The 72,089-nt window shown below is 42.7% G+C and overlaps 1 protein-coding gene across 2 annotated transcripts; it reads left to right on the top strand.

The window, feature by feature from the left end:
* Nucleotides 1-6,409: 6,409 nt before the first annotated feature.
* CRK (CRK proto-oncogene, adaptor protein) lies at nt 6,410-23,368 on the top strand. Of its 2 annotated transcripts, none has more exons than XM_063444172.1 (3): nt 6,410-6,778; nt 12,171-12,703; nt 22,346-23,368. In XM_063444172.1, exons 1-3 carry the CDS (start codon nt 6,559-6,561, stop codon nt 22,481-22,483), a joined length of 891 nt encoding a protein of 296 aa, XP_063300242.1. In that variant the 5' UTR covers nt 6,410-6,558; the 3' UTR covers nt 22,484-23,368. The 2 variants fall into 2 exon arrangements, with proteins under 2 accessions (XP_063300242.1, XP_063300251.1); XM_063444181.1 differs by having other exon boundaries at nt 12,171-12,533; nt 22,346-22,422.
* Nucleotides 23,369-72,089: the final 48,721 nt, after the last annotated feature.

Here is a 72,089-nt window from a genome sequence, read left to right on the forward strand (position 1 = left end):
GTAATCTGTTACATGACAATAGATACTGCAATTTGCCTTATTTTTTTGTAACCAGCAATAAATACGAACTTTTCTGCGTTTTAAATTTCTTCCAAGTTGTATGGTAATATTTTCATTAGTTTTCAATAATTGTTTGTGTATCACGCAGAATATGTGTGTTCACTGAACACCAGTGGGACTAACCCCTTAAGGACCAAACTTCTGGAATAAAAGGGAATCATGACGTGTCACACATGTCATGTGTCTTTAAGGGGTTAAAGGACTGAACTATACAGTGAAGGTTTTTTTGCCTGTACAATATCATAGGAAATGGTCACGAGAAATACAAATTCCTGAATGGACTATATATTCTGTGTAAGGATACTTGCTCTATATTCTAAATTAAGGAGTTTAGCTCCATACAGGAGTGTAATATATACCAATAATTAATGGATAATCTAAGCACAAAACAAACTTGGCTTAATAAAGCCTCATTGCGAAATTCTCTAACATCTAGGAGTTAAATCACTTTAGTTGTCTTTGCAGCCCTAGCCACAATTTCCTGGCTATGATTCACACAGCCTCCATGAGGGAAAAAAGGATTCAATTTTCAATCAGATCTTACAACACAGCTTGTTTACTTCAGAAGTTCGTATCTGCAAAAGTGAAACATGGTTTTATAAATTCTGTAATGTTCTTGATTGCAGCAACACAAATCCTTTGGGAATCGATCCCACAGCAGGTAATTTGGTACTGTAAACCGGTCTGTAATGCTCTTCAACAAGTGACAATTTATGCACTCTGAAATATTGAAAGCATGCATGCCATTAAAGGAACACTCCGAGCACCATAATGTCTACAGCAAAAGAAGAACACTAGGAAGGTCCCCAGGTTAGCATTATGTTTTAGTCACTCTGTGCCAATTATAGGTGCAGGGTGTATTTAATTCAATTGTTTATTGTTAAATGTTTTGTGTGCTTTCCTGTCCTGCTGATGCTTTCAACCAACTAGGTGGATTTGGCTATGGAGCCTGTACAGCGCCCTCTGTTGATTGTAAGGATTTTAAAACCGCTATATGCACTACCTAAATAGCAAGGCTCGTTAATTTGTATATTTAGGTAGAATTGCATATTATCAATTTTGCATGCAGGGGAGAAATCTAACCCTTAATAAAACCCTTAATCCAACTCATAATCCACCCTTTAATTCTACCCAACCTAAAATCATATAACCTCTACAATCTACCCCTAATCCTACCTCTAATTCCACCCCTTAATCTCACCCTTGAGGAATTCCCTCTGCTGATGTCAGTACTGACATCATCAGAGGGATGTCCTACCTCACACAGTACAGAGGGTTCTGTAAGCACTTAGTACTGCTTGAGTGTAGCATGACAAGGATAGCTCCCTCTCATGCTGGAGCTACAGCACAGACATCGGTGCTAGGTAGCTGGCAAGGGGGTAAGCACCAGGTTCTTTTTCTTCTGTTCTCCCTGACACAGGATTTTAAATTTACTTTGGCAGTGCAATTGCTTTAAATGGCTCACTTGAAGCGCTGCTCATATCTTTGTCAGTCAGGAGCCACTAATGCTGGCTCCAACTGAAAGAGGAGACCCCCAGGTATGGAAAGATACTTGGGGGTCCTTTTATATTTACTTCTATAGGCTGGGGCAGTGTTAGAAATATTGCAGCTGAGCAGTACCGTTCAACCACAGTATTTGAGTGGCAATGTGCAGTGCTCACATAGTTCATCGGTCAGTCTGGGGCCCCCTAACTAAGAGGGGGAACGGTTTTCTTGGTACAAGTAAGGATTTAACACCTGCTGGTACCTTTACTGCATGACTCTATGCCATCACTGGATGTTAAAGCCTTGCACTAGATGACTGCCATGGGGCTTTAAGTGGTTATCCGGATAGGGCCACTGCACTTAGCCCACTTCACTGAGGTGAAGTGGTGTGGGTGAATATAATGTCTCTTTAGCATACATTTTATGTTCTTAGAATTTTTGTGCACGTTTAGGGAGGGTGCATTCTTTTCTTTTTTAAGGGACACTATAGTCACCAGAACTACAGCTTATTGTACTTCTTCTGGTGAGTAGAATTATTCCCTTCAGGCGTTTTGCTGTAAACACTGTCTTTTCAGAGAAAATGCAGTGTTTACATTACAGCCTAGTGATAACTCCACTGGTCACTCCTCAGATGGCTGCTAGAGGTGCTTCCTTGGGCAGCGCTGCAGAGTAAGCAGCACTGCCATTCAGTGTCTCCACCATCTGTATACAGACACTGAACTTTCATCATAGAGATGCATTGTTTCAATTAATCTCTATGAGGAGATACTGATTGGCCAGGGCTGTGTTTAACTTGTGCTGGCTCTGCCCCTGATCTGCCTCCTTGACAGTCTCAGCCAATCCTATGTGGAAGCATTGTGATTGTCTCAGACCACCACTTCTGATGATGTCAGCAGACAGAGGCAGTTCAGGGGCAGAGCCAGCAGCTTCAGACTTGAATGCAAGTAGGATTTTTACTATATTTAGAGAGACAATGGGAGGCCAGGGGGGCTAGATTGTAGTTTTAACCCTATAGGGTCAGGAATACAGGTTTGTGTTCCCGACCCAATAGTGTTCCTTTAGTTATTATTATTTATATAGCGCCAGCAAATTCTGTAACGCTGTTTATATTCACAGGTGTACAATACAGATGACTGTAAATATAACACTAAGAAATTCGTAACCATAAGGGGGAAAAAAAGGCGGTCTGCCTATTTATATCATGCAATTGTTGGAGATTCTCAAGTTTGATCAGCTGATATGTTTTTTTAATTTTATGACTGTTTCTTCAAAGTATTGTTAGTAGAGATATTCACTAAACTCTGAATTAAATCCAAGTGTAAAAACTGAGTCAAAGATAACTGACCCTGGAAATATTTTGTTTCCGTTCTTCCATTCAGATTTAAAGGACCACTATAGGCACCCAGACCACTTCAGCTCGGTTAAGTGGTCTGGGGGCCAGGTCCATCTAGGGTTAACCCTGCAGCTGTAAACATAGCAGTTTCAGAGAAACTGCTATATTTACATTGGGGTTAATCCAACCTCTAGTGGCTGTCTCATTGAGAGGCGCTTCCGCGCTTCTCACTAATTTTCACAGTGAGAAGATGCCAACATCCACAGGAAAGCATTGAGAAATGCTTTCCTATGGACTGATTGAATGCACGCGCAGCTCTTGCCGCACATGCGCATTCGGCGGATAACGTCAGAAGAGGGAGGAGAGTCCCCAGCGCCGAGGGAGCCCGGCGCTGGAGAAAGGTAAGAATTTAACCCCTTCAGCCTGGCGGGAGTGGGACCCTGAGGGTGGGGGGGACCCAAAGACGTTATAGTGCCAGGAAAACAAACCTGGCCCTATAGTGGTCCTTTAATTCACAAAAATTGGGAGTTTAGTATATAAAACTCTATTCCAAATTTCAGACAGAAATAGCAGAACTGAAAACATAGCTGAGTTGGAGATGTTTTTCCTGTTTGACTCTTGTGGTCTAAATTTTGAAAGTTACTGTGAATTCCTTACAATTCACAATTTGGAGTTTATTCACTAAATTGACAGCTTGCAAAACAGATACGTTAGAGAATGCTTTATTCACACCATGGAATAATTTAGCCTGAATTTTGAAGTGTGGATATTCATTTGCAGTTTAGCAAATAAAATAGTTATTCACTAAAGTTAATTCAATGTGAATTTTATAAGACTATACAGCTGCAGTGAGTGATCAGTCACCCACCGAGGATCTGATGGTTGGAGGGTATTAGGGCATAACCCAAAATAATAACCCATTCCAGCCTCTTCTTTATTTGTTAACTAAACAAGTGCTCCCAAATACAGTCTCTATACCCTAGATGTAACTGCTCCACTAGTATAGAGCAATAAGTTGCTAGTTATGGAGCATAAATAGAACTAAAAAAAATAATAAACATTTTTTTATTAATCCCTCTTGGGGAAAGAAAAGAACAACCAAAAACCCATTTGTAACCAGCGTAAGAAATATATATATATATATATATATATATATATATTCAGTACTATTTTCAAAAAGTATATTAAAGGGACACTATAGTCACCTGAACAACTTTAGCTTAATTAAGCAGTTTTGGTGTATAGAACATGCCCCTGCATTCTCACTGCTCAATCCTCTGCCATTTAGGAGTTAAATCCCTTTGTTTATGAACCCTAGTCACACCTCCCTGCATGTGACTTGCACAGCCTTCCATAAACACTTCATGTAAAGAGAGCCCTATTTAGGCTTTTTTTATTGCAAGTTCTGTTTAATTAAGATTTTCCTATCCCCTGCTATGTTAATAGCTTGCTAGACCCTGCAAGAGCCTCCTGTATGTGATTAAAGTTCAATTTAGAGATTGAGATACAATTATTTAAGGTAAATTACATCTGTTTGAAAGTGAAACCAGTTTTTTTTTTTCATGCAGGCTCTGTCAATCATAGCCAGGGGAGGTGTGGCAAGGGCTGCATAAACAGAAACAAAGTGATTTAACTCCTAAATGACAGTGAATTGAGCAGTGAAATTGCAGGGGAATGATCTATACACTAAAACTATTTTATTTAGCTAAAGTAATTTAGGTGACTATAGTGTTCCTTTAAAATACAAGGTAACATCCGTTAGTCTGCAATAGATGTAATCCTGCAGTACCCTAAATTGGGCGTTGTCAGTAGCAAGTGTCTCTGTAGACAGCAATATGAGATAAAGAGCATGAGAACTGACAAATACAATGTATCCTAATTCAGTAATGGATAACAATATAGCCCTTAGTAGAACAACGTGCTACTATTGCACATAATATTGCACCATAAGCCGTCTGAGTTAACCCCGTAAGGACCATCAACTAAAAATAGATTCTAAAGCAGCCACTGGTACTCTAAGCTGAGTAGCTAAATATGCAAAAGTGGAGAAACTCGGTAAATCAGTGTACCGTGTATCGATACCAACACCCCATTCACCAGCCTATGAGTAGATAGATATACTTCCCAATGGTCTTATTGGTATGGTCACTTAGATGCTCAAAGCTACCCCAATAACAAAAAAGAAGAAAAAGCGTCTATCTAAGAGTATAATCACTCAGATTAACGCCACAATTTAAACTAATTCCTAAATAGTAGATAAGAAGATCCCTAGATTCAATATCAAATAGTTATAAAAGCGGATGTCCTAAGTACATAATGTGCATGGTTATGCTCAACGCGCGTTTCGGCGCAAACGTGTGCCTTTGTCAAGAGCTAACCGATTGCGGAAATAGCGCCACTTTTTAAACCCAGGAGTGAATTTTAAACTTGAAGCCAAAGTAGCCAAACTGGAAGCATAGCTGTACTGGAGAATGTTTCCAATTTGGCTATTTTGACCAATTTGCACACCATAACAACTTCATAAAATCAGGTTGTTATGGTGTCAGGAGGGACCGTAGAAACGTACCTTGCTATTTTATGAATGTGGAGTTACTAGCTAACTGCTCTCAGCCAATCAGCGGCATCGATGCCCGATTCTGAAAGAGCATTTAGGTTTACAGAAACACTTTAGTGTTAGGAATAAAAACGATGTACTCCCTGCATTGTAAAGGGTTAACTAACTCTTTAATCACTCACCCGATTTAGGTGCCAAAGTCCCTTGGTGCTGGGTTATGGCCCGCCTCCTCCTCCGATGAGGGGGACCTAAGTAGCATCAAGTGACGAGGACGTCCAGTGCCATGAAGCACCTCTAATTGTTGTCTGGTAGACAGCCACAAGAGGCAGTCATAGTAATGCAATGTAAACATTGCCATTTCTCTAAAATGGCAATGCTTTGCATTGCAGGACTAAGGGGGACAGGAACATTGCATTCCCAGATCACTTCAATGAGCTGAAGTTGTCTGGGTGCCTATAGTGTCCCTTTAAATATTTTTTTTGAGAAAACAGAAGTTCAGAGGGGCAGGGGGATTCGGGCTGGAACCCAGACTTTAAGAATGGTTTAACCCCTAAATGTGAGCAAGCGCCAGAGACCTCCTGGCACCATAACAACTTAATTTCAGTGCAGTTATTATTGTGCCCGGATTGTTCTTTTAAAATTCACTTTAAATTCTCGTTGTAGTGAATAACTCTGTACAGTATGAACTGATGGAAAATTCAAAGTCAATTTCAGAGTATTGGCCAAAATGGAAAAAAATTATCCAACTCCATTCTTCCTTCCAACTTGGCTATTGGCTAAAAAAAAAAAATTAATAAGAACAAAAAAACGTATTTTTTTATTTCTTTCTGCATCACCGTTTCTGAGCGCACTTTAAGCGCCCACTATTATCTCATTCCCCTCGTTCCCCTACTCTGACCTTCCACGCATGGCCGCGCCGTCCCACCGCGCGACGAGTCGCAGCGCAGTGACGTATTTCCGGAAGGTGAGGTCAGATCTTTCCTGTGCCGCCATTTCGGGATTGGTGAGGTCGGGATAGTTGGGAGGAGGAGGCCGGTCGTTGCGTCTGATACAGGCGGCGTCATTCGGCGCCGAGTACTAGCCGGGAGCCGGAGAGAGGGCCCTGAGTAGGAGGGGGACCGTAGCTATGGCTGGCAACTTTGACTCTGAGGACCGAGCGAGCTGGTATTGGGGCAGGCAGAACCGACAGGAGGCGGTGAACCGTCTGCAGGGCCAGCGGCACGGGGTGTTTCTGGTCCGGGACTCCACCACCATCCCCGGGGACTACGTGCTGTCCGTGTCCGAGAACTCCAAGGTCTCCCATTACATCATTAACAGCGTTAGCAACAACAGGCAGAGCGGGCCCGGTGAGTGCGGGGGGCCAGGCCTGGACAGGGGGCTCCATCTCTCAATCACCGGATTGGCAATTCTCCTAGCAGGAGAGCTCTCCAAAGTTAATTCTAAATTTAAGGCAAAAGCAGCTGAACTGTGAGCACATCTGAATTGGAGAATTTCTCCAGTTCGGCTAGTTCTCCCTTCACTTTGGAATTTACTTTTAAAATCTCACCTTTTGTGAATAACCCTGTAGGTCAGGAATAGGCAACCCTTCGGCACTCCAGATATTGTGCACTACATCCCCCTCTTACACCCACAATGCTGGCAAAGCATCTTGGGAGGTGTAGTCCAAAACATCTGGAGTGCCGAAGGTTGCCTATGCCTGCCTGCTGTAGGTTATTCCCCCCCATCATTTGTTGGCCTGTTGTGTCATATGTGAACTAATGCAGGGTTTTTCCGTAAAGTGTGAATATTTGGGAATGCCAAAGGAAATTTATTTGGTAGGGTTTTTGTTTAGGACAAAATTTCAGAAATGGAAAAATTGTGTTTACCTGTGTTTACAGTTCATATATTTTGGACTCAATTTTTAATTTCACGTTGACTGGGTTGACGAGTTGACTGGATCTATTTTTGCCTCTTTGATAGTGGCGTATTAGGGTGTATGTAGTACACAGTAGGTAGTCTTGCATGTTATCATCACATATATATGTACTAAATATATAACATATCAGATTTTAGTGAAAAGAAATTATGATCTCAAAATTGCAGCCAAGCTAGTTTTGCCTACATTTTTGCAGTGCAGTTTTCTTTACGTTATAGTGGTGCTCTCAGGTAGATACACTAAAAAAGTTTTATTTTGTTGGAAATATTTACTTGTGGTGTTAAAATATATTAGAAATATTATTTTGGGAATAGTTTAACATATTACTTAAAGGACCACTATAGGCACACAGACCACTTCAGCTTAATGAAGTAACTGGGTGCATGGTCCAGTTAGGGTTAACCCTTTTTTTTATATAAACATAGCAGTTTCAGAGAAACTCCTATGTTTATACTGAGGGTTAATCCAGCCTCTAGTGGCTGTCTCATTGACAGCCGCTAGAGGCGCTTGCATGCTTCTCACTGTGAAAATCAGTGAGAAGACGCCAGCGTCCATAGGAAAAGCATTGTAAATGCTTTCCTATGAGACCGGCTGAATGCGCGCGGCTCCTGCCGCGCATTCAGCCGATGACGTCGCGAGGAAGGAGGAGGAAAGCTCCCGGCGCTGGAAAAAGGAAAGATTTTTAACCCCTTCCTCTCCAGAGCCCGGCGGGAGGGGGCACCCTCAGGGCACTATAGTGCCAGGAAAACAAGTGTTTTCCTGGCACTATAGTGGTCCTTTAAGATAACTTTTTTTTTTTTTTCCTTAAACTTTATGTATTATTCAAATTTACTGTATCCTCTACAGACGTTCTTAATTGTCCCTTTTATTAGTTAACTCAAACCATTACAGAGCTTGCTGCCAAATCTCAGTGTTCCAGCTGTTCAAGTTTGCACTGGCATCCATAATCTTTGCTCAAATGTATTCAGTATGGTGAACATTTACAAAACTGCGGATTGCTGTTCCTTGAAAAAAAGAACTCGTTATGTAAATTAATCCAGCAGTTTAAATAAATGAATACATTATTTTCCAGATATTCTCTCATTTAAATTTATGTGATGGGGGAAAAAAATATTACCATTAAATAAAAAAACTTTTAAGACTTCCAGATATTGTGGCAGATTGAAGGTTACTGTTGTTGAAAATACAGATGTTTGCAGAAGTGTTACTGTAGACCAGGGGTGCCCAAAAGATAGATCTCCAGATGTTGTAGATCTACAACTTCCATGATGCTTTGCATGCTTTCAGAATGTCTTTCGAATAACAAAGTATTGTGGAAGTTGTAGTTTTAAAACATCTGGAAATCTACCTATTGGGCACCCCTGTTGTAGACTGTCTCTGAAACTTTTTTCTCTTTTTTTCATTATATATGTAACCCCCCCCCCCCCATTTGCATATTGATGTCATGAGTCAAAGTGCAGTATAGTTATACATACAAATGACCTAATAATGTAGATATTTATAAAGCGCCAACAAATTCTGCAGCGCTGTACAATGTGTGGACTAACATAAAAGAATGTGCAAAAAGACCAGTTGGACGCACAGGAACAGAGAGGGTGTTGTGAGCCTAGCTCAAACAAGCTTATATTCTAGAAGGGAGTGGAATGAAGTGACACTAGGTTAGGCTATATAATGTACGAATGCTTATTTTTTAAAGGGACCCTGAGCTCCAAAGTCACATCATCATTTCAGATGAAAACTTTGCTATTTATGAAAGATTGTTATTATTATTGACACTTATTCCGTAGCACTTTACAATATTATAAGAGGGGAGATTTAACTATAAATAGGAAAATTACAAGAAAACTTACAGGAATGATAAGTTGAAGAGGACCCTGCTCAAACAAGCTTACAGTGTATAGGATTCTGTTTTTACATTTAGAAAGTCTCACTCCTCTAGTGATTCTCATTTAGTTATTATGGACTTTAGATGTTTTAATTCTGGTGTCAGAATGCTGATGCTAGGGCTGCATTTAATGCTTCTCGGAGAAGCAGTGGATTTGAGATAATTGCCGCACATGCTCCCATGGTCTGCAAAGTTTCTCTAAGATGTCTAATTGACAAGTTGGTTTTGGCAAAATGATCAAAAAGCAGAGTTTCCAGTAGGCATCTTTCCATGTCACTTAAAGTATTACTTCAAACACCTTGATGACTTCAGTGATTTGAAGTGGTCATGGGGCCTGGAAACTGTATGTGCAGCATATAGTTATGAAATGTTGAACATATGGAGATTAGAGCTTCTGCTGCCCGCAGCAGCGTCATTACTGCGTCCAGATCAAGACTTCCAGGCTAGGTAATATTCTGGGCATAATTGGAATCCAACCCAAGCACACGTTTGTCTTGTACAACTTTTGTTTTGAATATTTTTATTGTTGTCACAATATAAACGCATGTATCGAACTGAGTTATAGTAAAGCAAATATTTGCCCACGCAGGGGCATAAGCATTGGTGAGTAAAGGTATAAACAGTTTGTCGCTTACGCAGAAGCAAATTGGTCTTAGCCTGTATAACATGACATAACTTATTGGTTCATAGTCAACTGGTCTATGCCCTCTGAGTATTTTTACGGCTGTATGTTCTAGTTTTTTGTATTCTTATTGTTGCCGTAGCATATGTGCGCGTGGATTCTTCGTGTATGAGTAAGCATGGGTTGCCCACGCAGGGGCGCATATTTTCGGTGCATTTGTCAATATGCATTACGAGGCCTGCTGGTTCATGCTGGTGTAAAGACAATTTGCTTATGCTTGGTCAGTTGTTGGCACTTGACCCTGTTAGTGCTCATGGCACAACGTTGTCTTGTCTACTCTGGTGATCATTGGTAGAGTGTTTCTACCCAGTGCCTTCTCTTCTGAGGGGCATATATCAAGCTTTTTACCTGTATTGTGTTGCTCCGGTACGTGTTTTGGTATGTTATCCGTGCTGCCGAGTATCCACTGCCTTGTGTCTCTTGTCGTGTTGCGGTCGTGTTTGGCTATACCCTAATCTCGTTTGGTCTTGTAATAGGTGTAGTTTGTGTGTGTGTCTGGCTATGCTGCCCTACCTACGGCTATGAGAGTCTCGGTAGTTTGTGTGCTCTGGGCGCTGCGGGACTCTAGGTTCCGCTTCTTTTTAGCTTGTTTGGGTATCTGGTTGTCATTGTGTGCTCTAGCCGAATTGGTATCTCCGCCACTAAGGGTGGCTGCTTCGGTCCTGAGTGGCAAGCTAATGTGGTGCGTCTATCTGTGTGGCTGATTCGGTTCCCGTGTGCTGTTCCCTATTTGGCTAAGCCGAGGTCTTGTGTCTATCAGTGGTCGGTGAGTGGTGCCCGTTCCCGTATTTTGGCATCTCTCTTTGTTAGGTTCGACGTGCCTTAATTGAGTGTATGTGTGTGTGTGTGTATCGTTGCGAAGTGTTAGGTTTCTGTTCTCTGTGTGCTTTTTCCTCCCCTGGGTGGCTTACCTTGGTGTCCCTCTCCGTGTCTCGGTAGTTCGTGTACTTACGTCGGGTAGGGGTGTCTTGTACAACTTTTGATTGTGTTGGAATATCAAAGAGACTAAGGCAAAAAGCTTTTCATAAAGGTTCTATATTTGTTTAAAAATAATCGTGACTGGTTTTACGGATCTGTAAAAAAAAAAAATATATATATATTATCTGAATGCTCTACTACGTTCTGTTATTTTATCTATTGTATGGAGGCACTCCGGTTTTATTCATTTTATATTTATTTTGGTACTAATCTGACACTTTGTTTGCCTTTTTGTGGCTGCAGACATATTTCATCACTCCAATACTGTTGACAGCTCTTTTAATACAAGCTATTTTTGTCATTTGTACGAATATAAAGGAAGTGGTTACAGTGAATCAGGATGCATATTTGATGATTCATTTTTAGTTTGTCAAGCAAACCTAGAATTGTTGGAGTATAAAATTGTCCTATAGTAATGAATATTTTTATCAAACCTTTTAATTTAAAATTTGTACCACCATTCGAAGTGCCATTATGACGTTTTATATCATTAAGTGCTACGTGAGTACTCTTGCCCAAACAATTTACTCTCCTTATCAGTTAGTATTGTAAGACTAAGTTCACCAAACTGGGAATTGTATCAAATTCACAAAGGAGTTGCAATTCATATGTAAGAATAGCAGTGTTGGAAAAATAGCTTTAGTTGGACATTGCTTTCTCCTCTAGTTTGGCACATCTTCCAACTCCAGTCCGGATCCGCTTGGCTGCTTTAGCTGAAATTGTGGTTTTGTGAATAAGCTTCAATATTTTCTTCAACATTCTGCAAGTGAAGTCTATATGCAGCTTCATTTTCATTTATTCACTAAATTGTAAATTGTCAGGAATTAATTACATTTCAGACCAGAATAGTCAAAACAAAAGATTGGCTAACTTAGACATTTTTTTTCAGTTAGCTGTTGTCTACATCTTGAAATTCACATTTAATTTTGACAGGTCACACTTTATTAAACACCTCTCTGCCCAAAAACGTTAAATGCCATAATTGTGATTATAAGATTATAAAAATGCGTTAATGTCTGCCATTGTGACTTCCTTTATTGATGTTAAGTACTCGTTGTTATTTAAGACTCTAAAGATCTTAGCTGTTTCTTAAGCGATATTTTTTTTTTTTTTTTTAGCCTCTATAAACATTTAGACTCTGATGCAGTGGTTCATAAACCTGAATGCAGACAGTTTACTTTTCTTGTCCTTATCAGTAATACAAGCTGAAGTGTTTTGAAGTAAAATCTATGTACAAAATGACTGTGTTGGATAATCCGGTTGTTTTTCTTTCTGTAGGAGGGAATCAATGCAGATTCCGAATAGGTGACCAAGAGTTCGATTCACTACCTGCCCTATTGGAATTTTATAAGATACATTACCTGGACACTACCACTTTAATAGAGCCGGTTTCCAAATCCAAGCAGTCTGGTGTAATCCAGAGACAAGAAGAAGTGGAGTATGTGAGGGCTCTATTTGACTTTAATGGTAATGATGATGAAGATCTTCCATTTAAAAAAGGAGACATCTTGAAGATTCGAGATAAACCAGAGGAGCAGTGGTGGAATGCAGAGGACAGCGAAGGAAGGAGGGGCATGATACCTGTGCCATATGTCGAAAAGTACAGACCACCATCTACTCCAGGGTCCGCTTTGATTGGAGGTAACCAGGAAAATTCGCATCCGCAGCCACTGAGTGGGCAGGAGCCAGGGCCCTATGCCCAACCCAGTGTCAACACTCCGCTGCCTAACCTCCAGAATGGGCCCATTTTTGCAAGGGTAATCCAGAAGCGAGTCCCCAATGCCTACGACAAGACAGCCTTGGCTTTGGAGGTATATAATGGGCGCGACCTTGTAGGAAAATTCTTTTAGTGGGATTTTCCTTTCCAATAATCATCCTTCTTTAGGCTGTCCCATATATAGGTGAATGTGGGAAACAGGGTATTGCATAAAATTACATTTATGCAAAAATTATTTCTTATAATGGTACAGACAAAAAAAGTTTAGACCGTGTGGCCTGTGGAATAAATGCAGCACACCTTCTTGATCACCCTTTCTTACTGAACAAAATTATCACCTTTATTATATCTGGTAATTTATTTAACTGGTCAGCATCACCTCCAGTAGTGGTTCTGTATTGCATATGGTCCATCCAATTTAATTTAGTCTACTTTTTAAGTCCAATCATGATGGGAAGGAAGTGTTTTTTCACTAATGTCACTAATGTCAGTGAATCAATTTAAGTTTGATTTTATTGTTCTCACAACTGATCTCTTAACATACTGCTAACTGATATTATTCTGGTTTTATAGCATCCAAAAGAAAATAGCTTATTGCTGGTTTAAGTGTAACTCCTTGAATGTATAGTTTACATGGCTATTAATTCAATCTTTTTGATTAACAACTGATAGAGATCTGTGCTATCTGCAACTCTGCACAGTTTAACCCCTTAGTGACAAAGGCTTTTACAAGATGCCTGCAGTTTGTGACTGAGGCCTATTTTTAGTACTTTTCATTGTTTGTAATACTGTACAGTACTTTCCCTTTAAACTAACACTCCATGGATCATAATCACTACAGACCACTTAAAGGGACACTCCAGGCACCCAGACCAATTCTGCCCTTTGGAGTTGTCTGGATGCCAACTTCCATCACCCATAACACTGCAAGTGTAATTATTGCAGTTTTTTTAAACTGCAATAATTACCTTGCAGGGTTAAGTCCTCCTCTAGAGGAACTAACGGGTTCTTAGTAAACGAAAAGTGTTTTTTAAACACTGCTGGACCTCCTCACGCTATGCATGAGGACCTCCAGCGTCGCCGGAATCTCATAGGAAAGCATTGAATAATGCTTTCCTATGGGGAGGTCTAATGTGCGCGCGTGGCAGGTCTCCCTCGTCGTCGGCGGAGGAGCGTAGGGTGGAGCCTGACCCAGCGCCAAGGGACATCGGCGGTGGATTCAGGTAAGTCACTGAAGGGGTTTTAACCCAGTCAGCAACATGGGAGGGGGGCACTGCAGGATTCTGCAGTGCCAGGAAAACAGGTTTGTTTTTCTGGCACTGGAGAGTCCCTTTTAAGTGGTTACGGTGCCAGGAATGCCATGATGCTGTTCAATTTTTAGAACCGTGTGATAATTGCCTGGGTGCCCCGGGTGCCTATGTCTCATGATTATAATTGCCTTGATTGGACTGTCACTTGGAAGTAAAAAGTACCTCCTTCCCCCTTTTATGTAGTAAGTACTTTTGTGCTATTTAGTAGATCGTAGCCACACTGAAAGCATGTATGCATTTTATTATGCCTTTTTACATTGGTGGTATATCTAAGAACAGCTTGCAAAAGCTTCAGGTCTCTTAACTGAAGCATTTGCTAATCCTCCCCTTCTAGATCAGCCCCAATTTTATGTGATTGTTTAATTACAGACTACTTAATGCAAGGAAGGTGCTTTGGACAAGTGCCTGCCTCCTGAGTTTAGCTCCACTGAGCTAAACTACCTGGAAGTAACAGGACCGAATTGTCTGACAGCCAGGTTGGTGTAACAAGGTTCATTTATAAAAGTGGTAATTTCTATGGAAATCTGCACTTTTGTAAATTGTGGTTGGGGGATACACTCTTCACACATGAAGCACTTAAGCAAGCTAAAATGTTTTAAGGGTCTGGAGTCTCCCTTTAACTAGGGTGTGGATAGTGGAGTGGGAGATGAGTAAAACAACTTGCCTTTATTGTTTAAGGAGGACATCATTGATCACCTGGGCTTGTTTGGACATCTCTACAGAAATCTTGTATTCGTACATTCATCTGTTCCATAGTGCAATACACATACATGCTCTTGTATCTATGACATCATAGTGGTTCAGTTAATTTGCATTAGATACTCTGGCTGTGTCTTACATACAACGTAAATTTAAAATATTTAAAACTGTTGAAATTGTAAAAAAAAAAAAAAAAAAACACAAACTTTCAAGATTGACAGTTCTGTTTTTAAAGTAACACTTAATTGAAACAAATATATAAACAATTTAGTAGATACCCTCAATGAAAACTTTAATTTCTGAAAATTATCTTTGGGGGTATATCTGAAAACAATGTGCAAAAGCTGCAGATCCCTTTTTCCCCAGCACAGACTTTTAATCTGGAAATACCTTGAAATATTCCAACCATATACTTCTCATTGAGCAAGGGTGAAGAGAACACAAGCTAGTTTCTGCTCCTAAATATAAAACTGGCACTTTTTCTTTTTCAAATGTGACAGGCTCCAGACAAATCAAGCTCCTCAGTGACCCTTTAAATCTCATGAAATAATTACCTTTTTAGTACTCATTCTAGTTCTTACAATACGTGCTTTGGCCTTTCCGGAAAGCTTCTTTACTTTTGAGCGAACATACTTTGATGTTAATAGGCAGCTGATCTCTCATTGGCTGAGCTCAGAATTGTGTGTATCTATTCCACTGCCCCATTTTGAGCTCTGCCAATGGGAGAGAGAGTTTATTTGTAAATTCGGGTATACTCTATAAAAAAAAAGAACCTTTAACATTTTTTTTTATTTTTTTTATTGGGCTTTAGCATGACCCCACTCTAAAACATAATTTAAGTAAGGACCTCTATTTCTCACTGGAATTTATTCAGTAAATAATTTTAGCTTAAAATCTGTTTCCGTTATTACCTACAATTTCTGGTGCATCTGCTGTGAATTTGTGGTTACTGGGGAAAATGTAGCGATTATGATTTTGAGTAAAGTGCTAACATATTAAGAAATGTTTTGTTGGTAAGTTAGTAAGCTAGTTGCCTGCAGCATGTCAAATGTGAACAAGAAGTGGCTGCATTATTTTTAACTAGATCGTGGAACTCATGCATTAGAAGTTGCAAAACTAAAATTCCATGTCTGCTGCAAATGCCCAAGACCTGTAGATCTTAAACCTCTCAGCCACTTCTTGGTCTCACAACAAATAAAACTCATCCGACTTGTCAGTTTTTGCAGGCTTTTACTGCCTAGCAGTCTCTTGTGTAAATCCTATGCAGCATGTAAGTAGCCATGATTCCTGAATGTTATTGTATTAGAGACTCCTTTGTGATCAGTATTGTAAATGTTACATAAGCATGAATCACAGGGAGCCGATCATTGTAAGTTGTAGGGCTAGTGTACAGTCAGGCACAGCTTATTCCCCAAGGTAAATTATCATTCATTATAGGTGCTTGAGATGAGTTGGATTTTAAAGGGTTAGTCTAACCACTGCTGGCGACAGACATAATAATAAAAAAAGGTTGTTTTTCCCTACCTCAACTCGTATTTGGTTTTATTTTATTTTCTTAATATTTTTTTAAAAAATCCCACCATCTCTATCACCCTGGCCCCAGCTAAGAATGCATGCATATGCTCTGAGCTGGCTAAAATGTCAGATTACAGGCTTTTGTGTGAGAAGTTTGGGGTAGGACAATGCAAGGCCCCCTGTGACATCAGATAGAGGAGGGAGATCAATGCCTAGGGCTCCATACGGCGTTGGGTGTCCAGTAAGTAAAACAAAAATATCAGGGGATCACCTAATAGCAGTATTCAATAGGGCATTGAAAGCGTAGAAAGGGCAAACTGTGGACAACAGTTAGTTTCCCTTTAAGGATGGCTGTAATATCACACACTAATGCCACCCATTTAGACTGCAGGCCCATAATCTCACAGCCTGCGTGGAAACCAATTTTAGGGAAGCAGTTGGAGAGGATGTTGGATTCCTAAAGTGACTAATTTTGTATCTGCATATTTTCCAGTCTGACCTCTGACCATGCTGCCTCTGCAGAATTCCATGTTAGAGGAACTGACTTGTTTAAAAGAATATATATATTCTAAAAAAAAAAATATTTAAAAATTGTAAAATGCATTTTCAAAAGCATGTAGACTGTCATCAGCTGACATTCACAATGATGGTTATTAGTGGAAGGAACCCTAACTGGGTTCCCTGTACCTATAGAAACATAGAATGTGACGACAGATAAGAACCATTCGACTCATCTAGTCTGCCCAATTTTCTAAATACTTTCATTAGTCCCTGGCCTTATCTTATAGTTGGGATAAAACTATAATATAGAAAAATAGTCTCTCACGGTTGTGAGAAAAACTTTTAATTGTTCCCTGGTTAGCTGAAAGCCCTGCTTGATTGGCTGCAGTCTTGTGTGAAGTAATGTCCTCTAGCTTAAAGTCTACGAAACAATTTGCAAAAAATTGTCACCAGACTATAACTATGGAGTATATCGTAACTGTGGAATCTCTATGAAATATTACTATTGAATGATTGATTGCATTTCAAAGAAAAGTAGGGAATACTTTGTCTTAAGGTATATTAGCCTCAAATACCTAGCAAAAGCTGGAACTTCCACCAAATAGGTCTATAGCTGTGGGAATAAGGCATCTTCTTACAGATTGTGAGACTTGTTCTGTGGAGGATCAAGAGCATCTGTGTTGTAGTCACTCACCTGTTGGAATATAGCGTTAACGTGGCACCTAGCTAATGAAGCACTGGAACCTAAAAAGAGACAATGGTGGTTCCCGGCCACTTTAGGTAAGTATGTGTGTGTGCGATAGATATATATATTTGCAGCACCACAAGAAAACTGCACTGTAAGCAGGGATGTCACCTAAGTCCACCAAAGGTGACAGGGCTGCTTAAACTGTTAACTGCAGTAGCTGAGCAGCTTGCAATTCTGTGTACAATTATTAAATGGGACTGTTGTGATGTCCACAACTATTGTATATTTTAACTTTAATATTTTTAAAGTAATTGACAAAATTCCCAGTTCTGTTATTGCTCTAGATCAGTGGATCCCAAACCAGTACTCATGGCCCACCAACAATCCACAATTTATATGTTTGCCTTTTTTTATTCCACTGGAGATACTGACAAAACCTAGACTGTTGCTGGGTCTTGTGGACTGGTTTGGGCATCACTGCTTTAGATGAATAAGGTATTTTCTGATCCATAGAACTATTTAAAAAATATTTATTTGAAGTGTTACCCCCTTTCAGTTTTGTTCTTTGCTTTTTCTATGCAGTGTAGTTGCAGCTGGGTCTTCACTTCAGACAAGTGACTTCCTGCAGTTGTGAATCATCTTTTCTAGTTTGTTTGGCACATTCCTGAAGTATTTACTTTTGAATGTTGTATATTACTATTTAACAGTATTATGGAGGGGGTGATAATTCTCCCCCTCCTAAAGTAATTCCTGCTTCTTGTCATTTGAATTGTCAAATTGTTCTCTGTATTGCCAACACTATAGGTTTCTCTACAAATTTAGGCTTAATATAAACCTCTGGAAAAACGATGGCTAATCATGGTACTACAGATGTTTGAACATTTCCCCTGATACAAGGTCCAAATATCTTGCATGGAACATTTAGCAGCATGGTAGATAAAACAAATGCTATATCGCCAGCACAACCAATATGTGAATTTGAGTATCTTCTGCTTTTTTATATAAAGAACATGCTCACGCTGTTTTTTGGTTCATTTGTATACCATACACTATAATATTGAAAAGGGATCGCACTCCTTTTTGTTGAATTTGAGTGAGATCTCTCAATTTGAACTTCAAACCTACTAGTCAGTCATAAAAGTTGCTAACACAACATGCTCAAATGGTTTATCTTGTATTCAATGTTGCACCCATCATAAGTTGCCTGAGATGTGTAAATACAATATGTATATGTTTGTGTAGGGCTAGTATTTGTGTGAACGTGTGTGTGTACAGAGTCAGAATGCAGGTGAGGGTGGCAAGTAGATGTGATTATGGTTTATTGTAACTCCTCTGTCCACCCCATTTAACTTTCCCTTTCTATTTGGGCACTGAGCCAACTAGTTTCCCATCTAAAAATGCTGTAAAAATGTGCATTGGGCATGTCTGCCAGATTTACACATGTATAGTCTGTTGGAAGATCTCTTCACTTTGCTACATCCTGACAAGGGTGTGAAGGGAGGGTGTCTGGTCAGTGTGATCATGCAGGACTGTTTTGATTTTCTCTCTCCTGCTGCTTCACAATGATGCCCCGTTTCTGTAATTAATGGACTGGTCTGAGACTGAGACGGGTCTGTAAAGGGGGTGGAGGCAATAGAAACTCTCCAAGCTGAGAAGCGTGCCCAATAATGCAATCTGACCAAGTTTATAGTAAGTTTATAAATGTTTATTACATACTTTCAAAAGTTTTTCTTGCTTTATATTGGTTTGTATATTTGTTTAAAAAGTGTTTGCTTGGTGATTTAGAACAGTTGTCTAAATGCATGTCATTTTTAATCCTTCAGTTGCTTTCCACTTTTCATTTCCAATTCGCTGCTGTCCCTTCTCAATCTGCCTGGTCCAGTGGAAGCTACACAGTGGGATGTGAGATGGCCAAAGCTTAATTTCACTCTCCAGAGGTGGGAGGAAATTTTGACCTCATTCAATTTATTCAGAATTTAGTCCCCAAGACTTCATATGATAATGGAAACCTGTCATAAACTAATGTACTTTCGCTCTCTATTTATACTTTCAGTTTTGCTAGCAAATGTGTAGATTTAAATGGGGAAAAAATATTTAAACTAGGGGTTTCTCCCACCTCTCAGTTCCTCATGGACACTGAATGCTAGGGACAGCAAAAAAGAGGTTCCTCTGCTTTCCACCTATAGAGACCACAGCGCATGCGGTGTGGTCGCTATAGGTGAAAAGCAAAGGGAGCTTTTTTTTTTTTTTTTTTTTTTTTAAACCCTCTAGCAAGCTTTTTTTAAAATTTTATACTTTAGCTAGAGCTGGAGAGTGATGTCGGTCTGTTCAGACTCTGGTGCGCTGACAACTAAGCCAGCTTGTCTGAGTCCTCTGTAAAGCTTGACCTGCTTAGTGAAGTGTCCTAAAGCAGAGCAAGTGTTAAGGAAGTGTAACACCCACCTCTTTAATGAGATTGTGGCAGAGGGCCAAGTAAGGCATGACCGTTTCCCTTTAATGAAAATTTAGCTAAACTCAGTCACTAGAGCTTGTTGGTATGGTGTGTTGCTGCAGCTCAGATAATTTTAGTAATTGACTTTCCTTATTGTCCAACCTTAGACAGCAGTGAGTAGACTGGCATCCCTTCTTGCCAGTGCCTGCAGCTTATTGTTTGCATCCACTTTGGACAGATAATTTGAATGTAAAAGGGACACTATAGTCACCAGAACTATAGCTTAATGTAGTTATTCTGGTGAGTATAATCATTGCCTTCAGGCATTTTTATGGAAACACTGCCTTTTCCAGGAAAAGGCAGTGTTTACATGTCCCCTAGGGACACTCCTCTGATTGCCACTGGAGGTGCTTCCTGGGCAGTGCTGCACAGTAGGCAGCACTGCCGTTCAACGTCTCCACTCACTACACGTGGACTCTGAATTTTCCTCTTAGAGATGCATTCATTCAATGCATCTCTATGAGGAGGTGCTGATTGGCCAAAATGGCGTTTGGTCCCGACACCTTGTCGAATTTATCCAATTCAATGCTTTCACCAAGGGGCTAAAAATCGGCAATTCTGATGTCGCCATGGTGGTGGAGCCAGTGCGGCGCTGGAAATTAGGAGTTTTAGTTTCTCTTAAGGGGGCAAAGTGGGGGCAAGCCATCTAAATGTTGGGTTTAGCACTATAGGGTCAGGAATACTTGTTTGTGTTCCTGACCCTACTATAGTGTTCCTTTAACCTTACATTATGGAGGCCAGACTGGTGGCAGGATATATAGTTTGTCAAGTAGTTCAAAGATTTTCCGGGAAATAAAGGGAAACACTGCTTGCAGCCACTACAATCTGTTGTATTGGTTCTAGTGCTTAGAGACCCTTTTAGCATAATATCAAGTACGGTAACTTACTTTGTCATCAAAGGCCATGTATGTCCCTCCAAGTATCAAAACAGGATGCAATTTTTGGGCCTGACTTTTGATCTATCTTTATCTACCATGTAACCATCCATTCTTACATTTTAAGATTGTTTTACCTTACTGCACTTACCCACTGAGTATATCAGAACCTCATTTCAAAAGTTGTAGTGGAGAGGGTATCCAAACCAGTCTCCCTGCACAGTGTTTCTTATAATTGGAGTAGTTTGCAAATATTACTGTAGCTATAAGGCCTCACCCCCTGGAAATGTGATGTCAAATAATTATATTTTATTATGTTGCCACCCAGCTTGAGTGTGCAACATTCACACGCTGCTCACTCAACTTGTAGGGACATCCCTCACAAATGTTCAGTTGGTGTTTCTGGCGATTCCCTGCACAAAGCCTGGTGCAGAAAACTAAAGGCTGGGCTGCAATCCACTTACTATTCAGTAGTTCTACTTATCCTTTTTGTACTTAGACGGGTAAACGTGATTAAATGGTACAGCGCTGCGGAATTTGTTGGCGCTTTATAAATAATAATAATGAAATGGAACCTGAGTCCCTGTTATATACCTGTATGCCTTTTCTACCATGGCATTTTAAAGGGTCCCCGGACAGCCCATGTTTCACATAGGCCCTGTTTCTGACTCACAGCAGCCTCCTTAGGAGTCTCACTAAAGTAGAATCAGTATGAGGTTATTTCCTCCAGCCTGCAGAAAGCAACAGCTGCAATTTCATTTAGGCTCAGCCAAAATAGCCATACTTTGTAAATGTAGTTTGAAGTACTGTATATAAACTTACCCTATGTCATGGATATTATTTATCCAACATACACAGAATATGGTTATCTGGCAACTTACTGTTTAGTTAAAGGAATATTCCATGGGCTGTAACTACTAAAGACCTGAAATGGTTATGGAGGGAGGAGTGCCCTGGCTCTGTCTCATGGAAAACTTTGTTCCTTTTAATTGAACAATGAGGAATTATGTTGATGAAAATCAATATTTTGGTTTGTTTATTTTTATGGTAGAGGATAAGCCATTCAGTACAGCGTTCTGATGTTTGGAAATGCACTGAGAATAGCTTTGCGCTCACATACAGACTGTATCATCTGACCGTTTTGGTGAGATTCATTCCCAGAAATGTCCTTGAGTAACTTACAATTATCCCACAAGCAGAAAATGTATAAAAATCTTTAATCCATTTTTGTCACATGTACTTCTAGTAATTATGCAAGGGATCCCACTTATATTGTATTCATCTCACCATTACTTTTATAATAGAGTAATAATTGTGTTTTAATTTTTAGGTTTCCACTGACGACAATGTGTGGTTGAAATTAGTTTGTCCTATTTTATTTTGTTAAGGTGTTAACTAGGGCTCTATTATCCACAGGATGTGTGACATTCATTTGTATAATCTGTATATGGCTACTGGGCATGTATGCAAGTACCTATACCTAAATGACATGCATAGTATCCCACAGTGCCTCAAGATCTCATCGTTCGGGGCAGCTGGCTCCAAGTGATTCTGCAAAATGACAAGTTTTAGAACGCCATTATTTTTTAGAGATTTCAGTTATCAGCATGCAGTTATTTGTTCTGCAATATTAATATTCTTTTTATTTCTCTTACAGGTTGGTGATCTAGTAAAGGTAACCAAGATTAACGTTAGTGGTCAGTGGGAAGGAGAGTGTAATGGCAAACACGGTCACTTTCCCTTTACGCATGTGCGTCTGCTGGATCAACAGAATCCTGATGAGGACTTCAGCTGAGTGTGACGGGGAGCCATTCCTAAACCATGAACAATCTTGCTCTGTCTCCCTCTGTTTTTTTTTGTTTTGTTTTTTGTTTTTTTTTAAACCTGCCATTAAGACTGCACTCCACAGATTTCCAGCTGTGTAGGTCAAGAATAGTCATACCCCAGAATTCTACCAGTCAGTTCTTCTGAGATCTGGCAGAGTCAGGGCACATGCTTGGAATCCATCTTTCAAACAATGCAGGATTTAATGGTGATGTTAAAGTAATGTCATGCTCATCTGCAGATAACTGCACGATTTCTCATAACAAAACGTATTTTTATTTGAACAAAAGACATTTTAGGGCCTTTATTTGTATTTTCCTCTTCCATTTTGCCAACCCTTCAAGACTAGCAGTAACACTCAAGAAATATGGTGTTGGCTGACTTTCTTTTTTTTTTTTTCTTTTTCATAACCACTGTAGGTATTGCTTTTGGCACCATTCTTCACAAGATATGCATTTTAAGTGACTTGATAAACTAGTCAGTATGAATATGAATTCTCTCATGAAAGAAACTTACCAACAAGTCACCTGTGTGGATTTCAGTATTTCCAGGGATTTCATTTCTAAGGGATATGCACATTTTTATTTGTCTGAAAATGTAGCAAGTCGTCTGGATTAGCAAACCATTTTTAGATAAATATGCATTTGTTTATTTAAATTTGATTGTTTCCCATGCATCCATAACGCTAATGGAAATATGGTGTATCATCTGGAATTCTTTTAATGGGAAAGACCAATCATGTGGTTTGTGTGTAAGGTGATAAAACACAATGTGAGTGTGTCAATTTATAATTACATTTTGCTCTGATTTATATATTGACACAATTTGCAGTGGGTTTGTTTTGCCTCTGCCCTTTGCCAGAAATTGTTTGAGAAAAAAAAAACGTAGTTTATCCATCTTTGTGGTTGATTACCACTCGTAATACAAAGAAGGTAAAAAAAAATTTGGGGGGGAGGGGGGGTTTGTACAGCAGGTTAAAATTGCAAAAGGTGCTTTTGTTTTTTTAAGGGGGGTCACATTGTGTTATCCTGATATTATTTTTTAAATTGGGAATTGTAAAGATGTACACACAAATCCAACACGTTTGCAGTAGGCACTTTAAATTTCTTTTGGCTTGCTGTTCCAATACAGTCCACCAACGCAGGCAGTTATCTTAAGTAATAAACAAAAAGGATTTTTGCTGGGACAACCCACGCCAGAATCTTCCTTTTTTTTTTTTTTTCTGGTAACGGTTATAGTACAAGATGATAAAGTGGTTGAAGCGCCTTGTGGGACTAGGCACTGTGAACCTTTTATCATCTAGTTCTGTTAAGTGTATATTCCTTTAACAAGTTTTTATAAATTAAGTATTTTTTCTTCTTTCTGTACTATATGCAGATAGCCGGAAAATGCCATATATTCTACTCTTTAAGCCTCGCAGTATGTGAATGTTAACAATTCTACTGCCCACGAAATTACCTGTTCAGAATTGTGATTTGTGTCACTGCCTTATTATAAAGGCCTTACAGGCATACTCCATCCATTAATATCATTTAAACCATAAAGAGTACAATGCAAACATGCATCCAGAGCTTGTGAAAATATGAGCATTTTAAAAAGTCGTCAAGAGGACTTGTTATCCAGAAAAGGTGCTCGTTGGCTCCCTTCCCCTAAATGTGTGGTAGAAGGCTGCAGTTAGGATTGTGGGAAGAAACCAAAAGTGTACATCCAGTTCACTTGCCATTTATTTTTACACCTCTGCCAAAATATAATGGGTAAAAAAATATTCTAGATATTAAGCCTACTATTTGCTAGCAATTCTCTTGGCATAAAGTATAGATAAAATGTTCCAAATTCTATTTTTTGCATGGCAGGTGCAATTCAAGTTTAATAATTTTAATCATGGGATTCATGGTATATAATCAATCTGTTATAATATACTGTTCTACAGAGCATAGCCACTTAAACTATGTTGTCTGTATTGTCCTCCTGTTATAAAGGCCCCACTTGGAAGTACATTTTGCCGTAATCCTGCATCATCTATGTACGTATGCTTGCAATTCTTGAAAATGAAATTGCTTCAAGATCCAGGGGAAATTTAAATCAAATTTTTAGAAAATGTCAAGTATTGCGGCAAAAAATAAACTTCTTATATCTTCTTTTTTCACCAGGTGTAAAATGGCAGTACAAACAAAATGGGTGTTTCCCAGCCTCATGTGCTTGGCTGGTAGCATAAATATTAAAATGTAAAACATGAGTGCCCCTCCGAGCACCTGCCTTAAGTTGATACAAAGAATGGTCGTAATTAGCTAATGTGTAAGAATAGTAGATTTTAAATAATCTAGTTATAGCTACATAAACTGAGTGCCACTACAAATTGCAATAGGTCTTCAATTGTGTGTAAAATAGAAAGTGAAAATATTTATAGCCACCAACTCTAGTGCTTAGTGTTTCTACTATTTAAAGTAATATTTTAAAACCATTTTATTTCTCCAATACAAAAGCCCATATAATCATAACTACTAACATCATCCAATACTTATAATATGCTTCCTAATAATAACCTAAATTTGCTGTCAGAATATTTTTTTCTGTTCTGTTTCTGACACTTAGTAGCACAAATAACCACGTTTTTCTGCTTTTCTAAATGGCATATAAGATTTAATAAGTGTGCAAACCTAATGAGATAATTTATGAGGCTGATTAACACTAATGCTCATTGTGAACACTATTGTAAATAATTTTAAACTATATTGGTGCTCCAGGCAATAACAAATACCTTTTTAATAAGAGTTGTGTTTTTCCTCTTCTGACTTTTTTGTTTTTGAAAGACAAATTATGTATGCAATTTGTATGGATAATTATTTTCTTCTCCTGGTATAATTGATTGGAGTAGCTGAAGGTTTAGACATGTGAAACCCAGTTTAGATTGTGCAGAAAATTTATCTACATAATCATTTAAATTGTTAGATTAACAAGAGAATTTGCACAGTACGATATAAAAAAAATCTGTGCAACCTTACTACCAAACACTTTTAGTGCAGACCACTTATAATTCAGTTCTTGATCTTTTTATTTATTCATTTAGATATAGAGGTGTTAATTGTTCTCTATTGTCGCTGCTAGGCACACCCAGAATTGTATGGAGTGATGTTTGATTTGGGGGTCTCCTAGAAACCACTGAAGTCGGTGACAGTCATTTGTAAGGGGTGGAAATTGAGCCGAAGATGTCCACCTTAGACCTTCACTTGTTTCACTATTATTTCATTAATTGCCCACTAATTATTGAAAATGGAGTTCAACTTTACTAGTGGTAACATTAGACATCCCTGAGTATCATCTGCCCTACATGTGACATGAAAACATGGATTCATGTTGGAAAAATAAGAGATTACAGATTATTATAATTACAGATCACTAGATCATTTGAAAAATCTTAACTTCCAATATTATCGTGTTTTTTTTTGTAGTTGTCTCTTGTTTGACACATAATCTATGCATACCTATTGGTGTGTTTACTTCTTTAAGCCTTTTTTGCACAAATGTTTACCTAAAATGTTAGGGGGGGAAGCCTTTGACTACAGTGCACACTAATTTGTCTTGTTAACACTTTAACTTGTAAACTATTTTTTGCCAAATCATGCTCCTTTTCTGCCAAAGGGACCAGAAATTGCTCTGTTGCTGACATTTCAGGGCAAACATGATTTTTTTTTTGTATTTTTTTTTTTAACATGTCAGGCTCAAAGTGGTGATTGTATTACTCAAATTTTCACATTAAGTATTAAAGTTTTTTGTTTTTTTTAACCATTTGTCTGCAATATAAAATTACTGTGTAGTTTTCATGAATATAAAATGCAATATTGATGGGTAAATGTGAGGTTGGCTTATTTGAAATGCTGTGGTGGTAAATGTTTGCTAAATTAACACTACTCCTGCCTGTCACTTTTATACACTTGTAAAAATGCCACTAGAACCATAAACTATAGCTTTCTAATGATTTTTCTTCGATGGCATACTGTAGATGGGCCCTGAATTTCACAATTTTTATTTTTAATTTTTTTTCTATCTTGCTGAGAGTTTTTTTTTTTTTTTTTCCCTGTACTGTGATATCCATTAATATACTTCCAACAAACATGTTATACAAAATGACTGGTAAAAGTTGCTTAGTATGACTTTAAACTTTGCACTGATCTATTTTGTTACAAAAAGACCACTATAACCCACACTGAGCCCTTTGTATGCCAAGAAGATAAGAATGTTCTCTATATACGGCTGCATTAAAAAAAAATTAAACCCCTGTTTAAGGGCATTTTATGTTGTATTTCCAAGTACCACCATGCTTTATACAGCCTGCAGGATAATAGCACTGCCATATCCTAAAAACGCCTGTATGGAAAGCTGATCTGAAATTTTATGCTCCATGTTGAAGCCCAGCTTTCACATAATCTTATTTTGGCTCTCTGTAAGAATATATCTATACCAGTAAGACGTTGTACTTAAGAGTGCCTGCTAGTCAGCCTTTCAACGATTATGTTTGTGGCCTAGTAAATTAGAAATCTCAAATGGATAATCCACCATGTCATCTGATTTTGTCTTAGGAGGTATTTGCTTCTCTTGCCTTGCAGTTACCTGGGAAACCATTACATTACTGTAGATTGAGCACTCCATTGTTATGCCACCATTGTTACTTAGATAATCCTGCTTTGAAAAAACACTGCCAAGTAGTAATCAGGTTATAGTATATTGGAGATAGTGATCCTGACATACAGCAAGGAAAGCACCACAATGTATATTGAAAGGGACACGATAGTCACCAGAACAACTACAGCTTAATGTAGTTTTTCTGGTGAGTATAATCATTGCCTTCAGACATTTTCATGCAAACACTGCTTTTTCAGAGAAAAGTCAGTGTTTACATTGCCCCTAGGGACACCTCCAAATGGCCACTGGAAGTGCTACCTGGCTCATGGCTGCACAGTAGGCAGCTCTGCAGTTCAGTGTCCTCACACTCTGCATGGGGACGCTGAATTTTCCTCATTGATTCAATGCATCTCTAGGAGGAGGTGCTGATTGGCCAAAACAGCATTTGGCCCCGCCCCCTTGCCTTTTCTCTGAAAAATCGGCAATTCTGATGTCACCGAGGGGGCGGAGCTGGCTCCGGCAGATCCGTGCGGCGCTGGAAATAAAATGTTTTGATTCCTTTTAGGGGGGGGAGGGGTAAGCCACTTAATTGGTGGGTTAAACACTATAGGGTCAGTAATACATAGTTGTGTTCCTTTGAAGATGCAACCTTATTGTTTCTGTTTTAATCTTATTTTTTTCCCCTCCATTATGTTTATTAAGCCTAATCCATATTTAGTGGTATGGGGCTATAAATAAACTTATGGATGGGGCTTTAAATAAGAAAAAAAAAAATATATATATATATATATATATATTTTTTTTTATATATATATATAGTGACTTTAACCATTACATTGATATTTTTAATTTAAACCACCTGCTGCTGCATTTTGTATTCATGCCAGTAGATCCCAGCCTTTTATCACTAATATTTTATTTGTACCATGTCTGGGTTCTCTGTAGAAACATCTTAATACAAGTGAGTTGTTAACCCTATTTAAAATAGCACTGCATCATTATGTGGGTTTGTTGCAATGGAGGGAGCAATCCGAAGCAAAACTATTACGTGCCATTGTATATTAACACTATACATTTTCCCACCAGTACAGTTTTTTTTGTTTTTTTTATAGCATGTATGTTGATAAAATGCTTAGTAAATAAAGATATGGACAAATCTGATTTATTTTGCTTGTGCAGCTTGTCTTATTCAAAGATGTCAAAGTGTTGTAAAATGGTTTCACAATGTACCTAGGTACTGCTGGATGTCTGTATCCAGTTTTCTTCTTCAGTAGAAGCCAGGTGTTTCTGTATAATAAAGGACTGCGAACGCGGGATCGTGCCCATTGGCTGAGAACACTCTGCTATTGCTCCCAGCCAGTATTTGCCTTTCATGGTTCTGCTTTGTTCTGTAGAGAATTTAGGATTTTCCTGCTGGTGAAGACATGTGATGCAAGTTGGACGTCTTTTGATGTCTTGGCACCATAATCACTTCACTGCACTGTAGTGGTTATAGTGCCAGAAGTCCCATGGCAAATGGTCAACAGTTTGACACTTTATCTGGGTGCCTCCCACCCGGCCTTCACTTAAAATATGCCTAAAGTTAATCTTTTGTAAAATATCTGTATAGTCTCTGAATTTTATATTGTGTGATAGAATTGTTATGGTTCAAATCATCTTTACAACTTATCGCTCCTTAATTTCCTATCTCTAACACAGTACAACCCTCTTGTTTAACAATATACACAATATTACATAGAAGTTCTTAGCTAGGATACTGTCCAGCAATAATCCCATTTTTAACTTTTAGCAGCAGCTCGAAGACACAATACTCACCGAACACAGAGCTACAAAGGCAATTAACCAGTTCCCTCCGAACTATAAAGCAATTAACCAGTTCCCATCGAACTATAAAAGCAATTAACCAGTTCCCATCGAACTATAAAAGCAATTAACCAGTTCCCTCCGAACTATAAAAGCAATTAACCAGTTCCCTCCGAACTATAAAAGCAATTAACCAGTTCCCTCCGAACTATAAAAGCAATTAACCAGTTCCCTCCGAACTATAAAAGCAATTAACCAGTTCCCTCCGAACTATAAAAGCAATTAACCAGTTCCCTCCGAACTATAAAAGCAATTAACCAGTTCCCTCCGAACTATAAAAGCAATCACAAAACGTGTTTCCCTGTCTCTCTCTAGACCAGTGTTTCCCAACCCAGTCCTCAAGGCACACCTACCAGTCCAGGATTTAAGGATTACCCAGTTTTGTCTAAGGTGTTTTTTCTTTTTCTTTTTTTTCCTAAAAACACCTTAGACAAAACTGGGTAATCCTTAAATCCTGGACTGGTAGGTGTACCTTGAGGACTGGGTTGGGAAACACTGCTCCAGACAGTCAAGCAAATAACAATTCAATGCAATAAACCTTATCAAGTTTCCCAAGCAAACACATTCACATCCAGGATTCACACCCAGGAGGCAGATAATCAATTTACAGGTTCTTATAAAGAGACATCGGGCAAGCTATTTACCTGTCTTTGGTGCCCTCTGGCAGGCGTCGTAGACCACGGAGACAGGCAAAGTGCTTAGGCAGTCATTACCTTATGCAGAGTTGATCAGGCTCCATCCTGTCACTGCAGGCCCGTCCGGTGCCCTCGAGGTCGGCTGTCTATTGGAACACAGCCCGATGCCCCACGTTGGGCACCAAATTGTTATGGTTCAAATCAAGTGTTTGATTATTTGAATATCTGCCCCTGTCCAAATTATTGATATTAAGTGCATGCATGCTCCCAAAGTAACTTCACACCAGACACAAGTTTCAGGTTGATGAAATGCTCCAGGAATGTTTAATCAGGGGGCGGGGAGCCGCTTATAAAGCAGAAATACGTCCTATGCAGAAAGCAAGATAACAGATAAAATACATCTTTAATTGGTTAAGTGTTAACTGTCTTATCTAATGCACAACCTACAGGGTGTGATGTCACTGTCATCATGGGATTCTCCACATTCCAGCGCCATCTTGTTAGTCGATGGGAGAAGGAGCTTCTAGCAGCCTTCCTAATCAGTTAATAAACACAGGAGGGGAGGGGCTGTTCTAGCAGCCAGGTTAACACAGTAAACATTGAATAATACTGAGCACAGTTATGCTGAGTAAATAGATGTAGAAGCGGCAGAGGACCCAGGTATGTGAAATGATTTTAAAATAGTTTGACAAACTACCATGTAGCGGAGCTGCAATGCTGAGAATAAATATCTCCTCTGGAACTAGAAGGGAAGCGCTGATTAGTGAATATAGCCTATTGCCTTGGAAGTGGCGTTTGAGGATCTTATTAATCGGTCCCGGCGCAATAATATAAAAATTAGAGGTATACCCGAAACAAGAGATGAGGGGCCTGTGCAGAATATGGTGCTTGAGATTTTTAAACCCCCTGTTACCTGGTATTCCTGACCCCAGGTGGGAAATTGATAGGGCACATTGCTCAGCAGGTGCACCACGTAGAGCAGGAGAACACCCAAGAGAGAGTATAGTAATATTCCATTATTACAGCACAAAAGACGCAATTGTGCGTAAATGCAGCGGGATGGAGGTTTCATATAGGGATAAACGCTTCAGATTTTTGAAGATCTATTTCTCAACACCCTATTCAGAGACGGCATTGGAAACCAATTACTGAACATTTGCGACTCAAACCTATCCCTTTCGCTTGGGGGCACCCCCTTTAAATTACTTGCTTTTCACAATGCGCAAACCAGGGCCTTGTTGCAAAAATATCCCAAAGAGAGTTCAGCTTCTATTTCAACCAAAAGTTTAACCACTCCCTCTTCCCAGGGCATGGTATGAGGCAAGGGTGAATTAGAATCCCCATAGTCCCCACCTAGTGAATTTATCTAGTTATTACCTCGATTTTCTGCTAGATGCAAAAATATCTGCAAGATGAAAAATAAAGAGGTCTTTGGGCAATGACTTATTTTTTCGGTACGCAGTAGGAACTGAATTTAAAAAAACAAAACAAAACTTTTTATCGCCATCCCTGCTTCTTCTGCTTTATAGCAATACCTTTTTGGGTCCTGAAATTGACTTTGATTTTGGTTTTTGAATATGACTTTTTGGTTTGGACTCTGGACTTTGGTTTACATGGAGTATGGAAAATGGTCTATATGGATCATGGAAAGTGTTAGTATGAAATGCTGGTGGTATATTGGCAATTTGTGATCTATGATTTATGTTGGACATGATAGGTCTCATGCAGAGCCGGACTGGGGAAAAAATTGGGCCCAGGCATTTTTCAATCACAGCGGCCCCCTGAGAAAGGGGTTGGGCCAGAGAGGGTGTGTTTTGTCATCACTAATGACAAGCACGCCCCCTCTCAAAGTGAGCATATTCAATGCACAGAGCCCTGCTGAAGAGCTCTAGCATGGGAAAAGGGCCCTGTATTTGTTCTGCGCAGCGCAAGCAAATGTAATAAAATGCTTGCACTGTGTTTGCTTTTAACTTGTCTCTGGTGTCTCCATAAGTGGGATACCAGAGGACAAAAGGGCCAGAAAAGCGTATGGTGCATGTGTTTGGAGCCTGCTTGTGGGATTGCGTGTGTGTTGAGTAAGCTGATTGTGGTTTGGTATTGTGTAAATAGGTCAATTTAATTTGTGTTTGTGGTGTAATATGTGTGGCTAGGGGCTGTAGCGAGTGTTTATAGGGGGAATAGTGTGTATAGTGGATGTAGTGAGTATGTGCATACGGGCTGTAGTGTGTGTAGGGGTTGTAGAGAGTGTGTGTTTAGAGAATGTAGTGTGTGCATAGGGGATCCAGAGTTTGTATGTCAGGAATGTAGTGTGTGTAGGTGGTGCAGTGTGTGTAGGGGATCTTGTGTGTAAAGGACCCAGAGTGTGTATAGGAGATTTTGTGTGTGTGTGTGTGTGTGTGTGTGTATATAGAGGATTCAGAGTGTATATAAGGTAAGGGATCTAGCGTGTATCTGGAGCGTAATGTGTGTAGTGGTGCTGTAGTGCTGTAGTATATAATATTGTAAAGCGCTACGGAATCTGTTGGCGCTATATAAATGGCAATAATAATATTATTATGCATGCTGCACCCTTCACACATACACACAGAACACCCAACACACTGCGCCCTTCACACACACAATACGTCCAAACACATACATATATAAATATATATATATATATATATATATATAAATTTGGACGTATTGTATGTGTGAAGGGCGCAGTGTGTTTTGTGCTGTGTTTGTGTGAAGGGTGCAGCATGTGTGTGAGGATTGCAGTGTGTGTGTGTGAGGGTGTTCTTATCTACTGTCACATTCTATGTTTCTCATTTTTTTGTCTGTTAACTTACTGAGGATTATTTTATATATGATACGTGTGTGTTGTATATGTGTGAGAGTGTGCTGTGTGTGAGTGTGTTGTGTGACTGAAGGTGATGTGTGTGAGTTAAGGTGCTGTGTGTGCCTGAGGGTGCTGTGTGTGTGTGCTGTCTGTGTCTGAGGGTGATGTTAGTATGAGGGAGGGAATGGGAAGCCGGGTTTCCATGGGGGGTGCCGTGCTGCCATGGAGGGTGCAGCCTTCCCTGGTGGTCCAGTGGTGAGAGTGAACTCTAGCCTGCAGGCTAGAGTTCACTCTCGCGAGATCTGAGCGTTGCTGTGGTAACCGTGGCAACGCTCAGAACTCGCGAGAGGACCCGGCGGAGCTGCTGGCTAGAGCTCCCCGGGTCCTCTCCTCCCTTTGATCTCCCCACCGGCCCATGGAGGCACACAGCAGGGCCGGCGCTCGGATAGCGCTGGCCCTGCAGGGGCTGGCAGGGGAGATCCTGTGATCTCCCCTGACGGCCACGGCCATCGCGGCCCACCGGGCATTTGCCCGGTATGCCCGATGGCCATTCCGGGCCTGGTGTCATGATATGTATATGCGTGTATGCATGTACGTATGTGTATATTTGTGCGCACATACACATGTATGCATATCCTGGTGTATATATAGGGTATGTGTATGTATGTATTGATTCTCATTTTTGCTAACCTTTGAATCTGAACTAGATGACTATTTGGATTATATATATGGGTGGTGGGAGAGAGTGGTAAAGAATAATCAAATGTATAATAAATCAGGGGGGGCGGGGCCTGACTACCAAGCAAGCAGGTCGCATGCTGAAGGAGCTCCTCGGCAAATACAAAGAAATTGGCCCCAAACTTGAAACCTGCTCTAAAGTACCGGCTGAACCCAATATCTGAAGACACGGGAGAGGCCGGGCACCAATTTCTGCTACCCTGCTGAGAGCTTTATGGGCTCTGACAGGCTTTGCGGCCTACAAACTACACTGAGGCGGCAGACGCGGCCGATCTCCTGCCTCGCCTATAAATCAACGACGATCTGGGCCACGCTTCCCCCCCCTATGGGCCGGCGGGGGTTATCCCGGTCCCCACGAAGCAACAGGACACAAGCAACTGCAACTGCTTGAAAGCACCGAGCAACTGAAACCGCAAACTGGCATGCTGGCTGCAAAGATGGCCGCCACGCAAAACCCAGATCCCTGGGCTCCTCACGAGGACAACATAACAAGGGCGTTTGATCGCTTTTGGGCGCAACTCTGGGAGAAACTCGCTAAACAGGCACAAGGACCTGCACCCAGAGACCCGAAACAAAAGCTAGCGGCAACAAAAGCATCACAGCCTGTACCACTTAGTGGCACCGAGAGGCTGATCATAAGGAAAAGAAGGAGGGAGGCACGGAGGACACCTCAACCCTATATGAGCCGTCCTGCTATCAGAGCTCACTCGCCTGAAACCCAGTCCGTGCGGGTGAGACCGCCCTCGCACAGCGCTCGGTCTCGGATGACGAGCACCCCGAGGAGACGCAGGCTCCCGGCTCACACACTCAGCGAGCCGGCCCAGTCCACCCACTGCACTCATGCACGAAATACACAGCCAGCTCATATGTATCAACATAGGGGGAGAAACAAACCTCAATGGCACCTGCCACTAAACCCACATGTCAATCACCACCTTCCAGGGTCACTGCGCTTCCCGCTGTCGGGAGTTGGCTGACCGGGGACTTACCTCCCACGGCGGAGGTCACACAGGGGCTGTCTGACCTACCGGACCCCCTGTGGACGCCACAGGGTCTAGGGACAATATTCCTGGACGTAAATCACTACTGCTGACAAAATCCTTGATACTCTGCAGACCCTCGGACTGTAGCCGCAATAACATTTCAACCGACACCCTCGATATCCACTCACTGGGATCCCGCGAGAATTTGCCTGCTCATACCTGCGGCTCACCGAGGAGATTCATCGTCAACCCTGGGGTCATGAACTGTCCGCAATTACCCGCAATACTATTCAAAAGCTCATGCAGTTTAAGTATTTTTTCCTTCTTGTTTCTAATTTTCTTTAACTGTTTCACACATGTTTGCATAATATTACCTAAATCCCTGTGCGGTGCTCCTTTGATCAGTTTGTAGCTCATACTATCGCTATATTACAAAATTAGAAGCATACTGCCGATGCTATCTCCTGCTCATGTTGTGTACCAAATTTTTTCTCCCTAACACAGACATGCTTGACTAGCCTGTAAATTTGTTACCTAACCACAGAATGAGTGCAGCGATCGCATATGTCACGAATCTGTTGATATGTGTACCTTCCAAATCTTGTTACTGCTATTGGGGCATTACAAGAACATATGTTAAGCTTTGCACCACAAATGTATATCCCACTGAGAACCGTTTGCTTTTTACTCATGTGGAAGGTTTACTGTATGCCTATATGCCATTTAATACCTGACTACTCTCGTATAGGTTAATCTAACTTGTCATCAAGCAAGTATACAACTAAGCTAGCAGTAAGTTAAATTATGTAAGCTTGTTCATCTCTTCACCTGTCACAAAAATGTGCACTGAATTTCTATGCCATATAACTGTTAAAATATGTCAGTGTATCTGCCTGCACCAGCTGCTGTGGCGGTGCCGGCTTGTCCGCCCTATTGTTGTGTCCTTGGGCCCAGTGGTCTAAACAATCTAAAGTTTATCTATAGTTCTATACCTAAGCATGTTTTTTTTTCTGTCACTCTGCACATAGAACTATGACCCTGAAAATTTCTACTTAATTACAAAAAGTGCAGCAACTCTGACGTTTTATGATACTCCTTACTGTTGTTTTGCCATTTGAGAAATGTCTATGAAACCATGCTTTGTTACTCAATGCACTACAAAAATAAAGAATAAAAAAAAATGTATAATAAATCTAAACTTAAGTTAAAATTTTAAAAAAAATATTTCTGACTAGGTTTAACCCCTTTTATTCCAGAAGTTTGGTCCTTAAGGGGTTAAGGTGTTATAAGATATAGATACGATTGGAAAGCATTAGTTACCTGGCCGGCTCTATATCTCTTCATAGCGGCGCCGGCTAGGGGTATTTAATTCAAGGCTTCCGTTAGATGGGAGCAGATACACTTCGTCCCATGGCCGACTTAGACCTGGGAGGATTGTGTCCCCCAATGTTTTTATGGCATTTGGCGAGTCCAGGATGTAGTTTTTGAATGTATATACTTTTGTTACTGGGGTGGGGTTTTTTTTTGTTTTGTTTTTTTCTCTTTGCCATGTTTTGGACCACTCTTACAGAATTATCAAATCTATTAGTATTATACTCGTTTGTCAACTCTTGTCTTCTGCTTGATATATTAAGATAGTCTCTTTAAATGTAAAAGGCCTTAACTCACCTGTGAAGAGAAAACTGATGTTTAAAGAATTGCAAAGATTGCAAGCTTATAGCTCGAAGCGCCCTCCGCATGCATAACGGACTGGCAATCTTGATTCATAAATGTTGCCAGTTTAAAGTCTCAAATACTTCACAGGATAGAGAAGGCCGCTACGTATTAGTGTCAGGTATGCTAGGCCCTCGCAAAATTCACTTGCTAAATTTATATACCCCAAATGTACCAGGTGCTAGTTTCTGGGATACGATTGGTCAGGTTATCAAGCCTATCCGGTCAGATTTTCTTTTGATAGGTGGCGATTGTAATGCAGTTTCATGCCCAACAATAGATGGGAGTTCTAGGCCTGGAGTAGCTCGTTCCCAGGGACGGGGAGGTCAGGACAGATTGTTTTTTCAGTTTATTTCAGCTCATAAGCTTATTGATGTATGGAGGGCTCACCACCCCGAGGTATTGGATTTACCTTTTATTCATCTCCACGTGGTACTTATTCCAGAATGGATATGTTTTTGTCAACTCCAGAATTTGCTTCTTATCTCTATAACTCACAAATTAATAATATTACCTGGTCAGTCCATGCTGATATTGCTGTCTCTGTAAAAGTACTATCTACTAAATCAAGTTGCTTTTGACGCCTTAATACTTCTCTCTTGGGGGATCTATCGGTTAGGGAAGAAATTTCAAAGACTCTCTCAAATTATTTTTTAGAAAATAATACACCTGAAATCAGTAAAACTACCTTATGGGCAGCCCATAAAACTAATTAGAGGAGAATTGATTAAAATAGCGTCCTATAGGAAATGGAAACAATCTGAACCTCTATTTGAGCTCCAGAAAATTATACGTAAGCTGGAATTTAAACATAAAACAGCCCCTTTGGAACAAACACTTCTGGACCTTAAAACTAGCAGATTAAAAATGAAAACACTTTTAATAGATGATGCTGCCTGGCAGTTGAAATGGACACGTAGATATTTCTATGAGAGAGCGAACAGCATTGATGCTCCCCTGGCCAAATGCTTGAGGCCACGCACGCATTCTAAACCGATAACATTAGCTATTAGAGCTCCTTCCAGAACTTTGGTTTCGATGGCCGAGGAGATCTATGGTGACTTTCGGGAATACTTCTCTACACTTTATAATCAATTCCCGAATTGGATTTTGGTGGATCCAGAACGGGGGATACGATTGAGAGAATTTTTGGGTTCAGTGAACCTACCCCATATTCCTGAAGATACCTTAGAATCATTAAAGACTAGGATCTCTATGGATGAGATTAAAACAGCTTTCTTCCATTAAAGTGGGTGAAGCACCTGGCCCAGATGGATTTAGTGGCAGCTACTATAAAACGTTTCAGCAAACCCTTCTGCCCCATTTGCAGGAGGTTTTGGATGAAATATGTCAGAGAGGCATTCTTCCAGCAGATCTGACAATGGCTAAAATTGTTCTCCTCCCGAAAAAGGATAAAGATTCTACGGCAGTTGGGAATTATAGACCCATTTCCCTAATAAATGTGGACACAAAAATAGTAGCGGGGGGGGCGGAGCTTGCTAGCGGGACGAGACAGACGCCATATCTGTCAGCTCCCGACATCTAATAACTTAAACGGCACATACCGTACAAAACCACCGCCGCACAATAACGAGCACCTCACCATCCTACCCAGGGTGAAACGCTGCACCGATTGATGCCGTTCCGGTATCCCACAGGGCGACCCATGCCAAAACGCTTCTCCCTGGAGACGCTCCTGGGTGGCCCACTAGCATACAGAACACCCGGGAATACTCAATACTCACCTCCTCCACCTTCAGAATACACCATGGGCCGACGTTCCCAGAAGCCTGAAGGTAGGGACATCGGAGCTATGCTCCAAAAACCCCAACAAGGCAAAGCAGGCCAGACAGGGAAAAATCCAGACGCAGCCTCATCCCAGCAATCACAGGAGGCCCAGGGAACAGAGCCCAACCAGACACCTGAGGCTATGACACAGCCTTCCCAGGTGCTCACAGGGGGATCAACACCAGCCACAAAGGACGACCTCAAGGCCTTATTAACAGTAACAGACCTGCACAGCATGATTGCAGCTGATAGGGCCCTAGCACAAAGGGAGATCCAGTCAGTCGCCACCAGGGTACAGGCCACAGAAGGCACTATACGTGAGGTACAAGCAGCGGTCACTGCGCTTGGAGACGCGGTCCACCAGCTCCAAAGTACTCAGCACTCTATGCTTTTGCAACTGACCGCACTGGAGGACCGCCACCGCCGCACCCACGTTAAAGTCCGTGGAGTACCCGCGGAAATAACCGCGGAGGAATTGCCCCATTATATCCGGAGGCTATTGGCAACCATACTGCCACCCGGGACCGCCAAGAAGATGACTCTAGATGGGGTCTACCAAATCGCCAGGAGCCCACAAAGTACCAATGTGACGCCACGGGATGTCATCGTGAAATGCATATCATACGCAGACCGAAACCGCATTCTGTCAACCCTGCGGGGAAAAGCTCCGGTACAATTTGAGAACTCCCACCTCTCGTTTTACCAAGATTTATCTAAAGCTACACTGCAGTGGTGCAAGACCATGACTCCCCTTACAACTCAACTACGAACTGCCGGAATACCCTATAGATGGGGACCCCTGGGCACCCTGCAGGTAACCAGGAACGGAACGAACCATGTAATACGATCCCAAGAAATAAAATCCCTGCAATATTGACAACCATGGGCCTCACATCGCAGACACCAGCTCAACCAGCCGCAACCGGCACGACTACTTAGGACCTGGCGACGGGTACGCCATGAGTCTACTCATCCCCTCCCCCGCAGCCTCCTTGGTTAGGGGTACCCACTATCTGTATATATCACACGTAACTAGCACACAAATTAAGCCCCGGCACAAGCTTAGACACCTATGTTAGACAGGTACGACGCCCACAATAACCGGTGTCATAGAAACCGGGATGACCGTCACGAACCCTCCTGACACATTAGGGTCACACAGGCCCCCCAACCTCCTGCTGCACTAAGCACATTACTCCAAGCCACATGTCAAGTCCTACAACCCTCACATGTATGCCCACAAACACGCACCACTGACATGTAAATGTCTGTTATGATTGTTTTACCAAAATAAAATAGTGCGCTGTTTGCAAAAGCCAAGCACCTGTAACCTAATGCTTTACAATTATTTCTGTACACCTTTGCTTGGCCAAATAGGCTTTACACTTTACGCCTAATTCCTCTGCTCCCCATTTTCATTCACCCAGACCAGGTAGGTTTTATTCCTGGAAGACAGCTATATGAGAATACTCCTAGAGCCGTATATCTTGCATGGCTTATGGAGGCAGGGAGGCTGCCATTGATGCTCCTATCACTTGATGTAGAGAAGGCATTTGATAGGGTTGCCTGGCCATATTTATTTTATCTATTACTGTCTTGGGGTTTTCCTGAATATATCATTGCCATAAGTCGAGCTCTATATTCTAATCCTTTTTCGGAACAGACAATTTGGCCTCTCCTCCCACATAACACCAGTTTTTCGGAACAGCCAATTTGGCCCGGGAATGGGAGAGCATAATTTTCAAAACTTAAAACAGGGAGGAATTTATAGATATGATCTTTGGCAAGGAGGAGAGGTAGTTCCGTTTGCTAATTTAAGTGTTAGACTTGATTTGAACCTGGGAGATTTCTTTCGATACCTTCAGATTAGAGATTTTGCCTACTCTACTGAAGTCCGGACCGCTGTCCAGCTCCCTCCCTGCTTTTAAAAAAAATATGCAAAATAGGAATTATTGAGAGGTCTTATTTCTGATTTATATAATTTTTTTAAGTGAGGAACCTACGATATGGGGTCCCTTAAACTGTATATCACATTGGGAAGCAGATTTGGGAGAGGCTCTGGAGCCTAATGAGTGAATAGATATCTGGGAAACTGCATCAAAAATATCTATATGTATGCTCTCTCTAGAGCAGATGTTTAAAATCCTGTTTAGATGGCATGCCACCCCTGTCTTCTTGCATAGAATTGGTAAGACGCTGACTGATCTGTGTTGGCGGGGATGTGGACAGAAAGGGTGGTGGGAATATGTGGTGGGAGTGCCCAAAAAATAAGATTTTTTTGGAAAGAAATACAAAATCTGGTGTCAACTATATTACAGGAATATATTGAGCTAACTCCTTGGATCTTTCTATTATCTAAATCTTTAACAGGCTTACCTAGATACTCGCAGAAATTAGTATACCTTATCACACTTGCAGCACGTAGATGCATTGCCGGCGGTTGGTTAAAAACAGACTTGGACGTCGACCGGGATGGCGGCTTAAACTGAGTGCTCCGCTCCAACGGTATCCACTAAGCCCTACTAATCCGCTTTAATTCGCCCTAATGGGACGGAATCGACGGGGGGAACCTACCAGAACCCCCAAAGGACCTCAACATACTCCGCAGGGTCCGATGGACGGATTCCTCCACAGCCCCGCAGACACACGCGGTGAGGCCTCGGGATCCAAGATGGCGGGCCGAAATGGCTGGAATCCGAGCAGAGGTAACTGCGCAGGGACTCAGGGTACAGGAGCTGGAACACTCACGCGAGGCCCACAGCAACAGGTTAGCATCCACTGACACGGCAATAGCCAAACAGGGTGACCTGCTCCTGCAACTCCGAAGGTCTGTTGAAGACCTGGATAACCGGGGGCGACGCTGCATTATAAGAGTGCATTATAAGAGTGCGCGGCATGCCTGAGGTGGAAGGCGAAGAGGACATCAAAGGCACTTTAACAGCCCTATTCCACCTTATTGTACCCGGTGGTGACCCGCTAGAAATCCGCTACGATAGGGCACACAGAGCCCTGAGACCGCGCTCTACAGAAGACGGCCCACGGGATATTATATGTTGCCTGCACTCCTTTACCACGAAAAACACCATAATGACTGCTGCGAGAGCCAGACCCGTATGGGAATTCCGGGGGGCACAAGTAGCACTATATAATGATCCGTCACCGGTAACATTGGAAGCCAGGAAAGCCCTGAGGCCTATTACGTCACTCCTCAGGGAACACAAAGTACCCTACAAATGGGGCTTCCCGTTTGCCCTTTCAGCACGACACCAGAATGGCTGGGCTTCGATCCGCTGGCCGGAAGATGTCCCCAGATTCCTGGAAGACATGGGATTGCCACCTGTACAGGTACCAGACTGGATCTTGGGACCACTAGATGCGGGTCAGAGACCCCAACAGGCACCCCGCCGCAGGGGGAGGTCGCCACAGGGACCCCAGCCTCACCGCCAGGGTATGTAACTATTGCTATTGCTATGACGCTCCGAGGGCACAGACCCGCCTGGGTGGGCCTACGCCCCCCCCCTCCTTGGCCAACCTCTCAACCTTAGTCCGACAGGATTTACCCTTGTGGGCCCTTCGGCCACCTGGAACAGGCTTACATTGCCCTTGACCACCATAGCAGCCACAGTTTGTAGAAGGCCCTATGGATACTGAGAGAGGCCCTATGGATACCGCATCGGTGTTCCCGCTTTTTCAGATACGCTCAAAGACACAACAAACCCGCAACAGAACCACATAAGCAAGAGGCGTTAGCTCGACGCAGGCCCCTTTCCCTGGCAGAATATTGTTCTTCAGCACTGACTCGCCTCATCTGCCTTTTGGGGCTATTATTCTTCCCTATGGTGACACTGTGCAGGGACCACGGCAAGTTCCTTGGGTGGGGGGAATTTGGGGGGCAAGGGATTTTGGCACTTGACCCAGACTGTCCTGGTCTACCTCAGCCCTCACTGCAAACCCTCTGGATGGGTCTCATGGGCCTGGTCTGCGCACTGCTCACTTCCCCAGGACACTGGAATCTGAGGCTCTCCCTGGACTGATAAGTATCTCCCACTATCATATACCATCGAGACCACCTCCTATGTTGTTATGCATAATGTATTTTACCTGCGCTATTATGTATTATGATGTGGGGTATCTAGGGACTGCACTCAGGGGGTCTTGGAGAGGCGGGGATAAAGTGTGGCAGGACAGGAGAAAAGCGGGTCAGGGCTGGGGCGGGACTGGAGACGGGCACAGGGAATGGAAACGACATAACCCTGCGAGATTGGTATGGTGCTTAGATGCTCCCCACCCTCCCCCCTTCCTCCTCACACACAGAAAAGGGTGGGAGGATGACAGGGAAATGTTATTGAGCTACACCCAAGGCTACTGTAGGGGGGTTCCCCCACCCGAGAGCTACCCAGGAGATGAAACTAGGAACTAACCCATACTCGATCTTGCAGCGGCCTTAAAAATCACGAAAATGGGACGCGCTCCGGGACCGGACGGATTCTCCATGGGATATTATAAACAATTTGCCACGATACTGCTCCCCTGGCTGACAAAGGCTATCAACGCAGTATCGGATGGAGGACGCTTTGGTGTGGAGTCCCTGACGGCGAACATAACGGTTTTGCTCAAACCTGGGAAGGACCCGGAACAATGAGGCAGCTATCGCCCGATCTCTCTGCTGAACGTGGACACAAAGCTGTTAACAAAGGTGTTGGCTACCAGGCTCCAACGAATTTTACCGTTCCTTGTTCACGCTGACCAGACGGGATTTATCTCAGGCCGGGAGGCCCGAGACAGCACGCTACGCCTTTTTTCCATACAACATCATGCCCAGAAATTTCAGAAACACCTTATGCTGCTGTCCACAGATGCAGAGAAAGCATTTGATCGGGTCAACTGGGATTACATGTTCCAAACACTCCGGTGGATGGGCTTCGGGCAGAAAGTTATGACTTGGATTACGGCTCTGTACAGCACACCGAAAGCAGCAGTCCGCGTGAACGGAGCATTGACCACAAGCTTTGGCATTGCGAACGGAACCAGACAGGGATGCCCCCTGTCACCACTCCTATTTGCGTTGTCCCTAGAACCGTTATTACAGGCCATTCGGGGCAGCAATGACATCCGGGGCTATGTGTGGCAGGGTATTGAGCATAAGGTAGCTGCATATGCAGATGACCTCCTGTTCTTTGTTTCCCAACCCCGGACCACTCTACCATGCTTACTGTCCAAGATCGATAGATTTGGTCGACTTTCAGGGTTTAAACTAAATCTAGCGAAATGTGAAACACTGAACGTCACCATTCCTGCGGAGGAGTACGAAGCCCTCGGCCCGCTCTTCCCGTTCCGTTGGTGCACAGGGGCTATGAAATACCTTGGCATATGGATCACCACGAACCCCCAGGACATCTACCAACGTAACTTTGTGACATTACTACGTAATATCGCGACAGACCTGACACGGTGGTCCTACCCACACATCACCTGGCATGGCCGCATCGCAGTCCTGAAAATGAATATCCTCCCAAGAGTTCTCTACCTGTTTCAGACTATACCAACGGCCCTGCCGACACTATTCTTTTCGACTCTGAAATCGGCAGTCATAAAATATGTCTGGAGAGGGGACCGATCCAGGCTGCGACACAATATACTATGTATGCCTAGACACAGGGGAGGCCTAGCCCTGCCAGATTTTAGGAAATATCACCAAGCTGCGACGTTACAATGAATCCTGGAGTGGCATGAACTGGACACCACAAAACAATGGGTCACACTAGACCAGGAGGGAGACATGGCGAAATTAAAAGCGGCAGTTTGGATGAGACGAACAACTAGAGGCAGCAGACGATATGAAGTAGGACCGGTAGCACAGACGCTACTTTCCTGGGTAAACATCAGGGTAAACACCTGGGTAAACTGCCACAGGTCTCTCCATCCCCCTACTCCCGATCCCGCACAATCCCAGTATCGGAGGTGGATTACCAACAGATGCCTGGGCATTTCTAGGCGAAGCAGACTATATACCGATATACAAGGTTACACAGGATGGCAACCTGAAGACTTTAGAGGCACTGCTGGAGACGCGACTACGATCTCTGATGGCAACCTTTAGATATATGCAACTACGACACTACTATAACTCGCTCCCTCATCGGGAAAAGCTACAGAGGGACCTGACGCGATTCGAGATCCTCTGTCATCGTGGTGCATCACTCGGAAATACCATCTCGCTCCTCTACCAATACTTGCTAACTGATCCGACCTCGGAAAACAACACCTTCAAACATAGATGGGAACGAGCTATAGGCACGACCTTCACCTCCACGCAATGGGACAAAGCCCTGATCTGGCAACACAAAAGCTCATCTAGCTCCCATTATCAAGAGGTGAACTATAAGCTACTTTCCATGTGGTATAGAACCCCAGCACTGCTCCACCGCACATTTCCCGATACCACACCAACGTGCTGGAGGTGCCAGGATGACAGAGGGACCCTCATGCACATCTGGTGGGAGTGCTCGCATATCGTCCCATATTGGGACCAGATCAAATCCGACATTCAACAGATTTTGGGGGACGACATAGTCTGGACGCCAGAATTAATTTTATTACATATCTCAGCACACTCACTATCCGCATATAAAAATTCCATTCTACGTCATCTACTAAACGCTGCGAAAGCACTCGTGCCTGTATACTGGAAGAAAGTGGATATCCCAACCTGGGAGGAGTGGATCCATTGGGTGGAAGACATCAGGGCAGCTGAAGCCCTGCTAGCTGACCAAACGGGCAGAGGTCTGAAATGTGCGGAGCTTTGGGCTCCGTGGTTTACTTTCCGCGCGCGGCGATAGGGGGGTGCCAATGGGGAGACGGGGCTGAGCGACAATACTGACCCCGCGGAATACTTACTACACGAGACATACCCACTATTAGCCCTTTAGAGGTAACAGATACGGGCAATACGCCCCACACCCGATACATAAAGGGGTGAAAAGAACCTCCTAGACAGGACGAACCTACAGGAAAGCCTGGTACCCTTACACGGATGGGGATGATCTCCACATCGGACTGAGGTACTGCCCTACGCACCCGTAATAGGTGGACAATGCCCTGTATACCTACACACTATATAAGGGATCTCTAGACCACACCACCCCTACAGACCTGCAGGGAGAGGGCAGACAGATCACGGCTATTACGCAACAGGCAGCATCTTGAGGAAGACCCGGGGGAACGATTTCATGCCCAACCTAGTACTTACCCCGACTTGACAACCAGAAACATGTGGCTAACCACTGGACCGACAAAACACGAGACGTAGTCAGATTGGGTAAACCAAAGTCTACTCTGAGAGCGTGTACGGTGGCAGGAGGACCCCCCCTCTCACACACACATACAACACCCTCCTATTCCCCTCCCGGACATATCATCCTCCGAACTTCCCCCACCCCGACTAAACATGACAGATCATAAAACTGCATCTCTTACTCGTTAACCCAGACACACTGGTCTATGACGACACTACTCTGCACTGGGGACAAGACCCGGACATTACACTGCATAATAGAAACGGGAATAAGACTACCATCAGAGAAGGGCGCTGACTCGCATCAACCACTCATAATTGCCTCCACATGCCATGAGACCCCCAATTCCCCTCTCTACCCCTCCACCACCACTAGTCTCATACAACATTGGGGTCACACCACACCATGACACATACTTGCTACCCTGCAGGACTCAACACACAACCCCACACACTATCTCACGCATCTACCATCTGACAACTGTAATGTGTACGAATATCACATCTGTACTCACGCTCTTCAGAGATTTACACACCCTACCACGCCCACAGTTTCATGATTACTAATAGATGTGTGTATACATAAGGTTTCATACAATATTCACACAAAGCTCCAACCTGAAGGAAACAATTACGGTCTTTGTCTATTATCACCGGATGTAAACGGACACTGCATAGTGATGTAGATTAATTTAGAAATAAACAAATATGTTTAAATGTCTATCTGTTCCTGTCCAAATCTGAGATGATTAAATTGCGTATACGCAGAAGTAAGCTCACACTGACACATGGAGTTCAGGTTAAAAGCACTTCAGAAAATTTAAAGCAATCTAGTTGGAAAACAGTTATGCAGACCTTTTTAAAGGCAAAATGACATCATCATTGAATATCAGATAATAAAAAATAAACATCATTAATTGGATTAAATGTTATGTGACTATATCAGTGTCCACCCATCAATATTATTAATTGGATCAAAAACTAAGTGGTTAGCTTCGTGTCCACCCACCAAGAGGTGGTATTATTTTGGACACGGGTGGGGACAAGGGGGTCTTGAGCGTCATTTTACACGGTCGGTGATGTCAGATCTCGTGGTCAGGTGCAAGGTCTCTTATGAATAGAACATTTCATTACTACAGTGTTCTCATGGCCTTCAATTTATACTATGTTGCGAGTTAGGGGAAATGCAGCAGTTCCTGGGTTAGTCATATCTTTATGGAAAAATACAGTCTTTGTCTATTGTGTTAGATGTGCTGAGCAATTCTGTCATGTAATGTAGTTTTCATATGGAGAAGTCAGGTCATGAGGACAAAATGGAGGATTTGTCACAGCATCAGGCTAAAATGGAGTTAGTGCAATAATTCAATACAAGTACAATAAAGATTTTTTAATAATTCTACATCAGTCCCCCATATGAAATGTTAAATTCTAAAAGATGAACTTTATTGGTTAGTTTCAGAAGACAGGTTAGCCCAAAGGCACAAAACCCTATGAAGTAACGGTTCTTAAAGTCTTCTTAGTTCTTCAGAGGGACATCATAAATAGACAAGCTTACATTACCATATGGACCTGTGTTATCTGGAATATAGGCACAACAAGTCATGGTGACAGGTAAACGTTGTTGGTTGCAATAGATATAATAAATGCAAATCAAAATATTATTATTATTATTATTATTATTAGCAGTGACGGTTGGGAAAATGGACTCAAACTTTCCTTTTACTGCAAAATCATCTGGTACCCCCCTTGGCACACCTATGGCATCAATATATATATATATGTGTCAAACTTTCCCTTTAGAGGGGTGCTCCTTTTTATGTTCTGAAGCATGAATGTGGTGTGTCAAGAGTACCTTGTCATGTATTATGTGTATGGACATAATAACCTTGGCTAGGGCGCATTTGCTTATGCATTGTAGTATTAAACCTGTCCCACGCTACATCAGCGTAGGTGGACTCGGATCATTTAGTCAATATTAATATCACCACAAACTCAGGATGGGCAAATAATCCTGAGGGAGCTTGGCGTTTGGATCTCTTTAGCTTCACGAGGTCTCCTTTTGGGGTCCTCGGCTTTCCATCGATGGCAGGTGGTCAGGCATTATTATGGCCATCAAACACCTACTTGTTTGTATCTTTTTTTTCTTTAGATTCAAAAGTGTGTCAAAATCTACAAATGTTACTTCTCATGTTGCAGAGAGAGAGAGTCTTGAATCTGGAACAATGAATCCACTGAGTGATCTCTGCAACTTTCACAATGCACTATTGGGTATATGGTCTTGGTTGTCACATTGATGACCGGCTAGGCTTCTGGCCATCCTGACAAAATGTCTATTATAACTAGTGCATATTTGACCCAGTAGCTCTTTGTCACCTGGATTCTTGAAAGGGATATTGAGAGTTAGCTAGGTGCTTAGGAGTATTTAGAGATCAAAGAGTTCATGAAGGTCTTGGATAGGTATAAAGTTCCATGGGCTCACTGCCCAGTACATGTTTTTGGGTAAACAGAGCTTGAGAGCGTTGGAGTACAGCCCGTCTTCAAGGGTTGCCCCTTTCTGTTTTTCCAGCTTTGTATTTCTTCAGGGTCAGTAGCTGCTTGTCATTCTTTCAGAAGCTTGAGATCTGTAGGTAGGATCTACATGGTGAGTATAGAAGTTTCTTTAGCGGACACCATTCTGTCCACTTCCCTTGGTGCACTTGTGGCTTGGTTGGCAGCTTTTAGTCAGCTGAGTGGTGCTTCTTATCTTCCAGATTGATCCAAAATAATGTGCTGCACCCAGGGCATATCTTGAGTCAGTGTAGGTATTGGCATGTCTTCCTTCAGGCATTTTGTATGCCACTGAGAAGGCTGTCAATTCAGCGTCTTGAGCAGATGTGAGTGAGGAAAGTGAAGATGCTTGACGTACCTGATCTTCTGTAGCAACAGCAAATCCAGTATGGTACCTTTCCTCATTATCCGCAAACAGAGTGGAGTCAGGATCTGGTAAAGCTACTGCATGCTCTGTTGAAAGGTGTCTTGTTTCTTCTTTCATCTGTTCAAAGCAACCATGAGGAGCAGTAGAAGAGGTTTCCTCACCTATTTCTGTGTGAGATTGGGGGGGGTATTTGTCTTTCTATTTACAGTTCTCTTGCTGACCCCCCTCTGTAGAGAGTTGCAAATTGATTGTTAGTGTTTCATGTGTTCCTTTCATGAGATTTCTGGGGGCTTAGTGAAGAAAAAACATGAGGGACAGCCACCTCCCTTACAGGTGTCTTACTTCCATGGGAATCTGGGTCAGGACCGCACTATTTCCTTGAGAGTGCCCAAAACAGTTCTTTCATGTCTAAATAATTTTTCGTTAGTGTGGTATTCCCCCCTGGGAAGTGGCGGAAGAGTGGCCAGAGCAACTTTTCTTCAAAATATAATGTTGTCAGGTAGAGGCAGAGTTGTCTATGGGTGGAGGAAATTGGTAAGGAATAAGAAGGGAGGAAGCATATAAAGGATATAGATATGGTGGTGGGGAGATGGAAGAATGAGTAGTGGATAGAGTGAGAGGGAAGAAGGTGGAGTAGGAGAAGGAGAAGGTGGAGTAGAGGGAGGAGTAGGAGGAGGAGAAGGAGGAATAGAGGAGAAGTAGGAGGAGAGAGGAGAAGGTGGAGTAGAAGGAGAAAGTGGAGTAGAGGGAGGAGTAGGAGGAGGAGAAGGAGAAATAGAGGGAGGAGTAGGAAGAGGAGGGAGGAGTAAGAGCAGGAGGAAGGGGTAGGGGGAGTAGAGGAGAAGGAGGAGGAAAGAGGAGAAGGTGGAGTAGAGGAAGGAGTAGGAGGAGAAAGTGGAGTAGAGGGAGGAGTAGGAAGAGGAGGGAGGAGTAAGAGCAGGAAGAAGGAGTAGGAGGAGGAGAAGGTGGAGTAGAGGGAGGAGTAGTAGGGGAAAGTGGGGGACTGTAGATGAAGGGGAGGGATCGGTGGGAGGAATAAGCGGGGGTGGGCAGGTAAGGGAGCAGACAGGTGATGTAGCAATGGAGGATACATCAGAAATCAAGACTAGGTAGAAATGCAATGGAGGCTGCAAATAGCCCATGTACAACAACTATTAACTGGCCCTATGCTTTCCCTAGAGAAAAATAATAAAAGGCTAACATGCTCATCTTGTCTCCACAAGCCTCGAACGTTTCACTCCGTGGGTGTCCCGCAGCGGCTAGCCCCCTACATCTCCCACACCAGACTTGTGCCCGTGGAGACAGACGCTATCCCTGACTCTCGTTCTTTATGTTATTAATTTATATCTAACATCTCAAAATGTAATTCCTACGCATATCACAAATATACATTATCACAATTTTATGTCTCGCAAATGGGATAAAATTTATTCTACTCTTCACTGATAATGTATACTTAAAACATACAAAATAGACAAATAACATTGCCTTCTGCAAAATAAATGGAAAAGATAATGGAGATTTTGTTAAGCTTATAAATGGCTATACATTAATTCACATTTCTTGTTCTCCAGTTTCTGGCTGTTAATGACAATGTACAATGTAATAGAGCAGCAGGGAATGCTAGCAGAATGCTTGGTTGCATAGGGAGAGGTATTAGCAGTAGGAAGAGGGAAGTGCTCATGCCATTGTACAGAACACTGGTGAGACCTCACTTAGAGTACTGGATACAGTACTGGAGACCCTATCTTCAGAAGGATATTGATACCTTAGAGAGAGTTCAAAGAAGGGCTACTAAACTGGTTCATGGATTGCAGGATAAAATTCACCAGGAAAGGTTAAAGGATCTTGACAGGTATAGCTTGGTGAAAAGACGAGACAGGGGAAATATGATAAAAGCATTTTAAATACATAAAGGGAAACAACACAGTAAAAGTGGAGACTATATGTAAAAGAAGGAAAAGCTACCATAACAAGAGGACATAGTCTCAAAAATAGAGGGACAAAGGTTTAAAAAAAAAAATAATAATAATAATAATATTATCAGGAAGCATTACATTACTGAGAGGGTAGTGGATACATGGAATAGCCTTCCAACTGTAGTGGTAGAGGTTAACTCAGTAGAAGTGTTTAAGCATGCGTGGGATAGGCATAAGGCTAAGCACTTGCTGCTAGTAACAGATCTTAGAATTAATACACTATAATGCCCAAAGTCTCAATTCCTATGCATATGCAATAATAAAATATCTGGGCTTACAACAAAAATTATGTTAGTCAGTCTTTAAACTTGGCTTATTCATTTGTTAATAGTTATGCTTATAATGTTAACTGGTCAAGAAATCTTTGTTTATTAGAAACTTCTTTTAGTAAATGTTCTTTAAGATAACCCTTCTTCCATCATGTTATCAATTTTTTTTTTATACAAAGTTAAAACACACTTGTTACTTATACGTGAATCGATAGACATATATATATTCTATCTATATATATATATATATATATATATATATTTATATTAACCATCACTTGTCACAGACACTTTCCTGATATAGGGAAACTAATAGTAGGATTCACGATATATATATATATATATGGGCGGATATGACCTCACTAAGGGCAGAGTGAGGGCAGGAGCCAGGACTGACGTGTCTCTTTAAGGACAACCTTCTTTTGTTCTAGGGGCCATTTTCTTTTAGGGCATTTCAGCTGACAAATGAAAGCATTATACATTTAACAGCCCGTGAAGCTTTGAAATAACATGGTGCAAGAAATAAACTCGGGATTCAAACAATTTACCTACAGCCATTAATCACTTTTCCTCTTCACAATCTAACGTAACAACTTTGCATATTCCCTCTATCCACATTGCATAGTATTGCAACAAATCACACTTGCCTTTACATTTTTAACTCGTCCAAATAATTCTCTATTCCTGCATCAGATTCACTTTCCTAACCTTCGTAATCAACACTGAGCTACATCCCCGACTCCCTATCTGAGGGTCCAGGGTCCCTATCTTATACACCAGTCTTGGAGAAAATACTTTGCACTGCGAAAGGAAATACAGCCTCAGAAAGGTGGAATGTAATCTTGTGAGCTAGTCTCCCACACGATCCTATCAACTTCAATTGAAATAACAAAATACACAATTAGAATATTTTCTAGCAAAAAATTCCATTGCTAAGTTCTGGATAACTCTACGGAACACAAATCTGAATCGCACTGAGTCGCAATCACGCCCCCCCCCCCTCCTCCTCCCTCCCTTGTCTCACAGAAGGCAAAAAGGGAGGGGGACTGCAAGCATGACATTTTAACCATGTCAGTGCTGGAAAGACAGTTACGTTACAATTATTTCAAAGCAAAGAGACTCAGTGAAACTCAATACAAAACCCCCACCCTCTACCAGGGTAATGGCTAACACAAAATACAAAAACAATTATTATAATATACATATATTCTTAACCCTTTGTGATCTAGTTCTTCCTCAGCCCAACCTTCCTGCTGAATTCTAGCTGCAATCTACCACATGAAGGCACAGCAATTTTACACACTTTAGCAATCTTTTCAACTAGATCACACGCGCTAGCCAGCCCTTATTGGGCTTTCCTAACCCTGTTCCATTCCCCTCCTATACAGACGTCCCAGATATAGGGGAAAGAAGATGAAACAGATTATCTACAATGGTCGGCTGCCACTCAGAAAGGGTGGGTCCCTCCAAGTGCATCTTCCCAAAACGCAGACTAGTCACTAATTCCGTGTACCCGAGGAGGTAGCCACGGATTGGAGTGGGGTGAGAAGTGTGTGACCAATCACTTCTCTCACAAGAGAAATAGTAGAGGATAGTATAATAGTACAGGAAGTGTAGAAAAGGTAAAAGGTAAGGAAAAATCCTTAGAGACAGACACAGGAGTTTGAATGACTCCTAATTAAACAAACAAGACAACAATACAATTGAAATACAGTGCATGCATCACAGTTCAAATAAAATCAACATTAAACCTTTCCTTTACTCGTGTGCTTACTCCAAAGTCACCTCCCTCAACCTCGTAGTGTCTCCGCTCGGAGAACGACTTTCGTAAGTCTCACTACCAGCGGCCACAGGAAACAGCAACCCTCTCCGACCCGAATCCTGTCTAGCCTCCCTCGTTACAGCAGTCCACAAAATGTGGCCACCTCTATCCTCACTCCCGTAGTGCCCCTATAAAACCCACTTTATAAGTCTCACTACCACGTGATGCGGAAAACAAGCAATGCCTACTTGAATCCCCCCAGGAAACAGAGTCCCCTGCCACAAGACTAAGTCCCCTACCACAAAATAAAAAGTTTGGAATTCCACCAGCCTCAGCGCTCGAGGCTGTGGGTTACCACCTCTCTGCAAGCAGAGCTACGTGCACAAAGAAGCTAGCTAGGCTATCAAAGTGACACAAGAAGGATCACAGGAAATTATGAGTCTACACAAAATCCACAGTTCCAACACTCCTCTTTTTCCATACAGCCACAGCTACGAGGCTCCTAAAAGAGGTAAACAGGAAAAGATGACCCCCAGGAAAACTTCCACAGGTCAACCCCCCTTTTTCCCTACAACCACAGCCACGTGATTCCTAAAAGGAGTAAACAGGCAACAGAAGACCCAGGCAAATCCCCTCAGGTCCACCCCCCTTTATCCCAAAAAGGGGAAAACAGGCAAAACAGAGAACCCCAGGCAAATCCCCCGCAGGTCCACCCCCCTTTATCTCAAAAAGGGGAAACAGGCAAACAATTCAAACACACCCAGGCAACAGATAGACTAAATGCAGGTAAACAAGTGAGTAACGAGACACCGGGCAAGATATTACTTGTCTTTGATGTCCTCCCGGGAAGCAGTCACAGACACGTGGACGGGTCAATCAAAGGGGCCGGAACATACCGGTGGCTCTACAGAAGTCTCTACCGTGTACCTGGAGGTGATCAATCTCCTTTCCTACCCCCAGGATTCCCCCGTCCAACAGCATCTTCCTTAGGACGGCTCACCGGCCAGACATAGCCCGATGCCCCACGTTGGAAAGCCAATTGATGTAGATTAATTTAGAAATAAACAAATATGTTTAAATGTCTATCTGTTCCTGTCCAAATCTGAGATGATTAAATTGCGTATACGCAGAAGTAAGCTCACACTGACACATGGAGTTCAGGTTAAAAGCACTTCAGAAAATTTAATGCAATCTAGTTGGAAAACAGTTATGCAGACCTTTTTAAAGGCAAAATGACATCATCATTGAATATCAGATAATAACAAATAAACATCATTAATTGGATTAAATGTTATGTGACTATATCAGTGTCCACCCATCAATATTATTAATTGGATCAAAAACTAAGTGGTTAGCTTCGTGTCCACCCACCAAGAGGTGGTATTATTTTGGACACGGGTGGGGACAAGGGGGTCTTGAGCGTCATTTTACACGGTCGGTGATGTCAGATCTCGTGGTCAGGTGCAAGGTCTCTTATGAATAGAACATTTCATTACTACAGTGTTCTCATGGCCTTCAATTTATACTATGTTGCGAGTTAGGGGAAATGCAGCAGTTCCTGGGTTAGTCATATCTTTATGGAAAAATACAGTCTTTGTCTATTGTGTTAGATGTGCTGAGCAATTCTGTCATGTAATGTAGTTTTCATATGGAGAAGTCAGGTCATGAGGACAAAATGGAGGATTTGTCACAGCATCAGGTTAAAATGGAGTTAGTGCAATAATTCAATACAAGTACAATAAAGATTTTTTAATAATTCTACATCAATAGTACTACGGAATGTATACAAATAAGCCCAACATATGTATTTGCACTGTTTCTATGTTATCACTGGTTTATATAACCATGTTGAGATGGGCCTGCGTGCCCAAAATGTGCTCCACTATCTTGACAAAATCCAAATAAAAAGATTAACAAAAAAAAACAAAAAACAGATCTACCATCTACGAGAGAGGTTTTGTAGAAGTTGAGGAAAATTTTATTACGGATGATTTAACATCAGAGTTAGACATTCCTCTTCTTCTTTCATCAAAGTCTGGGATCCGTGAAAGGCCTATATAAAAAAAGGGGATATAAATGGAGGAATATACTTATAAGCATGTATAAGCCATGGTAGAGAATGGGTTTTTTTTTTTATTGTTTTTTTTTGGGGGGTGTTTTTTTTTTTTTTTTATTATTATTATTTAAAATATAAATGTAGAGGATTGTTGATATGACTTTTTAAATGATTGCAACTGATTATGCGTTATTGATTGTATACTGTGTTTATTTATCAATATTAAATAAAGAATTCCATTGGCTGGGATTTTTCAATTAGCCCTTACCCGCCACCAATGGGTGGGGGCTGGGGGGTACAAAAGACCCCATGTTATCACTTAGTGTCGCCAACCCAGAAGCTGGGATGGGACAATAGGTCACTGGCTACTGGCTGATCACTGTTTAGTAGACATACACGTAGTCGCAGCACAACGAGTAGGGGCAGGAGGCATATTTTAAGCTCCCTTATTTATTAATACAATAAGTATTTACTTAGTATTAGTAAAGTTGGCTGATGGTTCCCATATAATGGCAATCCCACAGGATAAAGTTAAGGGGGCTATCTACTAAATGGTTGCAAGATGCAGTCGCAGCACTGATCGGAAGGAACCGAAAATAACGGAATTTTATCCAAACACAAATGGACAAACTGTTGACATTCTAGTTAATTTGCTGGCCCCCTAGTCTAAATGATAGGACATTTGGAAATGGAGAAAGGAAGGAACACAAGAATACAGAGAAGGGTAAGTATTGTGAGAAAACTTTCTCTGATACAGGAAATGGAGCTGACTTAAGCTCCTCCTTGTGTCCAAGAAATTCAAGCATAGGAAAATTACATAAGACAAACCAGGTCAGAAAATAAAGAAAAGAAGACAGATTCTGAGTGAGGAAGAGAAGAGGAAGCGATTGGTTGGTGTGGGCGTACCGCTTTAAGATTAACAGGTTTACTTGTGTAAATACTGTGGTTAAATATATACCATTACAGTGTTTGTATGCTCTATATTCCATTTCTGGAGATCCTGTAGGATTCCTCTAAACCTGTTCATCAATTCCGGTATATTCAGTATCCACACAAGAACATGGCAATATACGCTATACTTGAAGCAAACAAGGAAGGCTACTTAGCAACTTTGTTGGTTGTTGCAAGTCAGGAGAGTACAACACTGAGGTCTGGGATTGACTTTTATGATGTCACAGAACACTATTTCTCATTGGTGAAGGAGATAAGCAGAAAACAACTGTGTATCTTGTCACTTGGAGAGGACTGAAGGACTGAAAGTCAGCCTCACGACTATGGACCCCAGCCTGGAAAGAGGTTCTGTTCTGGGGAAGCAGGTACACAGGGAAACATTCGGAACTGCTGCATTTGCTGGTTTGCATTTGACACTGTTGCAATGTTGAAGTACCCTTGTCTTAAAAGAGGATTTATTCAGACTTGTGATGACTCTCCATCGCCTTCTGTTGGTGAAACTGGAAAATGCATTGATCTGTATACTCACAAATTCCAATATGCAAATTAGAAAATTGCAAAAAAATGACAAGTTGCATCTGTATATCTGTGTTTTTTTCATAGTTTGGAACGTTGTGATTGTGTTATATATTTGAGGCATTATTATACTGCTTGTTTTCAAATTAGGTGTGTTTGTTTATATGGATTTCACCACATGTTTAAGGGCAAGTCTCCAAAGGCTAGCCCTTGTCCAAATCAAAGTAGTAAATATTAGTTCCATTGGGAACTGTGTGTCCTATTTTGGTTTGTTCAGGTTTCCCAGTAACAAAGTTTTCGGACCTGTTGACTGGCTGCATTATTCAATGAATCACAGGACGAGTTAAGGAAGATCTAGGTCTGAGAGCCACAAGTGCCTTTATAAAGGCAGGTAGTAGTTGAAAACACTGTAGGCAGAGGTATCGATGCCTGCCTGGGAGAGGAACAGAAGAGGAAAAGACAGAGGCGACAATGCCTGTCTAGAAGGAGAGAGCTGCAGCCTGGTCCGGTGGAATTGGTCCTCAGAGACCCCAATCTAGCTTTGATGACTGGGTCTGAAGCTCTCCAGAGTCCCTGGTAGCAGAGAGGAAGCTGACCTGATGGAGGTACTCAGTCAGCATATATGGGCAAACTGTAATAAAGGAGACTATTCTAAATTTAAATACTCTCCAAAGATATACATCTAAATATCAGAATGCAGCAGAATATGTAAATTACACTATAATATAATAATAATCAATGGGTTTCTAGCTTTTCTGGTCTTTCTTCTGCCTCCACCTACCTTGTATCTCATTCCCATAAGTGCCTCCGCCATCGTTTTCCCTATGTGGAGGCTGTGTGGAATAAGATGGACTGTGCATGGCGGTCACTATAAGGAATATGATGGATTGTGGGTGGAGCACTGTTGGAATTAAGATGATGGTTAGGTTGGCACTGTTGAAAATAGGAGAGAGGATGTGGGAACCTCACAGTATCCCGACCTACCCTCCATTTTATTTCTTACAGTGCTAATTCATTCCACGGTCCACCTTTTCTCCAGTTACACAAATTGTAACTTTACACACTGATAATTATAAAAACAACTGAATTGTCATTTATACTTTTGCTTTTTGCCTGTGGTGGGATTGTAGTATCTGTTGGGACCACTTCTCTCCTCTGTATCTGTTGGGTGCCTCGGTGGCAGCAGTAAATGCAGGTAATGGTGCCATTTAGTGCAGCCAAAAGTATAGAGATAAAGTTGCATGGAATCATGATGCTCAAGAACAGCTGCAGAGTGAAAAGGAGAATGAGTCAGCACATTTACACTATACCACCCAATGATTTTGCGTTCAATTAACATATCGTCCAGTGGTTCTCAACAATAGAAAAATAAAACAAATGTGGTCATCCTGTGTACCGGACTGGCTGCTTGTTTTTGGCCCTTGTCTTTTTACACCCTCCCTAGAACTGTTCCAGTTTCCATGGGCTCAAGTTGCAAAAGAAATCTGTACATACATACTTGGTCTTTGGAACTCTTGCTCACATTCTGTCGTGTACTCCCATAAAAATATAATTTTAAATATATAGCCAATGCATACACGGTCAATAGAAGCGTAACAGTATCATATTGTATTATGAGCCTACAGGGATAACACTAAATGATAAATAGTGGCTTATTTACTGGATACTAAATATAATTTTGAATGTGTTGTGGTTACCGGTAGATTTTTTTACAGTGTTTAAAAGATATCCATCAAATTCTGTATTAGATGTAAAATTACATTAATGTATATATCACCAACATAGTCCACATGAACTGTAAAAACTTAAAAGAAGGCTAAATATGTTTGACATGTTTGAGGAGGCCATGCTTCCTCCATGACATCGCGGCAGGTGGGGAGGTAAACAGCCCAGAGGGAGTTTCGATGCTGGAAAAAGGTGAGTATAAATCTTTATTTAATTTTTTAGGACAGAGACACTAAAGCGTTAGAAAGACCTGTTTGTATTCCTAAAACGTAATGTTTCTTCAAATGCAATAAAGAAAGCACGAGGTCCCAAGCATATTTAGGCAGCATACAAACATGCATAATAATGCAAACTACAAAAAGTTCATAAAAAAATAAATAAAGAATGAATTAACATTTTATCAAATCTGACGGAAAGATATTCTAATTGTAAATTAGATGATGTAAGAATTCTGGTGAAATCCATTGTAGTTTGACGTGCATTGGGAAAACGATCCTCCAATTAGATATTTATAATGAAGAATACAGCAGCTGAGTTAATAATTCTACCATAGCATATTTTCATACGATTTTTTTTTCTTTGTTTTATTTATTTTTTTATCAAAAAGAAGATTACGGTACTTATATAATTAATCCGAACCTAGATTTTATATGTATACATTTAGCATATGGTAAATGCATGAAATTAGAAGATATTATTTCTACACATCTTGTTTGGATAATAATTTCAAACTTTTTATACAGTACCAACCAAAGGTTTGAATGATCCTTATCATCTCATGCTCTACTTACATACAATACCTTTTAAGTATCTTTGTGATACTTTACATTAGGAGTTGGCAAAGGAAGAGCAGCCTCTTTTTTGAAAAATAATTCCCATAGGAAAATTACTCCCCTTAGAAAGTACTCAGTCACAGATAGAGCTTTCTATGATAAGAAAACATGTAAGATCTATGTTGATGTTGATTCAATGCATCTTTAGGAAGAGATGCTGATTGGAACAGGGGGATGTTTTGCTGCGCATGCACAATAGCCTCCCAATGCTTTTCTAAAGGAAAGCATTGGATTGGCTAAGATTATCAAGTTGATGATCTCAACCATGGAGACGGGGACATTCGTGGTATGAAACCTATATGAACACACTGACGAACAGATACACACATTGAAACACACACTCAGATACACACACTGGCACATACACACACTGACACTAAGATACACACTGGCACACAGATACACTCACTGACACATACACTCTCAGATACATACACACTGATACACACAGTGACACAGACTGACATATAGATACACACTGACACACACAGATACACACACTGGCACAAACACATACATAAACACACTCAAGTACACACTGACTCACAGATACACACACACTCAGACACACACACTGATATACAGATACACACTGGCATATGCGCACACACTGGCACATACATACACACTCACACACACACAGATACACACACTGACATACAGATACACACTGACACACAGATAGATAAACACACTGGCACATATACACACACAAACTCAAATACACATTGACACACAGATATACACACTCAGATACACACACTCGCTCAGATACACACACGCATTCAGATATACACTGACATACAGACACATTGGCACATACCCACACTAAGATACCCCTGTTTAGCGAGTATTATTGGGGGCAGGGGGTGCAAAAATCATACAATCTCCTGGAAATCACATACACACAATCCGATATACATTGTATGTTTGATTGTGCATGTGATTTCTGGGATAGTTGATGTAATTTGCGGGTGTCAGGGAGCTGCATTCAACAGACGGTAGTCTCCTGGAACCTCCAAGAGACTTGGGTTGTCTGTTATGCCCACATGCCACATTGCCTCCATTTTATTATGCTCATGCCCATGCTACATCCATACACGGAAACGGGCATTGACAAACAGCCTCCATTGCAAACATCTCACTCTGCTAGGGTTACTTTTTTCCATCTTCTCTCCATTTTACTTTTTACGTTCCTCCCCCAGTCTTTATTCACTTAATTCTTCCTACTTATGTACTCCAGTTTCTCCCCACCACTAATAGATTATCCTCTCTCTGTGAGCAGGCTTTTCTCCTCCCCCCTCCATTTTACATATATTAACATTTTCACTTTCTCTTGACAAATCTTATCTCTCCACCAATACGTCTTTTTCTTAGTCTTTGCCCTGTCTTTCTCATTAAAATCATTCTCTCGTTTCTATGTCTTTATTTTCTGACTTTCCTGTGTCTGTTCTTTTTTTTCTCTCTATTCTTTACATCTGTCTTTTCCACTTATTCTCCCCTCCATTTCTATTTTTATATAAATACCTTCTTGTATATTTTCTCTTTTCGCTCATCTTTATGTCTTCTGATTTCTCTGTTTTTCCCTTAAATTTTCCCTGTCTGTCTTTATTTTATCTGCGTGCCTTCCCAGTCTGCCTATGTGTCTGCTTTTTTCTTCTCAGATTCACTGTCTGCCTAACAGGGAACACACGGAATTGCTAGGAGAATTGGTAAATAGGCACAGAGGAAGAATTTCTTGTGGTTTTTAGAGCTCATTTGGCAAGATCTCAGCATGAGCTTGGCATGGATTTTCTGCTGCTGTTTGATGTGGATATTGGCCAATGATCCGGTGCATGTCATAACACAGCTTAAAAACATAAGGTTGACAGGATATCAGTGCTTTTTAATTGTGTTTTTTACAGGTTGCTGGGAAGTAACTGATGGGTCTCCTTAAGCAGGTAAATTCTAAAGAAACATTTAGGTCTGATGGGCTGCATTGTAGATTACAGTGTTCCAGCAGTTTCTTTACATAAAACTAGTATTCCCAACCAATTAAAGGGACACTATAGTAACCCAGACCACTTCAGCTCAATGAAGTGGTTTGCGTGCCAGGTCCCTCAGGTTTTAACCCTTCACATGTAAACATAGCAGTTTCAGAGAAACTGCGCTACCAAAATAACCTTGGGACTAGAAAAAATATACACATAATGTAAAGGAATCTGCCTAACAAAAGGTAGAAACCCTCCTTACTGAAATTACCTCCTAAGTAAAGTCATTCAAAGGTAATGGCAAAGCAACAGAAAATAATAATAAACTTTATTTAACCCCTTAAGGACAGAGCTTCGGAAGCTTGTCTTTCACTTAATGACAACGGCATTTTTTGCTGTTTGCGTTCAACTGCAATTTGCATTTGACTAATTTATTGCACCGACGCATATTATATACCATTTTTTAAAGGATAGAAAAGGCTTTAACATATAGGCCTTTACATATATATACATAAATGCGTATTTATTATAAAAAAATACAGAAAAATGCAAAAAAAATTAAACTTTTTTTTTTTTTTTTTTTTTTTACAGATTTGCAATAATAATGTGTGCACAATTAGTGCAGGTTAAGGAAAGTAATTAAAAATAAATTCATTTAGTTGTTCTGATTTACAGAATATATAATGTGTCTGGGATTTTCAGTTTTTTTTGATAGTTACAGGTCACAAAGCACAAGGAGTAAAATAAACTTTTAATGTGGAGCAAATTTAGAATTTGGTATGTTTGTCTTGTAAGCTTAATAGCCATAAAAGAAAACAAAATTGCCACACAAAAGTATATATTTATATAAAGTAGACACCACAGGCTATTTACCTAAGGTTTTTGTTGACACTTTCTACGTAGCCATTTCACCGCCAATCTCTGCTAAATATTGGAGTAAAATTGTGTTTTTTGGGGGTTTTGGCACACAAACTTATACAAAGAACTTCTCATGTGTATTTTGTAAAGTTGGTGTGTGCTGTTCCTGTACAAAGTTTTATTTTGTGTTCAGTTACATCTGCTGAGTAAAATGACACCCCCATTGTATGTCTTTGGCACTATTTTGTGAAGCTACAGTGCCATACAGGAGACCTGTCCTTTTCAGTATTCACAGTAGAATTTTGAGAGACGGATTTAATTAGCCTATGTTTCCATTTGGGGTATTATAACAGTTTGACTGTTCAAAAAAACCCCACAAAGGCCTACCATTTGTAAAAGGTGGCCCTCTAGGGTATCTCATAAGGTGCATATTGTGCCTTAACATGCCCCCATTTTTTCACCATTACATGCCAAAGTATGTGGTAAAAAATAATTTTGTGCATTTTTTACATACGGATTGCATTTTTGCTGGGCATTTTGTATATTTCATATGTGCCACTAAGTTCAAACCCCCCAAATTATGCTCAGCTAAGTCTTCTGAGTAAAAGGACACCCCCATTGTATGTCTATGGCACTATTTCGTGAAGCTACAGTGCCATACAGGAGACCTGTCCTTTTCAGTATTCACAGTAGAATTTTGAGAGACGGATTTAATGAGCCTAAGCTTCCATTCGGGGTATTATAACAGTTTGACTGTTCAAAAAAAAAACACAAAGGCCTACCATTTGTAAAAGTAGACACTCCAGGGTATATCATACGGTGCATATTGTGCCTTAGCATGCCCCCATTTTTTCACCAATATATGCCAAAGTATGTGGTAAAAAATAATTTGGGGCATTTTTTACATACGAATTGCATTTTTGCTGGGCATTTTGTATATTTCATATGTGCCACTCAGGGCCGGCCTTAGGCATTTGGGCGCCCTGTGCGAAAAATCTTCACAGCGCCCCCCCTTCTCGTCCCACTCTCCCCCACTCCTTCCCCCTTCCCACACACCCTGTCACACACACACACACACACACAGGCAGACAGCCATATACACACACATACACAAACACACTCAGGCAGTCATACACAAACACACACACAGACATAGAATGTGACGGCAGATAAGCAGGGCCGGACTGGCCCACCGGGATACCGGGAAATTTCCCGATGGGCCGTCGGCACCTGGGGCCGGGCAGACACCTGGGTCTGCTGGCGGCCGCTGGGGAAGGTCTGCTGGCGGCCGCTGGGGAAGGTCTGCTGGCGGCCGCTTGGGGAGGTCTGCTGGCGGCCGCTTGGGGAGGTCTGCTGGCGGCCGCTTGGGGAGGTCTGCTGGCGGCTGCATGTGAAGCTGTGCTGTGCTGGCTCTGCTCCCCAGCGTGCAGCTTAATGAGACCGCGTCATATTCCGGCCGCGGTCTCATTCAGCAGCGCGCGAAGGCGGGAGAGCAGAGCCAGCACAGCACAGCTTCACATGCGGCCGCCAGCAGACCTCCCCCAGCGGCCGCCAGCAGACCTCCCCCAGCGGCCGCCAGACTCCAGCACAAGTCCCCCAGCGGCCGCCAGCACAGTCAGCAGTGTGCACTGCACGGCCCCCTGGCAGCCAGGTAGGAGTAATGTGTGTTATGGTCTGTCTGTCTGTCATGGTGTCTGTATGGTGTGTGTGTCTGTCTGTCATGGTGTGTGTGTGTGTGTGTGTCTGTCTGTATGGTGTGTGTGTGTCTGTCTGTGTCATGGTGTGTGTGTCTGTCCGTCATGGTGTGTGTGTGTCTGTCCGTCATGATGTGTGTGTGTCTGTCTGTCTGTCATGGTGTGTGTGTGTGTGTGTGTGTCTGTCTGTCCATCATGGTGTGTGTGTCTGTCCGTCATGGTGTGTTTGTGTGTGTCTGTCCGTCATGGTGTGTGTGTGTGTCTGTCTGTCCATCATGGTGTGTGTGTGTGTGTCTGTCTGTCCGTCATGGTGTGTGTGTGTGTGTGTCTGTCCGTCATGGTATGTGTGTCTGTCTGTCCGTCATGGTGTGTGTGTGTCTGTCTGTCCGTCATGGTGTGTGTGTGTCTGTCTGTCCGTCATGGTGTGTGTCTCTGTCTGTCCGTCATGGTGTGTGTGTGTGTGTCTGTCTGTCTGTCCGTCATGGTGTGTGTGTGTGTGTCTGTCTGTCCGTCATGGTATGTGTGTCTGTCTGTCCGTCATGGTGTGTGTGTGTGTGTGTGTCTGTCCGTCATGGTGTGTGTGTGTCTGTCTGTCTGTCCGTCATGGTGTGTGTGTGTGTGTGTCCGTCATGGTGTGTGTGTGTGTGTCTGTCCGTCATGGTGTGTGTGTGTCTGTCTGTCCGTCATGGTGTGTGTGTCTGTCTGTCATGGTGTGTGTATGGTGTGTGTGTGTCTGTCTGTGTCATGGTGTGTGTGTGTGTCTGCCTGTGTCATGGTGTGTGTGTCTGTCATGGGATGTGTGTCTGCCCGTCATGGGGTGTGTGTCATGGTGTGTGTGTGGTTCTGTCTGTGTCATGGTGTGTGTGTGTGTCATGGTATATGTGTGTTTCTGTGTCTGTCATGGTGTATATGTGTGTTTTAAAAATAATGTTTTTGCTCACCTTTTTTTCCCCCACGTAGCGTGCTGGTCTCCCCTCGACTGGCCCTGCCTCTATGGCTAAGATCATCAAGCTTGATGATCTCAGCCAATCCAATGCTTTGCCATAGGATTGGCTGCAAAACACTACACCAATCAGCATCTCCTCATAGAGATGCATTGAATCAATGTATCTCTATGGGGAACGTTCAGCGCCTCCAGAGTGTGGAGGCCCTGAATGTAGGTGCAATGACACAGGAAGCACCTCTAGTGACCGTCTGAGTGACTGTCACTAGCGGTGTCACTTTGAAGCAATGTAAACACTGCCTTTTCTCTGAAAAGTCAGTGTTTACGTTGAAAACCTGTAGAGACATGCTATAGACACCAGTACCACTAGATTAAGCTGTGTGTGTGTGCGCGCGTCTGCTAGTGAGTGAGCTTGCTTGCATGTGTGTGCCTGCGAGTGAGCTTGTGTTATTATGTCAATGAGCTGATGTATATCAGTGAGATTGTTTGTCTATGAGGCTGTGTATCAATGAGCTTGCGTGTGTCAGTGAGATTGTCTGTCTGCATGTGAGTATGCTTACTGTATAATTGAATGTTTTACTCTGGAAGGACCAATATTTTATATTAGAAAAAAAAAAAATTTATATATATAAATATATATATATATTACTCAATCATCTGTCATCTGGGGTGGTAAGATATAGCCTTACATATTACATACGGCAATATATGTCGCAATGACATGGGGCTGGCATAACATTTTTTTCCAGGGCTGCTTTGTATCCCCAGTCCGGCCCTGCAGATAAGAACCATTTGGCCCATCTAGTCTGCCCAGACAGTCACACATAGGCAGTCACACACACACACAGGCAGACAGCCACACACAAACACACAGGCAGACAGCCACACACACAGAGGCAAACAGCCACACACACACACACACAGACAAAGTCAAACACACACTGGCAGACAGCCACACACACAGGCAGACAGCCACACACAGACAGTCACACACACACAGACAGACAGTCACACACACATAGACAGACACACACACGCAGACAGTCACACACGCAGACAAACAGTCAAACACACACTGGCAGACAGCCACACACACACAGGCAGACAGCCACACACAGTCACACACACACAGACAGTCACACACACACACACACAGACAGACAGTCACACACGCAGACAGTCACACAGGCAGACAGTCACACACGCAGACAGTCACACACACACAGGCAGACAGCCACACACACACAGTCAGACACACACACACACACTCACAGGCAAACACACTAACAGAAACACACTAACAGACACAGACACACACACACACACTCACCCACATTAACACATTTTGAAAGATTTATTTAAACACCCCGTCATATTCCGGCTCCCAGCCTCACTCTGTGGCGCGCGAGGGAGCTGAGCAGACAGCTCAGAGGAAGTGCTCCCTCGCCAGCCTGCCCACCAGCGCCGCCCGACCGCCCAGCAGCCCGCCGGCATGTCTGTTAGCCGCAAGGCTAACAAGACATTTGCCTTGGGCATTTGGGGGCGGCTTTTTTTGATGCCCCCTGGAAAATGCCGCCCAAGGCAAATGCCTTGTTTGCCTCGCGGCTAATACGCCCCTGCCGTGTGAGCTATGCGGCCGCAGGGCGCCCCCTGCTCCATGGCGCCCTGTGCGGCCGCACAGCTCGCACACCCCTAAGGCCGGCCCTGGTGCCACTAAGTTCAAAACCCCCAAATTATGCTCAGCTAAGTCTTCTGAGTAAAAAGACATCCCCAATGAATGTCTTTGGCACTATTTTGTGAAGCTACAGTGCCATATAGGAGACCAAGCCATATCAGTTTTTACAGAACTTTGAATTTTGACCCTGGGCCTATGTGCAATTTCCAAGCATCTTCGCAGGTTTTAAGTTCAAACTACCCCACAAAGGTCTACCATTTCTTAAAGTAGACACCCCAGGGTATTTCAAAAGGCATATTTTGAACCTTAGCGTGGGATCATTTTTCCGCTAGCTTGTACCAGGTGTAGTGGTAATAAGCGTTTTTTCTGCCTTTTTGACACACAAAGTGAGTTTGCACAGTATATTTTGCAAACCTTATCTGTACCACCACTCTATAATACTTTCTATGTTGCTCAGCTATGTCAGCTGAGTACAAAAATACCCCCGTATGTACCTTTGCTAGGTATATGTGGACATCGGAGGGGCACATTTGAGATATAGTCATTCCAGTTTTTTTCAAACTTTAAATTTTTACGCTGTGCCCATGTCCCATTTTGGAGTATTTTACCAGGCTATATAATTCAAACTACCCCACAAAGGCATACAATTTCTTAAAGAAGACATACCAGGGTATTTCAAAAGGCATATTTTAAACACATTTTTTCTCTAGTTTGTTCTAGGTGTAGTGGTAATGAGCGTTTTTAAATGTATTTTTTAAATTTTTTTTACTTTTTAAAACTATTTTTTAAACTTTTGTTTTGCGTATTAATTTTTTTAAACTTTCCTAATCTTTCTTAAAACTTTTTTTTTACAGATTTAACATTTTTCGAAGCTTTTTTTTACCGTTAACCCCTAACTAGCAGTAAGCAGCACTAACCGTAAATTCCCCATTTTCCCATAACACCCACCCCACCTAGAAAAAAAATATTTAATTATACAATATTTAAATTAGTTAATTAAATAAATTGAACCCCTGAGGATTAAAAAATAAATAAAAGTTAATCGTCAGGGGCTAAAAAAAATTAGATCACAGTATAATACTGTGATCTGTGTTTTGATCACGGTAGGCAGTGATCGACTGGCAGGGAAGGGGTTCATTTTTATTTGGACTGGGTAAAGGGGTTTTTTTTGTTTTTGTTTTTACTTAAACGTTATTAAAACTTTTTTTAACTTAATTTTTAACTTTTTAAAGCTTATTTTAAAACTTTTTTTAACGTTAACTCCTAGTTAGCCTAACCCCAAATCCCCCAATTCCCCACTAACTTCCACCCTCTCCAGCTAGCTAAATATATAATTTTAAAATACTTAAATTAATTAATAAAATAAATTTAACCCCTGAGGGTTAAAAAAAAATCAGATCATAGTAAAATGTAATCCCTGCCAATTGATCACTGTAGTCAGTGATCAATTGGCAGGGAAGGGGTTAATTTTTTTATTAAAATGGGTAAAGGGGAGTGGGATTTTAATTTTACTTTATTTTTTTTTCACCAGGGGGCAGGATCAGCACTGATCCGTCTCCCTGCACGTCACACTGAACCCGGAAGTGCAGGGAGGCGGAAGGTAAGTATACAGAGCATATGTGCTCGCTCTGACATGCTGTCAGAGCGGGCACATGTACTGGGACAGCCCGATCCGGTGCTCCCGGTCTGCCTCTAATACAGAGGCAGACCGGAGCACCATTAACCCCACGATCGCCGCGATTGCGGCGATCTGGGGTTAATTTTACTGCGTGGCGGACGAGGTCCGTCACTCGTCATTAAGGGAGCTCCCACGGTGACAGCTACGAAAACTGAGTTAACCCCAGATCCCAAGCCTGAACTCACCCCAACATGCACTCCATGCAGCAGGGGAGTAAACTGACGATTCTGGGGGTACCCTACTCGACACTAAGGGATGCAGGGAGCCGGCACTACACCATGCGGCCTAAAGGCATGGGAGCCGGGGAGAGGCGGCCGCTCTCCTCGCTGCATGAGCAATGGACCGAACCTGCCGAGCCCCTACCCCCCCCTTTGGATCGGTGGGGGTTATCCCGATCCCCACAGAAGCATCGACATACTCAAATGCCCTGGAGCCAGCAGAAAATGTGGAGGTGACCACCTGCAATCTGAACGGCAAGATGGCCGCTGATGGAGAGCCATCTACCACTCCTGTAGCCACTCTATGGGACGCAATGGAGGAACAAATATCCCAGGCCTTTGAGAGGCTGTGGGAGCAACTCTGGCACAAGATCAAGCGACGTGCAGGGAGATCGGAAGACACGCTAGCAGTTCAACAAGATCTCGCCTACACCGACACCAAGCATATGCCCGCTGGGCACAGTGTAAACACAATGCTGAAAAGGGCGGCAAAGAGGCTGGTGCCCCGACAGACGCGGCGGGAACAGAAGCTTAACCCTGCTAAGTACTACCACCTTCCCGGACCGAGGATCAAGAGGGGACGCCTCACCAAGCGCAACCCACACCCTCAGAAGATCACCACTGCCCACAAGGGAAGACACCCTGGCACCTGGAAAGCCCCCTGGAATGACGCCATGGACTGTGTTACAACCTGGGGACGGCAGGACTCTGCTGTGCGGGACTTGTGCCTTTGCTACTACAGGGGCAGTGCCCACCATATGAGAGGAATTGGCTGACTGTTAAGCTTTGTTTTGTTGCCTAGGCGGCCGCTGCGCCCCACCTACTCACCAGCAATACCTTTCCACGTTTTCCTACACTGTCCCTCAGATGATATTGATGCCCAGCGACACCACCTGTAATTTCGCTAGAGCCGATCTGGCATAAGGCAGCGCACGTATGTCATTAATGCATCTCCTGCACCTACTCCCCACATTACTCGAGTGCCTGCAGAAACCATAAATTGTTATGGTAGTATTATGCTACCAACCTATATGCCTAGAAAATCCTGTAACATTGTTATAATAATTTAGCTGCACCTACTGGCTCTAGACGTATGTCCCCAGCCTGATTGCCTTAACAACGTTCCATTTGCACGCACAACCTAATCATACCGTTAAAGCTATTATTCTGCTTGGATTACACAGGGTACAATGTAGGCATGTTAAACACCCACGAGGAATATATGCCAACTACACAAACCTTGAGCTTAAATACCGATAGGGATGGTGATATCGTCCTGTTTAATCTACATAGCAATATCCCATTAGTTATGTTCCGCTTGTTATAATTGAATGTGTTTATATCTAAAAAAAATGTGTGCACGCTTTCTCGCCAATGTTAAACCTGTCTGACATTTAAGTACGCTGTTGTGGCGTTTGACAATGTACTGTAACTACCTGCACAACAAAAATAAAGAATATAAAAAAAAAAAAAATCCTAAAAATAAAATACGATAGAGTAAAGTGGAAAAAAGCTGAGCTACTTAGTGTGCCGATGCACTTATTCTTTTAGTTCACGTTTCTATTGAGGGGAGAATAGTTTGTCTTTCCGTTTGTGTTAGGTGGAGCTCTTTATGTCAAACACACAGGGCAAGCCACATAGAATATTTTAGCTGCCATTAAGCAGCAGATAGCCTAGGTGATAAGGTTGGATAGCTCTAGCCATTTCTTTGGATAGCCTCCGAGTTATGGAGGGTTATTAGCACGGCTGGTTTTGGAGTGGGGTTTGGCTGCCATTGGTTTTATTGTGGGGTTATGCCTCCAATTCAACCAGATGCACGTCTACTCCCACTACTCTATCTGAGGGGTCTTATACATAGAACCCCACTGGCTATTACCTATCTCTGACTATCTTTTCACCTACTGTTCCCAGGGCTGCCATCAGAAATTTTGGGGCCCCTGACACAGCTCAAGGTCTGGGACCCCGGCGCCTGCACCCGAGTCCCCCCCCCTCCCCCCCAGTCCCCCCCTCCCCCCTGAGTCCGCCCACAGGGATGCAGTGTCTGCAGGGCCGGTGCAAGGATTTTTGCCGCCCTAGGCACAAGTAAAGTTTGCCACCCCCCCATGTGACATCACAGTGCCCCACCCATATGATCTGCCATGTTAACTAACAGTGCTGCAGTGCCGCTGTGTTTACAATAAAAGGCCTGCAGGGACAGGCTATAGACACCAGAACCACTACATTAAGCTGCAGTGGTTCTGGGGACTATAGTGTCCCTTTAATGTGAGGTAAATTAAAGATTAGTGCCACGAATAATATACTAGATTGCCTACTTACAACCAGATGAGGATGATGATGGGCTTCAGCTGCTGTCTGGCTCCACTGGTCTGGTGTAGAACAGGCTCTCTGGAGGCGGTTTGTAACTGTGGTCACAAAAATCAATGTTCTGGGAGAAGCAGCTCCATTTTTTGAGGGCCCTTTACACAGCTCAAGGTCTGGGTCCCAGGGTCCACCTTCATGTTCTACCAATGAGTTTGTTCACAGGGGTGTGTGTGTGGGGGGGGGGGGGGGGTGTCCTGATGTGTGTAAGGAATGCATTGTGTGAATCTGTGTTTGTATGTGTAAGGGCTGCAAGGTGAGTTTGTGTATGTATGGGATGCAGTGTGTGTGTCTGTAAGGGATGCACTGAGTGTGTGGAAGGGGTGCATTGTGTGTTGCTGTGTGTAAGGGATGCATTGCTTGTGTATGTGTGTCTGTGTGTAATGCATTGTGTTTTTCTGTGTGCAAGGGGTGCATTGTGTGTGTGTGTGTGTGTGTGATGGATGTCAATCTCTCCCCCTACCCCCGTCAATTTCCTTCTTCTCCCCCCCTCCAATTTCCTTCTTCTCCCCCTCCTTCTCATTTCCTTCTTCTCCCCCTCCCTCTCATTTCCTTCTTCTCCCCCTCCCTCTCATTTCCTTCTTCTCCCCCACCCTCTCATTTCCTTCTTCTCCCCCTCCCTCTCATTGCCTTCTCCCCCCCCTCCAATTTCCTTCCTTCTCCCCCCTCCAATTTCCTTCCTCCCTCCCCCCTCAAATTTCCTTCCTCCCTCCCCCCTCAAATTTCCTTCCTCTCCCCCCTCCCTCAAATTTCCTTCCTCTCCCCCCTCCCTCAAATTTCCTTCCTCTCCCCCCTCCCTCAAATTTCCTTCCTCTCCCCCCCCCTCAAATTTCCTTCCTCTCCCCCCTCCCTCAAATTTCCTTCCTCTCCCCCCTCCCTCAAATTTCCTTCCTCTCCCCCCTCCCTCAAATTTCCTTCCTCCCCCCTCAAATGTCCTCCCTTCCTCTCCCCCCCTCAAATGTCCTCCCTTCCTCTCCCCCCCTCAAATGTCCTCCCTTCCTCTCCCCCTCCCTCAAATTTCCTCCCTTCCTCTCCGCCTCCCTCAAATTTCCTCCCTTCCTCTCCCCCCTCCCTCAAATTTCCTCCCTTCCTCTCCCCCCTCAAATTTCCTCCCTTCCTCTCCCCCCTCCCTCAAATTTCCTCTCCCCCCCTCCCTCAAATTTCCTCCCTTCCTCTCCCCCCTCCCTCAAATTTCCTCCCTTCCTCTCCCCCCTCCCTCAAATTTCCTCCCTTCCTCTCCCCCCTCAAATTCCTACCTCTCCCTCCCCTCCCTCAAATTTCCTTCCTTTCCCCCCCAAATTTCCTTCCTCTCCCCCCCAAATTTCCTTCCTCTCCCCCCCAAATTTCCTTCCTCTCCCCCCATCAAATTTCCTCCCTTCCTCTCCCCCCCAAATTTCCTCCCTCTCCCCCCACTCCTCAAATGTCCTCCCTTCCCTCCCTCTCCCCCCACTCATTCAAATTTCCTCCCTCTCCCCCCCACTCCCTCAAATTTCCTCCCTTCCCTCCCTCTCCCCCCCACTCATTCATATTTCCTCCCTCCCCCCCTCATTCATATTTCCTCCCTCCCCCCCCCTCAAATTTCCTGCCTTCCCTCTCCCCCCCACTCATTCAAATTCCCCCCCCACCCACTCAAATTTCCTCCCTTCCCTCCCTCTCCCCCCCACTCATTCATATTTCCTCCCTCCCCCCCTCCCTCAAATTTCCTCCCTTCCTCTCCCCCCCCAAATTTCCTCCCTCCCTCTCCCCCCCACTCCTCAAATTTCCTCCCTTCCCTCCCTCTCCCCCCACTCATTCAAATTTCCTCCCTCTCCCCCCCCACTCCCTCAAATTTCCTCCTCTCCCCCCACTCATTCAAATTTCCTCCCTCCCCCCCCACTCATTCATATTTCCTCCCTCCCCCCTCCCTCAAATTTCCTGCCTTCCCTCTCCCCCCCACTCATTCAAATTCCCCCACCCCCACCCACTCAAATTTCCTCCCTTCCCTCCCTCTCCCCCCCACTCATTCATATTTCCTCCCTCCCCCCTCCCTCAAATTTCCTGCCTTCCCTCCCTCTCCCCCCCACTCATTCAAATTCCCCCCCGCCACCCCCACCCACTCAAATTTCCTGATGCCCGGTGACCCGGCGGGCGCGCGAGGGAGCACTCTCCTCTGAGTGCTTCCTCTTCAGCTCCCTCGCGCGCCGCGTACTGATGCCGGAGTCGGAAGATGACGTCATCTTCCGGCTCCGGCATCAGTACGGTGCGCGAGGGAGCTGAAGAGGAAGCACTCAGAGGAGAGTGCTCCCTCGCGCGCTCGCCGGCGCCGGGTGTCAGCAGGGCCAGCCTCTGGGGGGCCCTGAGGTGACCGGCTGCTGGGCCCCCCAGGAGAAGAGGCTGGCCCAGTGGGAACATACCGGGGTCGCAGGGCCCCCTGCGACCCGGTATGTTCCCACTGAATGTGGGGCCCGGACGACCTGAGCAGTCCGGGCCCCCCAGGACCGCCGGGCCCATGACAACCGTTTCGGTTGTCATGCCCTGATGGCGGCCCTGCTGTTCCACATAGCCTACATGTTCTGTACGCTGCCTGCTGTGTAACTGATATCCTGAGCACCTCGGACGTTTTGCTCTTCTCAGGCTATACTATACATATTGTTCTGTGCATGCATGCATTTTTTATACCCTTATAGGGATTTTTCAATACCCCTTATACTTATTGATTATTACAAGACACTTTCTCCTGCTCT

Source organism: Pelobates fuscus, chromosome 1, assembly GCF_036172605.1.
Source record: "Pelobates fuscus isolate aPelFus1 chromosome 1, aPelFus1.pri, whole genome shotgun sequence".
Classification (NCBI taxonomy): Eukaryota; Metazoa; Chordata; class Amphibia; order Anura; family Pelobatidae; genus Pelobates; species Pelobates fuscus.

What these genes read in the sequence shown, in the direction of transcription:
- CRK (XM_063444172.1), top strand. Translation starts at nt 6,559, where the DNA reads ATGGCTGGCAACTTTGACTCTGAGGACCGAGCGAGCTGGTATTGGGGC. An exon ending in CAACAGGCAGAGCGGGCCCG is followed by an intron (nt 6,779 to 12,170) that starts GTGAGTGCGGGG and finishes TTCTTTCTGTAG; the next exon opens with GAGGGAATCAATGCAGATTC. An exon ending in AGACAGCCTTGGCTTTGGAG is followed by an intron (nt 12,704 to 22,345) that starts GTATATAATGGG and finishes TTTCTCTTACAG; the next exon opens with GTTGGTGATCTAGTAAAGGT.